The sequence below is a fragment of the Malania oleifera genome, chromosome 7 (genome assembly GCF_029873635.1).
Source record: "Malania oleifera isolate guangnan ecotype guangnan chromosome 7, ASM2987363v1, whole genome shotgun sequence".
NCBI classification, from domain to species: domain Eukaryota; kingdom Viridiplantae; phylum Streptophyta; class Magnoliopsida; order Santalales; family Ximeniaceae; genus Malania; species Malania oleifera.
Window position 1 is genome coordinate 111,846,193 of NC_080423.1, and position 72,089 is coordinate 111,918,281.

Here is a 72,089-nt window from a genome sequence, read left to right on the forward strand (position 1 = left end):
GGTTGGTAGCCTATTTGGAACAAATGGATGTGAAGATGGTGTTTCTTCATGGTGATTTGGAGGAACAAATCTACATGGTACAACCGAAGGGATTCATTGAACCGGGAAAAGAAAATTAAGTTTGCAGGTTGAAGAATTCTCTTTATGGGCTGAAATAGTCTCCAAGGCAATGGTATAAACGGTTTAATTCTGACATGATCAAGATTGGCTACAAAAGGTGTGAGTATGACTGCTGTGTATATGTGAACAAGCTTGAGGATGGTTCTCTTATTTTCTTGTTATTGTACATCGATGACATGTTGATAACTGCAAAAGATTTAACTGAGATGAATCAGTTAAAGCACCTGTTGTATAAGGAATTTGACATGAAGGATTTTGGCTCAGCTAAGAAAATACTTGGGATGGAGATTCGTCGTGACAGAACTGTAGGGAGATTATGGCTATATCAAGGCAGTTATGTGCATAAGATATTTGAGAGGTTTAGTATGGCCGATGCAAGACCGGTGTGTACACCTTTAGAGAATCATTTTAAGTTGTCTACTGTAGGTTGCCCAAGTACGGATGAGGAAATTCGGGACATGTCAAAGGTCCCCTATGCTAGTGCTGTGGGGGTCATGGCGTGTATGAGGTTAAATTTAGCTCATGCGGTGAGCATGGTAAGTAAGTTTCTCTCTAAACCAGGAAGACAGCATTAGGAAGCCATCAAATGAATACTCAGATACTTACAGGGTACATCGGGGTATGGCATCATGTTTGGAAAACAACAAAGTTGTCCTTCAGTTATGGGGTTTGTAGATACTGATTATTCTGACGATATGGATGACAGAAGGTCTACAACGGGATATGTGTTTACCCTTCTAGGAGGACCTGTATGTTGGAGATCCATGGTACAGTTTTTGGTAGCATTATCCACGATTGAGGCAAAATATATGGCAATTTCCGAAACTGCAAAGGAAGCCTTATGACTTATTGGTTTAGTCAAAGAGCTGGGATTACAGTAAGATGGAGTGGTGCTGCATTGTGATAGTCAGAGTGTCATTTACTTGGCGAAGAATCAAGTATACCATGCTAGAACCAAGCATATTCGTGTAAGGTTCCACAGGGTTAGGGAATTGATTGCTTCGGGTGAGCTTGCGCTGGATATAGTTCACACGTTTGAAAATGCAGCGGATATTCTGACGAAATCAATTACTTCTGAGAAGTTCAAGCATTGCTTGGACTTACTCCATGTCTCCAATTGATAGAAGGGAGACAAACCCAATCAAGCAGTTCAAGTTCAAGGTAGAGCAGTTAGACATGTTTTTCGGGATTCTCCTAAGGGGCGTATAATCGCCAAGGTGGAGATTGTTGTTTATGGTGTGACTCTTATACTTTGGATTTTATAAACAAAGAAGGAAGAAAAACATAAAGGGACACACAACAGGGACTCGTCGACAAGTGCCTTGTGCTCGTCGACAAGTAGATCCTGAGAGTAGAAAAACCTCAGAGTTTTAGAGATACCGAGAGTAGAAAATGGGCTCGTTGACGAATGTCTTGTTCTCGTCAACGAGTGTTCTTCTCTGGATCGTAAACGAATCCCTTATACTCATCGACAAGTGTGCCTGGGCTGCGAGCAATTTTTTAAATTTTGAATTTGAATGTTGGGGTGGTTGGGTATTTAGAGAGAAACCTTCGAGAGGTTGTTATATATGTCATTATGGGCAAATATTGAGGGAGAGTGGTAATTTTGAGAAGTTTATTGTGTACTTTGAGATTTCCTTAGTGAAATTCTTGTGTCATTGCTCCCGTGGATGTAGGTTTTGCCGAACCACATGAATTTTGTTGTTGTTCTTGTGTGTTTATCATTTTTTGGTTGTGTTTCATTTACTTATTGTATTTATTCCGTTGTGCTTCGTATTTATCACATCCATATCACAACATTTTATTTATGGACAAATTTCAATATTATGCGCAGTTGATGTTATTGCCCCTCCTTGACTATTTAGGGATGTCGTTGACAAATAGCTATGATAGTGTCACTCTTGCATGGCTATATAGGGAGACATGCACAGTCTATCAATGAGAGATTTAGGAGATTGGTGGTACCATGTTCTTTTACATGTTTGGGCATGGGAGTAGATTTTGACCCTCACGCCACCTTGCATTGGCAAACGACACATTTTAGAAGACGTTAAGCCATTGTACTTGAATTTTTCCTCGATTTTTTTTAAAATATATATTAAATAATACATTTTTTGGAAAAATAATTCTCAGAATAACTCTAGCATAATCTCGCTACTTAGTTCGGCGAGATTTAAACAAATCTTGCTGAACCAAGTAGCGAGATTTGCCATGTGTCACGCTCAAGATAAACATAGGCAAATCTCGTTACTTGGTCCAACGAGATTTGCTTGCCACGTGTCTAGACCAGATTGGACTGCCATAAAAAAATTTCGCTGCACCAAGTGACGAGATTTATTGTGCATATGGGAAATACTTCTCAAAATAAGGTATTATTTAATATATATATATATATATATATATATATAATAATACCTTATTTAGCGGCTGCTCTTGTGTCACAAAAAATGCAATGACACGTGCATTTAACAAGGTTTTGAACACCACTTGTACCGGGTAGTATACATTTGTACATAAATTTTTAACAAATGATGCTGCGACCGCTTGTTTGGGGTAAGATACACTTGTACATAATTATATAAAAGGTGATGCTGCTGCCACATGTCCTTAAAAGCCAAAAAAAATTCTACTAAGACCCCATTTAAAACTCAAAAAATATTATGGAAAAAAAATAATAAAGGAATACTCACTTTTCAAGTTTAGTTATCAAAGAAAATAAGAAAAAAAAAAGTAAAAAATATACCAAATTCATAAACAAAAATTTAATTTTAAACATCACTAATATTTATCTTTTCTTTAATTTTTAGTCATGTGAAAACAAGCCTTCATTTTTTATAATATTTAATAGAGAAGAAAAATATAAAACATAAATTTCCTCTTTATAATATTTGGTAACATTATATTATATAAGTGCTAAAAATGCAAAAAAAAAAAATCAAATACCTCATTTCTTATGAATTATATGACTTCACATGTAGTCATAAAACAAATATCTAGGTGCCATGTCTTCCTAAACTTCTGATATGGCATGCGTAACAGCTTTTGTTCCATCTGTACGCATAAAATTCGACAATGGGATTTTGGAGCTCAAATTTTTGTTGAAAGGAATTTCCAAATCTCGAGTTTCATCATCAAACACATGGATTGATAGATTTCAAAAATCGCAGAGTTTAAATGAAACATCCCAAGAAATCCTTTATACAAGTGGGCTCTGAATTTAGTGCCTAAATAGAACTGACATTTCGTCTTTGGTTAAATCTTTTTTAAACTGGACATCCATGAAAGATGTTACTCAAGGCGTAGAGGTTACAAAAGCACCGCATGCTTTTAGCCAGAGTTGCTAGAGTTTTGTACCTGATTCCATTTAAAATTTTGTAACTGATTCCGTTTATGGCTCATTACCAATTCTTCGATCAAATTGGCAGTTGAAAAATGGCATCCCAACAAAAGGCTCTAGCCAAAGCTGTACCAGAACCTTGACATTTTAATACAGGCCAACTTGGCACATCTAGTTGGAGAAATGCTGGACCAATATTTCGCCATCAAGTATTATTTCATACACAGCGTAATGCCATCATTCTACACAACTTTAGCTCTCCCACACCCCCATACAAGGTGAGACAATCTCATTCCAAATGCGTTTCTCCAATTTCTCATGCCTTGAAGAATACACAATCAAAAACTGAACTCAGAGTTAAAGGCCTTTAAATCTCACCTGATATGATCTTCACACCATTCGAAATACTGCTACGAATCACTTAACCATGTGAACATTCACCTAGTATTCAAATCAAACTCCCCAACTTCTTGCCACTCATCTTGCATGCCTGTTTCTCCATTTTCAGTCTCCTCATCATTCAAGAAATCCTCAGACAGCTCTTTCTCATCCCTCTGTGCATTGCTTCCCCATCCATTGATCATCTCATCCGGGTTAACTCCATGATCCTGCTGTGCCATGTTATGACCAATTTGAACATCATTGCCTTGAGACCCAAGTGCACTCGCCCTTATAGGGGCTCGAGCCATCATCTCAGCATGAGCCTGTGACTCTGCTCGTGCTTGCTCTGCCTGAGCCATTGCAGCCATTCTCAACTTGGCCTCATGAGCTTCTCTACTGGCTTTTTCCCTTGATTCAATTTCAGCTCTCAGTTCCAGCATGGCTTTTTTCTCCTCTTGTAGGAGAGCCTGCTCAATCATCAACCTCTCCTCAGATCGGAATTCCCCTTGGGCTCGTTTGCGGGATATAATATTGAATGCTAGGGCTTGTTTCTCAAATGTGGCAGTGAACTCCGCAACTTTGGCAGCAATATTGTGGTCCCATTGCTGGGAGCGAGATGGCATGTTGCCAGTAGTGTCTGAATCAAGGATTCTATCATCTTCCTCAGCTTCATAGTCTGCTACAACATGGTAAGGCAGTAGCCTGCAAAAATAATAGGAAGAACAAATGATATGAGTGAATAAATAATGGTTAAAGAATTATAAAATATTCCCAAGATGTTATATTAAGTATAAAAGAGAACTCCCAGTTCAAAAAATCATTTATTCTAATTGAACGGTATTTACAAGAGATGCACTCAACCAACATGCCAAACTCCTATATCTAATCTAATCAATTTGTACACCTTCCACAAAAAGGCATTAAATGATAGAAAATGTTTAGTTTCCATTAGAATCCACTTTTCATTCTAATGACAAGCAGGAAAGGCTATTTATACCACAGTAAGACAAAATACTGGAAGGCTTAGAAACCTAGTTACTACTAGAAGCCATTTTTCATTCTAATGAGGACAGAATATTCTTATTGCTAGGGCAAACATCAAGCCAAACATATAACAATAAGAAGCCTAGAGTTCCATTATGTTGGGTTGGGTCAATTGTATGAATCCTTTTTTGTCAATTCACGCAATTAAGGGCATTTTCTTCAACTAACTTAAAGAGATACTAAATTCTTCTTCACTACCCCATCCCAAGTTACTTTAGGTCTTCCCCTCCTCTTATGATTCCATTTACAATGACTAGCTCGCCTACGTGTCCAAACCCTATCTTCTACAGATATTATGCCTAACTTCCTGCAAATGTCCATGCCTTAATTTATCATTTAGGTGGTGTTTGGTAATTGAGAAACAACTTCAGAAATTGGAATCAAAATAGTTGATTCTCATTCTTAACATTTGTTTTTCAGTAATCTCATTCCGATTCCCATTTTATGCATGAATGGGATTCCCCCTTTTGCCTACATTTCGTTTCTTGTCTCTTAATCTAGAATCAAATCCTCATTCATGTAAACACATTATTTATTATAATATGATAATTTATATCAATATAATATAATACATTACATAAATTTAAAAAATAATATTAATATTATGATATCTTTATTAATATTTAAAATATTATATATATTTTAATATAAATATTAAATCATCATTGTTAATATTTTTACCGTATATAATAACATTATAACATATAAAAATTCATAGAACAGCATTAAATGCTAAATATTATGATATAGTTGCAATATGATTATTGATTTATTATATTCTTATTTATAATCTTAAAAATAAAATAAAATAAAAATTAATAAAGATATCATAATATTAATACTATTTTTAAATTTATGTAATATATTATATTATTTTACTATAAATTAATATATAATAATAAAGTTTAATAATGACTATTACAGAAAAAAAAAATATAATACTATTTTATATTAAATATAAGCAAGCAAATATATATTATAATGTAATATTATATATAATATAATAAAATATATACTACATAAATATAAAAAAATAATACTAATATAATACTATATATAATATTACATAAAGATAAAAAATAATATTAACATTAAGACAACACTAAATATAAATATATAAAAATATTTTTAATATAAAACATTTTAATCATTATTATTCATAGTTATATTATATATAATAATACTATAACACATAAAAAGTAATAGAATAGTATTAAATTATAGAATACTGTGATATAATTCTGGTCTGATTATTTATTATATTATTATGTATAACCTAAAAAATAAAATAAAATATTAATTAATAATATCATTTGATAAAAATATACAATAGTAAATTTTAATAATGATCTAATATACAAATAAAGAATAAAATACTATAGTGTAATAAAATATAATGCTATGATGGTGGTTTTATTTTATTATTATTTTATATTAAATGATAAATTATGTTATAGTGTTTAATATATGAGATTTTTATTACATTTAATAAATTACATATTAAAATATAATCTTTAAAAAATATAATATTAATAATATAGTTAAATAATAATAATAATAAATATAATATGCAAAGTATAATTGAGTACATGATTATCAAAATGATTATATTGTAAAAAAATATTTATTATGTAGCTAAATAAAATAATATTATTAAATAATTATATAATTATAAAATTATTATTCCATATTTAATTAATTGAATAAATTTTTTATACTATAATGACATAATTGATATACTAGACTCATTTATAATTCCTATGTCTATATATACCAAACACAATCGATTCATTCCGTGCCGAACCAAACATAAGAGAGGAATTTGACAATCCATTTCTGATTCAAACCAAACACTACTTTACTGTTGATGATTTCTTGATCATCAAGTTTAATCTTGTCTTTATTATTCCTCCTTATATGGCTGAAATTACATTCCATATACTATCTTATTTCTCTACCTAGCCTAAAACCTCTAGACTTTAAAATTGTTCTCCAAAATTTTAACTTAGATTCTAACCCACTGTAACTTTTATCAATCAAAACAATATCATCTACAAACATCATACACCATAGGATCTCGTTTTGGGTATTCCTAGCAATTTATCAATTGCTAAAGCAAAAATATAGCGGCTTAAAGTAGAACCTTGATGTACACCTATTGAGATCGGAAAATTTTCTAGACTCTTGTATAGTTCTAACGCTAGTTGTTACTCTATCATACATATCTTTAATCACATATGTATGTCTACTACATACTCCCTTCTCTTCTAAAACCCACAATAAAACTTCCTTAGGTACTTTATCATAAGCTTTCTCTAAGTCAATAAAAATTGTATGCAAGTCTCTCTTCTCTTTTTTGAACTTATCATTTAATCTTCTTTGTAGGTAAATAGTTTCAGTTGTCAATCTACCATACATTTAGCCAAAAATTGATTCATTGAGACGCTCGTTTCTATTCTTATTTGTTGTTCAGTAACTCTTTCTCACAATTTCATTGTATGACTCATATAAGTTTAATTCCGTGACAGATATTACAATTTTGAATATCACCTCTGCTTTTGTAAATACGTATTAAAGTACTTATACTCCATTTTATCCCCATATCCATGGCTTCTATATACCCTCTCATAACATATACTATCCTTATCAATGTATCCATTCAAATAAGCTCATATGGATGTTTTTTTAAACCCTAGTATCCCTTGTACGATATTATCCATATCTTCCCAAAATTGTCTTTGAAGGTTTTCTGTTAATCCTAGTTGGGGAGCATACGTATTAATGACATTCATTATTTTTTGGCCTATAGTTACCTTGATTTTTATGATCGTATCCCCTATTCTTCTAATATCTATCACATTATCTTTAACGTCTTTGTCTACAATGATTCCCACCCCATTTTTATGTGTTTTTTTTTTTTTCAATGTACCAAAGTTTAAATCTTGATTTTTTTATTTCTCTAGCTTTCTTTTAATCATTGTATAAATTAGCTCCAAGTTTTTTCCTATTAAGTGTCCCTATGTTCCACGTTGCTAATCTAACCTTAGTTTCTTAAACTATATTCTTGACCACACACCCCCCCCCCAGGGTTTATAATGGCCTGACCTAGCCCACACTTGTCCATTTTTCGCTACACTTACGTGGTATAAGTGAAACACAACACTCATAGGAAACAGCTAAGTGAACATTGGATAAGGATTCATATCTAATAGATACAAATTTTATGTTAGCTTTCATCTGCCTAATGCAACCCTCCTTTATCCGGGCTTGGGATCGGCTGAGTGTAAAGGTAATAAGGCATTTAGTGTACATGGGCAGATTATAAGCATCTACCAAAAGAAGAATGATACAATTTAGCAAATAATTGCATAGTCTTGAAGTTTTTTTTTTTTTTTTTTAGATGTTTGATAAATTTTCCTGTCGGATTAGAAAAATATGCCTTCATTATTGCCCATTGTTTGGAAATGGGAACACTAGACATGATTCAATGGCTATGCAAATTAGACCAATAAACATTATTTTCCTATAAAAGAAATGCCTAATTTATCCTAAAATTATAGTCCTTGTAATTAGAGATGATAAGTGTTCAAGTTGTATTGGATTTCAACCTAAACAATGCATGTCATCAATTGAAAATCAATAAGTGATTGATGCGCTATTATAATATTTAAATAGTGAACCCATGAAAACCCAAATCCTAAATCTAAGTAATCTACTCTTCTCTAACCTATGTCAACTATAAAAATATCTATCACACACCCTATATCCAGTAGTGTGCTCCACACACACATCAAACAGAATAGGGCAATTGAAAGATCTCACCAGCCATTCAGTGGTGATGAATTGTGGTTACCTGCATCAGAGCTTTCGAAGATCTCAACGAAAAGGATTTGAGCTTTTGGACCCTATGCTAGATCTTGAAGGAGCAAATCTAAGGGAGAGCATGGCCCCATCATCCCATCAAAAAGAGATGAGCAGCCTAGGTAGACAACGAACCAGTGTCTTGTTACGAAGCTTGTCATAATAGATCTAAATTTCCAACTATCTAGGCTCGTCGATGGAAGATCTGGGCTTGACATGGATTGCAGATGATCTGACTAACACACTTATTCGACAAGGACTTATTCAACAACGGTCAAAGTTTTCGTTGAGAAAGACTTGAGACAAGAGACTTGATGTGAACCAGAATAAAAAGGCTATTATCTTTCAATCCAGGCCCACCCATACAAGGTTTCTTAACAATCCACTTCCAATTCTATTTGATAGTAGGCCCAAAAGAGAGTTTCTAGAGTCTAGGCCCATTAGCCTTGGTCCCATCATGGTGAGACCCAACCACTATAGAATTAAGGTGTTCAAAATTTAAATAAAAATCGAATCTTCCACAACTAGAAAAATCCCTCCTCTTTCCTTGAATATTTTGAAGCAACTGGAAACCTCCCTACTTCATTGCGAAGAAAATCTTAACAATTATGGAGTTTCACTTCACCGAGAAGAGATGATTCCTTTGCTAGAAATTACAAAGAACATTGCATAGGATCCTAGTGGATATTTCTTACTCCGACACTCCCTGCACTAGAATAGGATCCTAAATAGGCTTATTATATTATTTTTGTTGCACTTTGAAAAAGTGGAGCATTTGTGATCAAAGGAATAAAATTGTTTTTCAGGATGGAATATTTGACCCCTATTCTTAGTAATTCCCCTTGGAAAATCCAGAATACATCAATTGGTTTGTTATAAAGTGCTTGTGGGGATTCATTTCTTTCTCCTCCTTCATTGGGTGTTCATAATCATATGAAGAGGGAGGTTACCTTTGTGAGCTCACAGGTTGAATCTAAGTTCCATTTGTAACCCTTGTTTGATTCAATCTCAACCCTACCCACATTCATTCAAAGTCGGACACATTAAACACAGCTATAGGATAACATTCCCAAATGAGAACTAAAGGCAAAGAACCCTCCTCCATTTTCTAATTGGTTTTTTGTATTCTTTAAATGACACCAACCTCTACTCCTTTAGGAGTGCTTCTAGGTATCTTCATCCTCTAGAACTTCTTGCCCAATCAAACATCATCTCCCACACATAAAAGCCATGAACAGGCCTCTCAATTTATGAGCTTAAAAACTCATCCTCATCAACTAAACATTCTCTGTCCACCATAGATCTAGTAAAAGATCATTTTCTTTCTCACTTTTAACTCTCCATTTCATCTAAAAGCTCCTTTGAAAACCTCCTAATATGTAGATGTTTTCTCCAAGCCCTTGGTTTTTTCCAAAGCAGATTATATTGAAGTCATAGCCTGCTGAACTGGAATGGCATTTTGTATGCCATGTAAATTAGAATGTTCCATTGTATCATAAACATCTGCAATTTACTTGAAAATTGGCAACACCCCTGTTCCCCCTCCTTTATTTTTTTGAAACTCTAAAAACAGTCCCTTCTCAATTCCCAAATTTACTTCGGGCAAGAGAAAGAATCAGCATCTTCCATCCCAATCTCAATATTACCCAACCCACCTTGAGCAAAAATGACATGCCGTCAATACTTAAATTGCTCAACCCACCATTTGTAGGAAGACCGGACCCATCTGCATCTTTAAACCCTAGCTGAAAATTTCCCTTCAAGCCCATACTATTATTATTCAAATCAGACCCATCCTGCCTTCTCTAGGCCCATAAATTAAGAATATTCTTCTCGGGCAAGCCAAACTCCCTCCATTCATGTTTTGCAGCTCAAGACTTATTTCCATTCCACTTGGACCCAAAATATAAAGGCCCAAATATTCTCAAACTTAAATCCCAAATATCCTCCCTTATCAAGGATCTATCCTTTAAAGTCCTAACAACAACAAACCAAGCCTCAAGTCCTAGCATGTGGGGTCAGCTACATGAATCCTTTTCTACCAATTGACGCAATCATGAACAATTTCCTCCTACAAATTCAGATTATTAAATGCTTCATCACTATCTCATTCCAAGTTATTTTAGGTCTACCTCTACCCCTTCTACCGCCCCTCATAATACGTAGCTCACTCTTCCACATTGGCGCACTATTTGACCCACATTGCAGGTGCCCAAACCATCTAAGTCATCCCCCCTTATTTTCTACAAGAGCTACACCTAACTCATCACAAATACGTTCATTCCTTAATTTATTTTTTAACATTATACCATTCATCCATCTTTGCATTCTCATCTCAGCAACTTTAGCTTTTTGGATACGTTTCTTAGCCACCCAACATTCTTATCCATATAAGCATCGTTGGTCTTACAACCATCCTTTAAATTCTCCCCTACAATCTCGTCATTCCAATGCAACCACCATATTTGATACAGCCCTCATTGGAAGTCCTAATATTCTTCATTGGAACTGAGACAGCGTGTTGATGTAAGATAAACACTGAAAAAACAACCTTGATTTCTCACTGTTTCCAATTTTCCTTGAACCACAATCCCTACAAGAAAAATTTTAGCACTTGATTTCTTCTCAACTTCTCTTCCCCACATATTGAGATATCTGCCACAACTTTCCCAAAGCTCCTCCAACCTACCGCTTCACGTCCTTATGGTATTCCAATAGAGTTAATGGCACCTTTTCCCTTCAATTTTTCGAAGCACAAAAAACACTAGCTAGTTTTTTACAACAATTTCAGACAAACACCTCCTTCAATTCTTAAGAAGGTTACCCCTAAGCCCTTGTCTAATTGACAATGTCCAAAACAAAACTCATCTATTTGTTTATCAGCCATTAAGTTCCTGACCATCTAGAATCAAGCACAAAGTATGTCTCCCAACGAACTCCATTAGATAAACAAACCATCATTCAAAGAATCCAAATTGAAAACCTTTCTTTTAGCTTCAAAACAATTGTTAAGACCCATATCAAGACCAAGTAACTAGGTTCAAACTCTGTTGCCTCACTTTTAGCCTAAAGCAACACAAACTTTCCTCACCCTCAACTAACTCATTGGGCACATTACATTGCCAACCTATCCTCATTTCGACGAACTCTCTATTGTTGCAGAACTCTACTATATCTCTCCCTCTCTGCAACCTTTAGCTTCAAACCTAAAGAAAGACTGCCACGATGTTTTGTCACCATTTGTTAGAACAAAGAGAGTTGAATATGGGAAATATTATCTGATGAGACACTAGCCAATCCCTCATATAAAACTATAAAAGCTTCAACACAATCTTTTTTAGGCCCGAAAGTAACAAAAATGGAATTAATGCTCCTACCTGCAAGGCCACCAGTCCATTATGGAAAAATTTAACAAATGATTCTAGGAAGATCTCCCTTCAAATTCCCAACCATTCTAAAAAAAATAAAAAAAAAAGCCATTGTAAACCCATGTGACTCAAGCCTTCTCTTTATCCATTTCAAACACAACACCTCTAGTTGCTACCTTCTCAAAAGACTCTAGCGTTTTTCTATGGAAATAAAGCACTAGTCCAATCCCTTAATCATAGCCTACCTTCATCCTCCTCAAAGAACAGGCTCCTATAAATATCAGTTATCATACTTGTAGTACACTCAAGGTCCTAGTTAACACACCATTATCATCCACCAACTCCTTTACAAAATTCCTCCTTCCGCCACTTGCCACCCAATGGAAGACCCCCATATTATAATTTCCCTCCTTAACCAAATTCATTCAAGACTTTTTCCACCAACTAACCATTTTTTTCTCAAAAGCTGCTCAAACTCATTAGAAAATTGAACCCTTGTATAGCTAATTCTTTTGAGAAAGGTCTCTCCTCCGTCACCAACCTATAATACCATCAAATATCTTTCTTCACAGAACAAGCATCACTAAAAACCTCTAGATTCCAAATTTTGAATTTATTCTTTCATAAACTTTAGCTTCCTTATGAAATTGAAACTCTCTCAAATCCTAACCTTCCAAAAGACATCCACCGCACCACTCAATCACCAGAAGTCACGATGTGTCAATAACATATTTCCAAAATGAAACAGGGTAGGTCACCACTTCATACAATTAGATTTGAGCACTAGTGGGCAATAGTCAGAAATCATTGTAAGAAGCTCTTCTTAAGATAGGTCAGTTAAGGCGTCTCCCCAAACAGAAGTTAAAAATCAGTCAATCCTAGTAGCTATTGAATAGCATTTATAACCCTTTTGGTTTGGAGAGTACCCGAGAAAAATGCACTTAAGGGCTCTAGGGTCAAGTTTACCCCAGTGTTGACTATGAACATGAACAAAAGCCGAGCACCCGAATACTTTGAAGGGAATAGTGGAGATGAGTCAAGTATTGGGTAAGGATTGAAGTAGAGTTTAATAGGGAGTTTGGAATTTGAGAACGCGAGAGGGCATCCTGTTTATGAGGTAGGCTGTAGTGAAAATGGCTTCACCCCAAAAGTGCTTCGGTACATGTGTAGAGAACATAAGGGAGCGGGGCGACATCTAGTAGGTGCCGATTTTTTCTTTCGGCAATTCCATTTTGCTGAGGAGTGTCAACACAGGAACTTTGGTGTATTATACCTTGACTCAAGAGATAATCATCAAGAATGGATTTGAAATATTCTTTTGGCATTATCAGTTTTCACAATCGGTATTTTTGTTTGGAATGATGTTTAGATCATGGTATTAAAATTTTTGAAAATCTGACCTACCTCTGACTTTTTTTTCAAGAGGAATATCCAGGTAAGTCTATTGTGATCTTCTATAAAAGATATAAACCAACGAGATCCAGTAATATTCTTAATCCTAGATTGCCCCCACACATCACTATGAATCATTGAAAAGGGATGGGATGCTTTGTAGGGTCGGTTGGGATAAGAGTTGCGAACATGTCTTGAAAATGGACACATCACACACTGAAAATCATTTGGATTTTTATTACTGAATAATGAAGGAAAGAGTTTCTCGAGATACAAGGAAAGAGCTTCTCGAGATACATGAAATTTGGATGTCCTAACCTATAGTGCCACAACATAATTGCACTATCATTATTAGAACAAATGACAAAAAAAAAAATAACTTTGACTTCTAGACACTAAACAATCAGATTTGTGAGTTGTTCCTTGAGGAGGATCATTAACTTCGAGAAGATAGAGGCCCGAACACATCTTAGCACTGCCAATCGTCTTCCCCAAATCCAAGAGCTGAAATTCACACATATTTGGGAAAAATTTAGTAACACAATTGAGATCCCGAGTGAGTTTACTAATAGACAGTAAATTGCAATCCAAATTTGGCACTAATAGAATTGAGTTGAGTGTTAGGTTCTCTGAAATTTTAACAGAACTTGTACCAGCCACCTTTGAGAGCGAACCATTTGCTATCCTAACTGTTAAATTATCATAACAGGGACTATAAGTACAAAAAAAATTATATCTCCGGTCATATGGTCCAATACTCGTGAGTCTATAATCCATGGACCTAGATTCTCCTTTTTAACATTGAGAGCACTTAAAAAATTACCTATGTGCCAAAGAACTAGTACCAACCACAGTAGTAAGGGCTGCTGAAGATTGGCTCAACATTTTCTGCAATAATTCTAGTTGCTCCTTGCTGAAGAGACTGGGCTCGGGTGGTGTTGGTTTTTCATCTACTGAGACGAAATTTCCTCGTCCTTCTCTATCGTTGGCAAAGCAGGAAGGTTTCCAATCTGTGGGTTTATCGTGGATTTTCCAGCAAGTGTCCTTGGTGTGATCAAGACGTCAACAATGGTCACACCACAACCTCCCTTTTTCAGTCTACTGTCACTACTATTATATGGATTTCCTCGAACCGCAAAGGCTGAACTCTCCAGGTTTGTTGCAGAATCTTGAGGGCCCGTCATTATCTTCTTTCGACTCTCCTTTCGGTGAACTTCTGAAAACACTTCTCCAATGTTTGGCAGTGGTTTGGATCCTAGGATTCTTCCTCGTACTTCATCAAGATTTTTATTTAATCCAATCATAAATTTGTATATTCTTTTCTTCACAACAATTTGTTTATACTTGATTCCATCTTCGGGTTAGCTCCAATAATGCTCCTCGAATAAGTCCAGTTGTTGCCAGTAGCGGTTAAGGGTGTTGAAGTATTTGGCCACTATCAAAGCTTCTTGGCGTAAGTCATGGAGAACACTTTCCACCTCGAATAATTCAGATGTATTCTCATTGTTAGAATACGTTTCCTTGGTAGCTACCCAAATCTCATTTGCTGTTGTGTAGAGAAGAAAATTTTCTCCAATGTCATTTGTCATGGAATTAATGAGCCATGACATGACCATGTTATTTTCCGATTTCCATGTTTTGAACTTCGCATCATCCTTGCTTGGTTGGGCTACAACTCCTAAGAGATAATCATCCTTTCCCTTTCCGCATATAAACGTCAACACGGAATGGGACCATTGGAGATAGTTATTCCCATTAAGTTTGTGCCCTGTAATGGGCATGAGGCTGCTATCTGAACTACTGTTGTTGCCTGAGACCATAGCTTCCTGATTGGTGGTGACGTCTGAAACTGAAGAGGTGGAGTCGCGTCGCCTGACAACCATATCGTTGGTCATATAGGAAGATTTGGGTTCAGAGGATGCTGTAATACCATGATGAAATGTGGAAAAGAAAACTAAATATTCCACTAACTTATGAAAAAGATTACATTCCCTTTAAAAAGATGATAATTCTACAGTTCTTTGAAGAATGAGTTGGAGGAGGTAATCTTCCAGGAACTGAGTTGGAAACAAAAGACCAATGGATAAAAGATGGTAATTGTAACTCTTCTTTCTTTCACAAGCTAACCATGGCAAGAGGAGTAAGAATTTGATTAGGGAGTTAGGTGTAGCAGATGGGACAGTCACTAATGACCAACATTAGATCACTTCCATTATTACTAACTTCTTTCAAAATTTGTAATTGGAGGACAACCATCATACACCAAAGTTAGAGCAGCTAAATTGGAGTCCTATAACTGTTGATCAAAAAAATTGGCTAGACAGATCATTTGAGGAGGAAGAGAAAGATAGAGGTGGTTTTGGGTTGGAAAGGGATAAAGGCCCCAAGTACAAATGGCTTCAGCATTGCTTTTTTCAAAGATTGTTAGGAGGTTGTAAACGAAAATTTGTTGGAAATTTTTGTTGAATTCTTTAGGAAAGGGACTCTGACCAAAGCATCAATTCATCTTTTATAGACTTAGTGCCTAAAAAATCTATATCTATTAAAAAAAAGGGGGGTGGGGGGGGGGGGGCAGCCCAACACAAGAAGCTCTCATGTATGTGGGGTCCGGGGAAGGGGCGGACCACAATGGGTCTATAGTACGCAATCTTACCTTACATTTTTGCAAGAGGTTGTTTCCACACCTTGAACCCGTGACCTCCAAGTCACACGGCGACAAGCTTACCGTTGCGCCTGAGCTCCCTTCAAAAAATCTAAATCTATTAAGGTTGAAAATTTTAGACCCATTAGTCTTGTTTCTAGTGTGCACAAGATAATTACTAAAGCTTTAGCCAATAGATTGAGTGTGTTGCTTTAACACTATCTCTAGCACACAAAATGTGTTTGTAAGGGGGAGGCAAATAGGGGATGCCATTCTTGTGGCCATTGAGGTGGTAATAAGAAGGGGGATTTGTTTTCAAAAATGATTTTGAGAAAGCTTAGGATAGAGTAAGTTAAAGCTTCTTGGATTAAGTCTTTACAAGAAAGGGTTTTGGTAAGCGATGGTATCTTTGGATAAGGGGTTGCCTATCTAACGTGTGCTTCTTGGTGATTGTTAATAGTGAACCCAAATCCTAGTTTAGTGCTTCTAGGGGAATCAAACAAGGAGAACCTTTATCCCCTTTTTTATTCATTCTCGTAGCTAATGTGTTGAGTAGGATAGTGGACAAGGTTATAGAGAGGGAGCTATTAGAGACTTAGAAGTAATGAGGGAGTGGTGGTATTCCATCTCCAATTAGTTAATGGGATCATTTTCTTCCTTGATTATCATAGTCCCTATTTCACAATAGTTTTGGGTAGCCTCCAAATCTTTAGGAGGGTGTCTGCCCTCAAAACTAAGGACCAAGAGGGTTCTTCCTTCAAACGGGACTTCTAGGGAGATGCTAATTGCACGCAATACTCATTCTATTTGTAAAATAGATTGTCTAGTTGGATTGTTTTCTCTATCAATGTTGTTAGAGATGAGGTATGGATCATTGGTGGTCACATTAGTATTTGCAACAATGGGCCCAGCTCTTAGGTCTTATTTATGGGATGAGTTAGTTGTTGTGTATGGATTTTGTCATCTTAGGTTTAAGGGGAGATTTCAACATTGTGAGGTTTGCTCGAAAGAGAAAAGGGGGAAGTATAATGACTTCTAGCATGTTATACTTGAATAATTTTATTAAGGGGTGCAGTAAGGGATTTATCTTTGGATAATGCTCTTTTTCCGAGTTTGTGGGTGAGGAATAGGGATAGATCGGTTGCTAGCATCTCAAATAGGGGTAGATGCCTTCACCAATCTTTCTCAAAGTGTTTTGTCCAGACCAATATCTCATCATTTTCCTATTTTATCAAAGTATAGCAAGGTCAAGCAAGGTCCTACTCCATTTAGGTTCATCCTTCGTTAAAGAACTCTTGAAGTCGGGGATTGCAGAAAGGTTCTAGGTTTATAAAAAAAAACTTAAATATGCTTAAGGAGGTGTTGTAGAAGTGAAATGTGGAAGGTTATGGAGATATTAGGGCCAAAAGTCTAGTATCAATGGAGAGATTGACATGTTGGATAGGAAAGGGGAAGAAGAGAGTTTGGCACACAATGAAAAGGCTAAGAAAGTCTAGCTTGAAAATCAGTTGGAGGAGGTGATCTTTAGGAAAATAAGGAGTTGGATACAGACGAAGAAATTTAAAATGGATTTGTGAAAGTGTGACCGGATCCCAATTTTTTTCATTATTTAGCTATTGTTAAAATGAGAAGGAATCTGTTTTTTTCATTGTTTGGTAGAAAATGAAATCACTACTCTATTTTCCAGCTTTTTCAAAGAAGCAGATGAGTTTAGACCTATGATCAAGGGGCTGGAATGGAGCCCAATTCTAGTGCTATGGTGGTTTTGTTAGACAGACCTTTTCAACAAGTGAAGTTAAGGATGGTGATGTCAAGGATAAAGAGCCATAAAGCTTCGGGTCTTGATGGTTTTAATATGGCTTTCTTTCAAGATTGCTAGTATGTGATTAGTAAGGACTGAAATGAATACTTTTAATGAATTTTATTATAATGGGATTGTGGGAAAAAGCATTAATTTACTCACTACTTTGTTGCCCAAGAGTCGGTCAATTAAGGATGCTAATTTTCTGCATATGTCATGTTATGTTTATAAGATTATTAACAGAGTTCTTGCAGATAGACTGAGTTTTGTGATTGGAGACTCCATATCTCAGGCTCAAAGTGCTTTTGTTGAGAGTAGAAAAATTGTGGGTGCTATTTTAATAGCAACTAAGGTAGTGAAGGATGTGATCATGTGAGTAGGAAGAAAGCGAAGGAGCTTGTTTTTAAACTAGACTTTGAGAATGCTTATGGTTCAATTAGTTGGAATTTCCTTGATAAGGTTATCGTTAGAAAGGGATTTGGGGAGAGATGGAAGAAGTAGAGGGGATGTTTGTCTAATGCTTGTTTTTCAATAATTATTAATGGTTAAACTAATTATTGGTAAAGGGCAGTGTTTTAAAAGGCTCAATCGAGGCTTGCCTTGAGGCGCGCCTTAAGACAGGGCATGCTTAAAACGCCTTGAGGCTTAATCTAAAATACCAAATTCCAAAAAGGCTAATGCATTACATGCTGAGGCTTACGGATTTTTGCAAAAAGCACGCCTTTTGCGCCTTTTTAGTTGAGGCTTACGCATTTTGGGTATGTGATTCTCAAGTTAGAATTGGTTAGCAAATTTTAACTACATGCTTGTACAAAAGGAATGTCATAATATGAGTTTATTTCTAAAACTCTTGAACCTCAACCTTTCCAAAATAATTGGACTTGTATTTTAAGTCATGAAAATAGTTTGAACTTTTTGTAATGGTATAGCTATCTCTTGTCATGATTTATGTCATGTATTCATGTTAGCAATTTTTGAATGGCCAACAAGTATTTTGCGAAATGCATCTAGTTTTTCTTTTTTACATTAAATTTGTGCTTTTCTTAATTTTTACTTTATTTTAAATATATATAATTTATTTAACAATTTTTTATCTTAAAAAATAATTCTCAAAAGGCTTACGCCTCGCCTTACGCCTACGCCTTTTAAAACATTGGTAAAGAGCATTGAGGGGTGTTAGAGAAGGGGATCTGCTTTTGCCTTTTCCGTTTATTCTCAAGGTTGATACTTTGAGCAAGTTGATAGACCGGGCTATGGATAAAGGTTTTGTGTAGGGGTGGCAAAACAGGTCAAAACCCGACGGGTGACCCATGACCTGCCCGTTTAAACCGCGTTAGGGTTTAATACAAGTCAACCCATTTATAAACAGGTCAACCCGACCCATTTATTAAATAGTTTAGCTAGGTTCAGGCCAGGTCACCCATCGGGTGACTCGTTTATTTGCCTATATATACACATTTAAAAAGTAACCCTAATTTCTACCACCCACTGCCCAACACACGAGGCACCCGAGGACTAAAAAATGCTACTGGAAGTCTGCAAGTACCAAACAGAGCTTCCTTCTCTCCTTCCCATCCTCTTTGTCCTCGCTTAATGGCTTCCCTCTCGTCCCTCTTCCTCCCTTCTTCCCCAAAGCCCAACCCGAACCTGCAGCAGCCTCCCTAACTTTCTACACATCCTCCTCCCAAAGACCCAACCTGCAGCAGCCTCCATAACCGCCTCCTCCTCCGCCTCCTGAAAAGAAGTCATTCGCGGTGGCTACAAGGTAGCTCTTCCTTGGTCTTGCCGCCCGATTTATCAAATCACGGAATAGCCTCAATGGCAAAAAGGTATTGATGTTCAGCGATACAAGGTAGCTCTTCCTTGGGGCCGTTGTGAAGGACCCGGATGATGCTGAAGTCGTTTGGGAATAGTGCGTGAAGGACGTCGAGGCTGAGAAGGACCGGAGGGTGGGGATGAGTCCCAGGTTTAGCTTCTCTGCTGCCGGGCTTCTTTTTCCATATCATCTCAGGGCAGCTCAATTTTTTATCGAAAAGGGTTACATCAAGGTTGATTTTTTGTCTTTTTGGGAGCAATTTTCCTTCTTCTAAGAAAAAAAAAAATTGTCGTTCAATATACTTCAAGCTCTTACAAGCAATAAAGTCCTCTCTAAATGCTAAATGATACCTCCTACATAATCTTAGTTGTTAACTGTAAATATTATAATTCTATGTCTTTCTACATACTTGTCTTTTTGAAACAGATTTATGTTTGTTCAGATCTGCCTAAATGGAGTGTTTTTTTTTAATGTAAATGTTTAAAAAAAATTAAAATAAATAAAATATATTTTTTAAACGGGTAGGTTTGGGTTTACATGGTTATTACCCATTAATAAACGGGTCAACCTGAACCCGAACTCGTTTAACCCTGACCTATTTACCACCCGCTTGGACCCGGCCCGTTAATCCATTTTGCCACCCCTAGTTTTATGAGAGAATTAGCAATGGGGAATGAGTGAGTGGTTGTCTCTTTATTAATGACACTTTTTTTATGATCATGGGGGTCTTTTTCATCTTTCAAATTTTTTAAGTTCTGTGCTCAAAAATAAATTTGACAGAGTGAGATAGCTGGTATTAACTTGAGTGTTTCTAGATTGTTGGGTTTTGTCTATTTAGTTGGTTTTGGTATAAGGTATTTTTGAGTAGCCTTTAACTTATTTAGGGATTCCTTTAGGGGATAATCTTACCTGTGTTGGGTCTTGGGCTCCTTTGGTGGAGAAGCTTTCTAAGTGGCTTGATGGGTGTAAGGGAGCTCTTTTTTCTCTAGGTGGTTGTATTACCATTCCGGTTTATTTCTCTTGTATTCCTTTATATTTCTTGTCTATTTTTAGTTTCCTATAGGTGTTGCTACAAGAATCAATAATGTCATAAGAGGAATGATCTTTTCCAAGAAGAAAGATCATTGGTTGTTTGGAACTCATTTTTAGTCGCTAATAAAAGTATGAATTACGCATTACTTGAATAAAAGTATTAACATACTCATTACCAAAAAGAAGAATTTTCATTAAACTGCTTGCTTATTTATATATGTTGTTTGTCGGATTTCTAGGGAATAATTTAGGAAATTCTATTTTTTGAATAAAATCTGAAAATACTATTTCAGATTCTAGTAGTTTCAGTTTCCTGATTTCTAGCCTAGAGGTCTGCTAATTTGATCTGCTGATTTTGTGGTGATTTGATTTGCTGATATTGTAGCCTTAACAATTTGGTGGTCTTCCTCTACTATTTATCTTGTAATCGTGTCTCTTGAAATTCAATAAGAATGGTTATTCTTCTTCTAAAAAATCCTTCATGGTATCAGAGCCTCGTGCTTTTTTTCTATTTTGTTCTTTCTTCTGATGACTTCGTATAAGTAGCTGATGACCGGCGCCCAAAGAAATCCTACCGACTCTTCCAGTACTTTTGAAACCATTCCGACCAATCCCACTATTCCTCCCAAGTCTATATCTGTTGATTACTATTCCTAGAATTCAGCCCTTTATCTCACGGTTACAAACTCAATGGGCGTAAGAAACCATGGTGCGAGCATTGCAAAAAACCGTGGCATACGAAGGAGACGTGTTGGAAGCTTCATGGTAAACCAGCAAATTCGAAGCCAAAATCCAAACATGACAGCCACGCCTACCAAGCCACTCTAAAGAGACTCAGGAGCCTTCTATCAACTCAAATGCAGTCCTTTTTACCAAGGAGCAATTAGAGCACCTGTACAAATTGTTTCAATCTCCAAAATTGTCCTTAACTCCGTCTTGTTCTTTGGTACAGAAGGGTAACTCTCTTGCTACTGCATTTTTAGGTGTTATTCCTAATTCTATTCATTCTTGGATGATTGATTCTGGCGCAACTGATCATATGACTGGTTGCTCCAAATTGTATTCATCCTATAGTTTGTGTGCAGGCAATAAAAAGGTCAAAATTGCAGATGAATCACTCTCAGTAATTGTCGGGATAGAAATTATCAAACTCACTTCGTTGTTAACTCTCCACGATGTGCTCCAAGTTCCAAATTTGTCTTGCAATTTGTTGTCCATTAGTAAAATTACCTATGATCATCAATGTCAAGCTAATTTCTACTCTTCTTATTGTGAGTTTCAGGAATTGACCACGGGGAGGATGATTGACAGTGCTAAGGAAAAAGATGGACTTTATTATTTTGACAATGGACCTAACTCGAGTAGACAATGTCAAAGTACTTGCTTAAATTCTATTTTTGTTTTCAAAGATAATGATATCATGTTATGGCATTATAGGTTAGGCCATCCTAGTTTTCAATATTTAAATTACTTGTTTCCCAATTTATTTCGAAATAAAAGTCCATCTTCTTTTCCATGTGAAGTTTGTCAATTTGCTAAACATCATCGTGCATCCTTTTCCACCCAACCCTACAAACCAACTACACCATTTACTGTGATTCATAGTGATATCTGGGGCCCATGTAGAACATCTACATATTTTGGCAAAAAATGGTTTGTGACCTTTATTGATGATCACACAAGATTAAGTTGGGTTTATTTAATAAAGGGAAAAATCATAAGTGGAAACAATTTTCAAAAAATTTTACACCATGGTACAGACACAATTTCAAAAAAATATTCAAATATTGCGAAGTGATAATGGTCGAGAATATTTCAAAAACATTTTGGGCCAATTTTTTCTTGAAAAAGGAATTGTTCATCAAAGCTCTTGTGTCGACACTTTGCAACAAAATGGCTTGGCTAAAAGAAAAAACAAATACTTATTGGAAGTAGCTCGGGCATTACTTTTTACCAATCAAGTACCTAAATATCTTTGGGGTAAAGTCATTCTTACTGCTACATATCTCATAAATAGAACGCCTAATAAGGTTTTAAGCTTTGAAACACCTTTTGATGTTTTTCAAAAGTTCTATCCAACAAATCGATTTTCTTCTTCTTTACCGCTAAAGATATTTGGTTGTACCGCTTTTGTTCATATTCATAGTCATAATTGAGGAAAACTTGAACCCCAAGCCACAAAATGTGTGTTTGTTGGTTATGCTGCCACTCAAAAGGGGTATAAATGTTTTGAACCCATTTCCAAAAAAATGGTCTGTTACCATGAATGTTACATTCTATGAATTACATCCCTATTTTATGCCTCATCTTCAGGTGGGGAACCAAAACAAAGATTCGGCTATGTTTCATGATTTTTTCCAAACTGAAGACTCACAAAAATAATCCTTCTCCAACTTTGATTATTCAACCTGAAAACCCAAGCTTTATTATACCAGGTGAATGTGAGTCGAGTTTTTTAGATACTAAAAAGGCAGGTCTTCCTACAGTGCCATCTAATGATGTTCATGATCCTATAATGACTAACAATAGAGAAACAAGGAAAAAAAAAAAAAACACCACAGCGTTGGTACCATTTGACATTGTCTACTCGCGCCAGAGGACAACTTGAAAGAAAGGGTTTTCCAATCCTTTACACTGTCCAGAATCCAAAAACCCTCCAGGTAATGTCCTCACCGAGCCTTCACCTTATGTTCAGTCCATTTCATCTTCGAGTTCTGAGTCCTCTAGTTCTGAACCCAAGTCTTGTTCCAATCCTGAGTTCGATGATTCTGAACTTCCCATTGTAGTCTGAAAGTGTGTAAGGTCTTGCACCCAACATCCATTGTCCAATAATGTGTCATATGAAAATCTCTCACCTATTTTTCGTGTTTTTACCTCACAATTGTCTTGTATGGAGATTCCTAGTACTGTGCAGGATGCTCTGAAAGTTCTCGAGTGGAAGGATGTTGTCTTCGAGGAGATGAAAGCTCTTGAAAAAAACGGCACTTGGGAGTTAGTTGATCTACCAAGAGGAAAGATAACTGTAGGCATAGTAGTTAAAAGCGCGCCTTAGGCGCGAGGCGCAAAGAGGCGAGTAGGCCAGCACCTCATAACATGCAAGGCGAGGCGACCTGCAAGAGGTGCACGATGAGGCGCATAGGGGCACCAGGCGCCATGAGGCGCGCCTTGAAAATTTTGAGTCTGTTAAATGAAAGAAATAGCAAGAACCCTAGCCCTCATTCGACTCAAACAAAAAGAAGCCCTAGCCCTCTTCGACCCTTCGAAGCCCCATGACCCTTCGTGAGTTCGTCTTGCACATTTCGAACTAGCAGAGGCCTTCGCGAGCCTTCGAAGCAGTAGCATGAGTTCGTTTGCGAGCCTTCGAACCACCAGAAGCCTTCGCGAGCTCGTCTTCAAGCCTTCGAACCAACACCGTGAGTTCGTCTTCGACATTTCGAACTAGCACAACCCTTTGCGACTTTGTCTTCCACATTTCGAACCAGCAGGAGCCTTTGCGAGTTCGTCTGCGAGCCTTCGAACCAGCACCGTGAGTTCGTCACTTCGTCTTTGACATTTCGAACCAGCTGCAAGCTCGTCTTTGAGCCTTCGAACCTTCGATGTCGACTTTTTCTTTTTCTTCTTGTTCAGTTCTTCTTCTTCTTCTTTCTGCTGCCGGCTGCCTGCTGCCTGCTTCTTATAATATCATATGATATTAAATATGTAGTTTAATGTAAGTTTACAACTAATACAAAATATTCTTTTTACTGAGTTTAGCTACTGCTGCCTGCTGCTTCTTAAAATATTATATGTATCTGCTGCCAGCTGCTTCTTCTTATCGTAAACTTCTAAAAAATATATTTTACAAAATCAGAAAAAATGCAAGTTGAAGATTCGTAATAATGAATATAATAATCAACAAATATTAAAATAGAGAAGGTTGTTTGACCAACATAACTTAAAGAATTCACTAGTATTGAATTAAACTTAAGCTGATATTTAGATTTTGGACTTTGAAATCTTTTATTGTACTCTTTTATTTTGATGTTGAACTATGTTGAATTGTTGATGCTTTTGGCCTTGGCAATTTCATTAAATTTCCAATTTTTCTATTGAATGTTTTGGCATTTTAAATTCTAACATTACTAGATATTCATATGTTCAAAAATCAATTACCCCAAATAGGCATTTTACAGCATTTTAATAGTTGTGCCGCCTCACCTTTGTGAGGCACGCGTCTTCGCCTCGCGCCTCGGCTTCAAATACCCTTTGCACTTCGGCTCGCCTCGCACCTCTAACTACTATGGTTGTAGGGTGCAAATGGGTGTTTATAGTCAAGTATAAATCTGATGGTTCTCTAGAACGGTATAAAGCTCGATTGGTCACCAAGGGATTCACTTAGACCTATGGCATTGATTACTTGGAGACATTCACCCCAGTCGCAAAGCTAAACTTTGCAAGAGTTCTTTTGTCACTTGCAGCTAATCGTGACTGGCCTCTGCAACAGTTGGACATAAAAAATGCATTTCTTAATGGAGACTTGTAGGAAGAAGTGTAGATGGATGCACCTCCAGGATTTGGTGAAAAGTTTGGCACAAAGGTGTGTAAACTAAAGATGTCCTTATATGGGTTAAAACAATCACCAAGAGCCCGGTTTGAGAAATTCACTCAATTTGTTAAAAGTCAGGGGTATACTCAAGGGCAAGGTGATCATACGATGTTTATAAGACATTCATAGGATGGGAAGATAGCAATACTGATTGTGTATGTAGACAATATAATTCTCATTGGAGATGACGTACTTGAGATGAACCGATTGAAGACTTCCCTCTCATCAACATTTGAGATCAAGGGCTTAGGATTTCTGAGGTATTTCCTTGGAATGGAGATTGCTCGGTTGAAGAAAGGGATTGTTGTCTCCCAACAAAAGTATGTCCTTGACCTCCTTAAGCAGACTGGGATGAGCGGTTGTAGGCCAGTATACACTCCAATAGATCCCAATCGGAAATTTGGAGATGACAAGGAAGGTGATCCAATGCAATGAATACAACTCGGTATCAAAAGTTGGTGGGAAAGTTAATTTACTTATCACATACACGGCTCGATATTGCTTTTGCTATGAGTTTAGTAAGCCACTTTATGCATTCACCCTACGAGAAACATCTCGAAACAGTTTATCGGATTCTCAGATACTTGAAAAGTACACCAGGCAAGGGTTTACTCTTCCAGAAGACCACACAGCAAAACATAGAGGCATACACTGATGTAGATTGGGCAAGCTCAGTTATTGAAAGGAAATCCCCGTCGGGATATTGTACTTATGTGTGGGGAAATATGGTCACATAGCGAAGCAAGAAACAGAATGTGGTTGCAAGGAGCAATGTCGAGGCAAAATATATGGCTATGGCTAACAGAGTTTGTGAAATGCTATGGCCGAATAGAATTCTTGAAGAGCTGCAGATGCCGGTGAACATGCCAATGAAGTTGCATTGTGACAACAAAGCTGCCATAAGTATTGCTCAAAATCCATTACAACATGATTGCACGAAGCATTTAGAGATTGACAGACACTTCATAAAAGAGAAGATTGATAGTGGAGCTGTTTGCATGTCTTTTGTTCTTACTACTCAACAAATAGCCGATATCTTCACCAAAGGACTTTTCAGACCTAGTTTTGAGCTCTTTGTAAGCAAGTTGGGCATGATAGATATCTACGCTCCAACTTGAGGGGGGGTGTCGGATTTCTAGGGAATAAATTAGGAAATTCTACTTTTTGAAAAAAATTTGAAATTACTATTTCAGATTCTAGTAGTTTCAGTTTTCTGTTTTCTAGCCTAGAGGTCTGCTGATTTTGTGGTGATCTGATTTGCTGATTTTGTGGCCTTCCTAATTTGGTGGTCTTCCTCTACTATTTATCTTATAATCGTGTCTCTTGAAATTCAATAAGAATGATTATTCTACTTCTAAAAAATCCTTCATTGTTTATTTCTATAAACATTAAAAATTTATAATAAAAAAAATAAACAAAACAATTTTCTAACCCAATTATTGCCATCCATGATCACAATTGTATAAACACATGCATATAAAACTTTTGACCGAACTACGAGCAAGCTTAAACAATTAACAAAAATAGGTGCATTCGGAAACTATTTATAATTATATAATTGGGTATACATCACCACATAACACAAGTTTAGAATTTAACTTTTGAAATTAATTTTTATAATTTGAAAAGTTAATATTTAATCTTAGAAATCAAAATTTGACAAATTTATCATTCTAGAAATATTTTTAAAATGATTTAATATTATTCTTAAGATCGCAAATTTTAGAGTATCCAAAAATATATATATATTTTTTTTTCAAAAATGAAGCATGAAAAAAAAAAACATTTTCAATGATTTTATGCTAATTTCATTTTTTTTATAAAAATTAAGAAATATGTATATTTTCATTTAAAATTTTAAATATTTCAAAATCTATTTTAGGACATAGATTTTAAATTTTCAAACTCTAAAAATGAATATTTTTAAAAATTGTTAAGGATTCAAATTTCTCAAACGAGAGTCTGACAATATTAATAAGAATTTGACATTTATTCAAAAGTATAACATTTGTATTTGCGTAAGGTGAGAATGCTTGCATAATCAATTTTGTAAATTACACACATATTAAATTACTTACATATAACCACAATCAAATTAAAACTCCATCTCTATATGCACTCCGAGGTAATTGAAACCCCTACCACTCCCTTATGGAGGGCAAAGAGATAGGACAGGATTGACAAGTCTACGGTCATAATTGGTCTACTTAAATTAATATATATGCACAAAAACATTCATTGATATCTACATGAATATAAATCAATATCTACTTTTTTAAAGTTTAGTTGTTTGAAGGTATGAATTCAATCAATTAAACAGAACATCCAAATAATACACAGATCTGGTGGCAGAAAAGAAAAAAAAAAAAAAAAGGCATTCAAATTCCTATCATGACATGTGAAAGCAATTTGAAATTGTGACATAATGATAAAGTAGTAACAAGAGAATGAAATAAGGAAAAATAACAAATAAATAAAATATTATTTTAATTAAGCATAATGATAGTTAAATAAAAATAGTAGTAGTATATAATAGATTCTACCTATTTATTGTGAATAAGTACCGAGTGATACTATTTAAATAAGAAAGAATAGTATAAATATAATTAATAGGATGCAAGAGGACATTATCAAAATTAAATGAGAAGTTAATTGATAAAACAATAGCGTGGGATCATCATATATTGACCAAGCTTAATATGATAAAAAGTTTGTGTTTTATGACTACACTAAAATTGTACTTAATTTATGACATAAAATATGATCACAGTAAAAGCAAATGAACAATATGTAAAAGTTAAATAGTATAGTTTTATTTTCATTCTATTTTACATAGCAAATAACACAAGGAAGTAGCGTATTATCAATATAACACATACATTATATTTATAAATAGTTATCTATTTATAATATTATAAATATTATATAATAATGAAGTATATATTTATTAAGTAAGAAATGAATAGAAATTAAAAGGTGGGGGGAGTTTAATGGAAGGGAATGAACCGTTATTGAGGAAAAGGAGAAATAATCATGGAGCGTAAATTATTTATTTGTTTATACTTTTAATGGGATCGGGAGGTCGGGAGTGAGGGAGATGAAGTGGCAGATGAGGGAGCAGGTTTTAGGATATGGGATGCCAAGCAAGCATGGATTGTTACGCACACCCATGCATTAAGCATATTGATTGCATGCGCTGATGAGCAGCTGTTGGCTTGACTGTTATTTTACAAAGGGCAAAAATGTCTACAGAAATCTTTTTACTGTTAAACTCCCTCCTCACACTATTATATAGATAAATTTCCCAGACCCAAACCACCCTCCCTTTTAGATCTGCACACCACTTCCCATCTAACCAAATGGTCCTAAAAGTCCCTGTACCAGAGGTCCAGAGCACAAGAAATCCCTCATTATTTTCTATTCTTGCTAGCAACCCCCAAGAACAATCTTAAAAATAGAAAGAAAGTACAACAGGACACTACAAAAACAAGCCTAAATGAGAGTAATTCTACCTCTAAAAGAAAAAAGAGCACCCTTCCACCCGTCTTAGCGCTTAGAAACCCACTCCAGAACAGAATCCCAAAAATTAACTGATCTAGGGTTACCCCCAAAGGAACCTCTGAATAGGACAGCAGCCAATCCAAAATATTACACCACACCTCCGAATACAACTCCCTTACACTCTCATCAAGCACATTAATAGGCACAATACCGCACTTCCTCATATTAATCTTACGCCCAAAACTTTCACAAAAATATGGAAAAGACCCAAAATAATCAAAAAGAAAGGTCTATTGCCCTCTGAAAAGAAGATAGTATCATAGCAAATTGAAGGTGCAAACTATCGCCCCCCTCCCCTCCCCACTAGTAACTCTTCCACTAATCCTCTATCCACAACCCTATCCACCAACCAACTTAAAACATCAGCCACTAAACAAAATGCAACACGAAACCATGCTTTAAGTCCCACTACGTGGGGCTGGCTATATGAATTCTTTTCCATCAATTTATGCGATTATGGACAATTTCCATCGACAAATTCAAGGCTATTAAATCCTTAATATCTCCTTCCAAGTTATTTTAGGTCTACCCTTACCTCTTATACTGCCCCTCACAATAACTAACTCACTATGCGGTCTATGTTGCAACTACCCAAACCATCTGAGTTGCCCCTCCCTCATCTTCTATAGGAGTATGCATAACTTATCACGATTATGTTCATTCCTTAATATATGTTTTACTATTACACCACTCATCCATCTTAGCATTCTCATCTCGACAATTTTTACTTTTTGGGGATGTTGTTTCTTAGTCGCCCAGCATTCTGATCCATATAGCATAGTTGGTCTTACAATCGTTCTATAGAACTTCCCTTTTAATTTTAAAGGTATTCTACGATCACACAACACACTCAAAGCACTTCTCCGTTTCACCCAACTTGCATTAACTATATGCATTACATTTTCTTCAAATTTTCCTTCAACTTGAATGATAGATCCAAGGTATCGAAATCTACTAGTGTTATTGATTTCTTCATTATCAAGTTTAACTTTATCTACAATATTACTCCTGCTATGACTAAAATTACATTTCACATAATCTATCATATTTCTCCCTAACCTAAAGTCTCTAGATTCTAAAGTTTTTCTCCATAATTCTAACTTAGATTCTACTCCACCCCTAGTTTCGTTAATAAAGACAATATTATCTACAAATAACATACATCATGGAACCTCATTTTGGATACTCTTGGTCAGCTCATCTATCACTAAAGTAAAAAAATAAGGGCTCAAAGCAAATCCTTGATGTACACCTGTTGTGATTGGAAATTCTTTAGTCTCTCCACCTATAATTCTAGAACTAGTCATTACTTCAACATACATACTCTTAATGACATTAATAGACCCACTACATACACCTTTTTTTCCAAGACTCGTCGTAAAACTTCCCTACATACCCTATCATTCGCTTTCTCTAAGTCAAGAAAAACCATATGCAAGTGCCTCTTCTTTTCCCTAGACTTTATCTTCCAGGCATAAAACCAAATTGCTTTTCAAAGACCCTTGTTTCTAACCTTAAAGTTTGTTCCACTACCCTTTCCAGTAGTTTCATCGTATGACTCATAAGTTGAATTCCAAAATAGCTATTACAATTTTATTAAATATCTCTTTTATTTTCGTATATAGGTATTAAAGTGTTTTTCCTCCATTTGTCTAGCATTTTCTAAATTTTTATAATTGTGTTAAATAAATTAGTTAACCATATAATCCGTTATCACCTAAGAATGTCCATACTTCAATTGGGATGCTATCTGGTCCTATAACTTTTCTATTTTTCATCTTTCTTAGTGCAAACTTAACTTTGTTAACACTAATTTCACAAATAAATTTCATATTTTTACCCTTTTCCTCATTTGTTAATTCTAAGTTTAAGTCTTTCACTTAGTTTTCATTAAATAACTTCCTAAAGTAACTTTGTCACCATTCTTTTATGTCTTCTTCCTTAAACAAGACAACATCATCCTCACTTTTAATGCATTTTACATTACCTAAGTCTTTACCCTTTCTTTCTATAACTCTAGCAAGTTTAAATATGTGTCTTTCCCCTTCTTTTACACCTAATCTAGTATACAAATTATTAAATGATCTATATTTAGCTTCACTGACGATCCTTTTTGCATCTTGTCTTGTCTAATTATACTTTTCAAAGTTTTCCATGTTTCTACATTTTGGCCATGTTTTATACCAAATTCTTTTTGTCTTTACAGCTTTTTGCACATCTTGAACCCACCACCAACTTTCTATGCTATTTGAGAAACTTCCTCTTGATTCACCTAAAATCTCTTTTGCTATATTTTTAATAGAGCTAGCTATCCTACTCCAAAGAGTATTTGTGTCTACACCATCCTCTAAAGTCCAATCACCATCTTTGATCATTTTTATCTTTAAATTTTATTATATTTTCTCCCTTTAGGTTTTGCCACTTGGTTCTCTTGCACTGATTTATTTTATCCTTTCCCTTCCATTTTTTAATACATATATCTAACACTAAGCCCCCGTTTGGGAGCAGTTTTTAAAAAAAGGAAAAAAATTGCTTATAGCACTTATCACTTAAAATGAGCAATTCTACAAAAAAAAAAAAAAAAACAAAGTGGCGCTCAACTTGTACCACAACAAACACTCAATGTAAAAAATACTTTTTCAGAACCCCTTTTTTAAGAGCTATTTAAGTGAATTTTGAGAAGCAATCTAAGATAGCTTTTTGGCTACTTATAATGACACTCTTCATAAGCAGGGGGCAATTTTGTAAATATAAGAAAATTTAGTGGCTATTTTATAATTTAAAAAACACATTAGAAGATAATCATATATTATTTTATAGTGTATTTTATAATATTAATTATTAACGAAACGTAATTCAATTATGGAATGAAGAACTATCTATCAATTAAATTAATATTAAAAATTAAAATTTAATTAATAATAGTAGTTTAACATAAATTAATATGATAACCATATGTTATGAATATAAATGATGAACAAGATTATTGTTAATTAAAAAATAATATTATACTATTTTTGCTTAATAAAAATAATTAAATATTAATTGAAAATAATAGCTAACATAATTATTAATTAAATTGTTAATAAAAAAATAATCATATATTATTTTATTATGCATTATAACCCATTAATTAATAATAAAATTAAATTAAATTCTAGAATGAATAAAAAGAACCATCTATAAATTAAACTAACATTAAATAAACTAAAAACTTCAATTTAGTTATTATTTATTAATACTATTTTTAAAATAATATAATGTGATAATCATATGTTATAATTTATGAATATACATCAATAACAAAATTATTGTTAATTAACAAATAATGTTATATTAATAGAAATTTAAAGTATAAAATTAATATAATTATCATTTAAAATTTTAAGTATAAAAATATTAATATTTTTATTTAAAATATATTAAAAATACATATTAGTTACTATAATTCAATTCTAGAGAACTATTTATTAATTTAAATTAGCGTTAAATAAATTAAAATTTTAAATTTAATTAATAATATTATCTTTATCATAATTTAATATGATAGTTATATGTTACTAATATACATTAATAACAAGATTAATATTAATTAAAAACAATAATATTATATTATTGTTTAATAGTAAATATTAAAATTTTAACTATAAATAACTAAAATAATTATTAATGAAATTGTTAATTAAAAAATATTAATATTTTTAATTTAAAATATGTTTAAAAATAATCAAATAGTACCTTATAATAAAAATAAGTATCCAAATACCAATTCTTTTAAACACAACCAAACATCACTTATAACTTTCTGCACTTTTTCAATTCAACACTTATTATCAGCACCTATTAAATTCAATATTTTTTACAAAACACAATTTTGCATAAGTGGTTCCAAACGATTCCTAAAACTCTATATTGTGTGGTTAAGCTTTCACATGGGATAACTTTACAATCCTTACATGATAAACGATCTAACCTCCAAGTTAAGAAAAAATCTATTTGAGTTTTATTTTGTCCACTTTTGAAGGCTATTAACTCCGCCTGTGATGCACTTAATGTCCTAATTTTTTTCACACACAACCGATTCCAAGCCCAAGTAAAGGAGGAGGGTTGCGTTAGGTAGCTGACAGCCAGCATAAAATTTGTCTAATAACTATGATATGAATCCTTACCGAATATTTACTGGGGCGTCCCCTTCGAGCAACGCATTGCACTTGAACCACTTGGTTGTAGCGAAAAGTGGGCGAGGGTGGGCTAGGTTGTCGCCCCGAAGCGACGCGCCGTATCGGCGCCCGGGTACGGTGTCAAATATGAGAGGGTTCCTGCATCATTCTGAATGTGGGCAGGTAAAGACGTTAGTTCAGGAAATTAGGATTAGATTAGCAACTTGGAATATAGGGACACTTACGGGTAAAAGCATGGAAATTGTGGATACAATGATCAGAAGAAGAATTAATATAATTTGCCTTCAAGAAACTAAGTGGGTGGGGGAGAAAGCTAGAGAAATTGATAAATCAGAATTTAAACTTTGGTACGCTGGAAAAAAAAAAAAAAAAAACATAAGAATGGAGTAGGTATTATTATAGACAAAAACTTAAAAGATAGCGTTGTGGATGTGACTAGAGTAGGGGAAAGAATTATAAAAATCAAGATGGTATTAGGACAAGAGATAATAAATATCATTAGTGCATATGCTCCTCAAGTCGGCTTAGCAGAAAATGTTAAGAGACAATTTTGAGAAGATATGGATAGTATTATACAAAGCATACCAAGAACTGAGAAAATATTTATAGGAGGAGATCTGAATGGACACATTGGAAGAGATAATAAAAATTATGAGAGGATACATAAAGGATTTGGATATGGAGACAAAAATGAGTCTGAGGAGATGATCTTGGACTTCGCTATGTCATATGATTTTAGTATAATGAATACATGCTTTAAGAAGAGAGAAGAACACATAATGACCTTTAAAAGTGGACAAAATAGAAGTCAAATAAAAAAAAATTTAACTAGGAGGATAGATCATTTATCATGCAAGGATGGTAAAGTTATTCCAAGTAAAAGCTTAACCACACAACATAGAGTCTTAGTGTTAGATATATGTATTAAAAAATGGAAGAAAAAAGATAAAATAAACCAGTGTAAGAGAACTAGATGGTGGAACCTAAAAGGAGAAAATATAATAAAATTTAAAGATAAAATGATCAAAGATGGGGATTGGACCATAGAGCATGGGATAGATACAAATATTCTTTGGAATAGATTAGCTAGCTCTATTAAAAAGATAGAAAACGAGATTTTAGGTGAATCAAGGGGAAGATTCTCGAATAGCAAAGAGAGTTGGTTGTGGGATAAAGATGTACAAAAAATCATAAAGACAAAAAAAATTTGGTATAAAACGTGGAAAAAATGTAGAATTAGAGATAACTTTGAAAAATATAAGGAGACAAGAAAAGATACAAAAAATGCCGTTAGTGAAGCTAAATATAGATCACTTAATAGTTTGTATGATAGATTAGGTACAAAAGAAGGGGAAAGAGATATATTTAAACTTGCTAAAGCTAGAGAAAGGAAGAGTAAGGACCTAGGAAATGTAAAATGTACAAAAAGTGAGGATGATATTGTCTTGGTTAAGGACGAAGACATTAAAGAAAGATGGTGAAGTTACTTTAGTAAGTTTTTTTAATGAAAATCAAATAAAAGGCTTAAACTTAGAATTGTCAAATGAGGAAAAGACTAAAAATATGAGATTTATTCGCAAAATTAAAGTTAACGAAGTTAAGTTTGCACTAAAAAAGATGAAAAATGGGAAAGCTATGCGATCAGATAACATCCCAATTGAAGTTTGAAAATGCTTAGGTGATAACGGAATTATATGTTTAACTAATTTATTTAATACAATTGTAAAAACTAAGAAAATGTCAAACGAATGGAGGAAAATCACTTTAATACCTATATACAGAAATAAAGGAGATATTCAAAATTGTAATAACTATCATGGAATTAAACTTATGAGTCATACGATGAAACTATAGGGAAAGGTAGTTGAACAAAGATTAAGGTTAGAAACGCAGGTCTCAGAAAATCAATTTGGTTTTATGCTTGGAAGATCTACCACAGAAGCTATTTATCTTTTAAAAGGATTAATGGAAAAGCTTAGGAAAAAGAAGAGGGAATTGCATATGATATTTATTGACCTTGAGAAAGCATATGATAGGATACCTAATGAAGTCTTATGGTGGGTTTTAAAAAAAAGGGTGTATGTAGTAGGTATAGCGATGTCATTAAGGATATGTACGATGGAGTAATGACTAGTATAACGACTATAGATGGAGAAACTAGAAAATTTCCAATCACCATAAGTGTACATCAAGCTGGGGGGGTGGGGGGGTGGGAGGTGGGGGGGGGGTGGGGGGGGGGGGGGTGGGGGGGGGGGGGGGGGGGTGGGGGGGGGGGGGGGGGGGGGGGAAGGGGGGGGGGGGGGGGGGGGGGGGGGGGATTCAGGGGGGGGGGGGGGGGGGAAAAATTTTGGGGGGGGAAAAAAAAAAAAAAGGGGGGGGGGGGGGGGTTGTTTTAACCAATAAAAAACACCATAACAAACCAACACAACAAAAAAAATACTACCAAAAACCAGTCCGACTCTAATCCCTTACTGTACATCAAAAAAAACAAAACGATGATAAAAAAAAAATAAAAAAAGAATGGGGGGGGGGGGGGGGGCGGGGGGGGGGGGGGTGGGAGTGGGTGGGGTGGTGGGGGTGATGGGGGGGGTGGGTGGGGGTGGGGGGTGGGGGGGGGGGGGGGGGGGGGGGGGGGGGGGGGGTGTGGGGGGGGGGGGTGGTGGGGGGGGGACTTTGAGTCCTTATCTTTTTGCTTTAGTGATGGACCGATTGACTAAGAGTATTCAAAAGGAGGTTCCATGGTGTATGTTGTTTGCAAATGATATTGTATTAATTGACGAAACTAGGGATGGAGTAGAGGCTGAGTTAGAATTATGGAGAGAAGCTTTGGAATCTAGAGGCTTTAGGATAAGTAGAAATATAACAGAATATATGAAATGTAATTTTAGTAATGATAAGAGGAATATTGGAGACAAAGTTAAACTTGATGATAAAGAAATAAATAGCACTTGTAGATTTTGATACCTTAGATTTATTATGCAAGTTGAAGGAGAAATTGAAGATGATGTAATGCATAGAGTTAAAGCAAGTTGGGTAAAATGGAGAAGTGCTCCAAGTGTACTCTATGATCGTAGAATACCCTTAAAATTGAAAGGAAAGTTTTATAGAACAGCTATAAGACCAGTTATGCTATATGGATCGGAATGTTGGGCGATGAAGAAACATAATATCCAAAAAGTAAAAGTTATCGAAATGAGAATGCTTAGATGGATGAGTAGTATAACATTGAAAGATAAATTAAGGAATGAACATATTCGTGGTAAGTTAGGTGTAACTCCTATAAAAGATAAGATAAGGGAGGGACGACTCAAATGGTATGGACACTTGCAACGTAGGCTATGTAGTGCACCTGTGAGGAAGAGTGACTTAGTTACTATGGGGGGCAGTAGAAGGGGTTGGTGTAGACCTAAAATAACTTGGGAGAAGATAGTGAGTACGGATTTAATATCCTTGAATCTATCAAAAGAAATGGTCCATGATCACATAAATTGGCGGAAAAGGATTCATATAGCTGACCCCACCTAGTGGGACTAAGGCTTGGTTTTGTTGTTGTTGTTGTTGTTATTGTTGTTGTTGTGTTGTTGTACTTTTGAAGGCTATGAAGTGTTCTTTTCTCTTCTTAAAGCAAGTATTCATTGTAATAAAATCATATGATATGGTAAAGTCTAAGATTATCTCACCAAACTCATTTTTGTATCCATATCCATGTTCTCCATGTGTCCTCTCATAAGCTTTATTATCCCTTCCGACATGTCCATTCAAATATGCTCCTATGAATATTTTCTTAGTCCCTAATATCCCCTGTATAATACGACCCATATCTTCCCAAAATAGTCTCTTAAGGTCTTCTACTAAGCCTACTTTAGGAACATAAGCACTAATGACATTTATCATCTCATTGCCCAAGACTATCTTGTTTTTCACAATTCTATCCCCTACTCTTTTGACATCTACAATGCTATCTTTTAAATCTTTGTCTACAATAATTCCTACTTCATTCTTATGTTTTTCTTTTCCAATGTATTAAAGTTTGAATCTTGATTTTTTAATTTCTCTAATTTGCTCCCCCACCCACTTAGTTTCATTGTATCCACAATTTCCATACTTTTACCCGCAAGTGTCCCTATATTTCAAGTTGCTAATATAATCCTAATCTCTCGAAGTAACTTCTTTACCCGCTCAAGTCAAGAATGATGCAGGAACCCTCGCATATTTGACACCGTACCTGAGCACTAACAGGGCACGTCGTTTCAAGGTCATGACCTAGCCCACCCCCACCCACTTTTCGCTACACACAGGTGTAGAGTCGCCTCGCCTAATCCCCCTTGTAGCCTTAAACCAAGATTTAAGCTCACCATTCACTAAAATCGAGTAGCTCACATTATACAAGCAACCCTTATCCACCAACGCATCTCTCTCCAAACACCTGTCTCACAAAAAACTTATTTCAGAAATTCCAATTCACACTCTCGAATGCTATGTACATTCTTTCTTATTTAATAATATTTCTTCTTTCTCTATCAAAAGAAAAGGAGATAAAATAATACACACCTGCTCTCTTTTTAAAGCAGACAAAGCTCTTCAAAAGCTGTCTATTGAAGCACTTCAAGAGCTAGTTGTCAAAGCTCCGCAACTTCAAGAAGGAAGACCCTTGCTGTCAGCTCTCAGCAATTTCAAGAAGGAACTGCCCTACTCATTTCTGCTGCTGATCAAACCAAGTAACTGGCCGAAAAACGTCCTGATCTCTGCTGCTATTGAATCAAGAGTCCTCAAATTCAATTTTTTGAGGCTCACTGCTTCTGTCCAGAATTCTCTATTGGTGTGCAGCAAAGAAATATCCAGAGAAGTACTATTTTGCCCTAATTTTGATGGATTCAGCCAATTGGGTCGAGTCTATTACTCTATTGCAAAATATGAGTGTTTGGGCCAATAAAAATACATATATTGGACCATAGCAACATAAATCCAATCCTAGGATAGGCAGGATCTCAAGGGGAATCACGACCCTGTGCTCCTAACAATCTTGATGTAATTCTATTGCAGTTCTATATTATGATGGGCAATCAATTGGGAAAACCTAGATTCTAGGATCTTACAATCCTATGATCCAGATTGCAATTTTGTTTCTCATTGTATTAATCATTCAAAGATTTCTTCCTTTCTTAGTTGGAAAGATTGGTTCGTGGAACTGGAACGGGACCATGTACAACCCAAGCTCTAAAATGCAGTACATCGCAGGCATAGTTAGTCAGAAACATAGTTGAAAATATGTTCTAATAAGAAGTATATTAATTGACAAAGAATGTAGAGAACAGGAGAATAAGGAATCCTCCTTAAAAAACAAAAAAAGGGGAAAAAGAAAAAGAAAACAAAACAAGAAAAACAAAATGACTAACGCAAAACAGCAAACCAAACGCACTAAATATCTTCAGGACACAATCCGTTGAAACAAACAGCACCAACAACCCATAAAGAAGCCAAGTACTAAATCTTATAAAATAAAATAAAAAAAGGGCAGCCCGGTGCACAAAGCTCCCGCGTATGCGGGGTCCAGGGAAGGGGCGGACCACAATGGGTCTATAGTACGCAGCCTTACCTTACATTTTTGTAAGAGGCTGTTTCCACGCCTCGAACCCATAACCTCCAGGTCACACGGCCACAACCTTACTGTTGTGCCTAAGCTCCACTTCTATCCTTGAAATAATTACTAAGATATTTTCATTTGTATTATTATTGTTATTTTTATATTATTATTTTATAGTAATAATTATTATTGCCATTGTAATTATTATTAGTTATTATTATTATTTTTGTAATAATTACAGCCTTTAAAATACTAATAATTATTATTTTTGCATTTTTTATTATTATTGCCCTTGTTGCTATTATTATTTTAATAGTAATAAATATTATTATTAGTTGTTATTATTGTACTGTAATTATTATTAGCTGTTATTGTTTTTATATTAATAATAACAATTAGTATTATTATTATTTGTCCTTGTGTTTGTTTGATTAGTATTTTTTATTATTTTCTTAATTGTGATTATTATCAGTGTAATTTTTTCTTTTTATTGTTAATATCACTATTTTTTATTATTTTTATAATAATTATTACCCTTCAAATAATAAATATTATTTTTTTCATTTTTATTATTATTTGCTTATTGTTATTATTATTTTACATTAATAAGTATTATTTTATCGTAGTTATTATTTTTATAATATTTAACATCCTTAAAATAATTAAAATTATTGTTTTGGCCTTTTTTATTATTAATATTGTTCTTCTTCTTATTATTATGTTGAATTATTATTTTAATAGTGATAAATATTACTATTTATTGTTATTGTAATTAGTACTAGTTGTTATTGTTTTTATAATAATAACAATAACAATTAGTATTTTTATTATTCGTTGTTGTTTTTGCTTGATTATTATTTTTTTATTATTTTCACAATAGTGACCATTATTAGTGTAATTATTATTTTATTGTTATAATTACTATAATTATTTTTATAATAACTATCATCATTAACATAATAATTATTATTAATTTTTCAATTTTTATTATTATTGCTCTTCTTGTTATTATTATTTTAAAATAATAAATATTATTTTTATTGTAGCTATTATTAGTTATTATTTTTTATTATTTTTACAATAATTATTATCCTTAATAATTATTATTATGGCCTTTTATTATTAATATTGTTCTTGTTATTTATTGTTATTGCAATAATCATTAGTTGTTATTATTTTAAAATATTATTTATTGTTATTGCAAAAATCGTTAGTTGTTATTATTTTAATTATAATAGTAATAATAATTAGTATTACTAGCATTTGTTGTTCTTTTTATAATTTTTTTAGTATAAAATGAGTTTGATTCCATAGAATGAAGATCGATTTCAACTTATATGGTCTGGAATCGTGATTCTTCCATTCCTGGGAATCATAATACTGGCAAGTCCTTAACTCTGCATACAAACACAGGAATGTGATTTCATTGCAGACATTTGATTCCATTCCCAAACGAGGGGTTATTTTCATCCACAAGACCGCTCACATTCTAACTACGAATCCTCATAAAAAAATAAAATAAAATAAAATATAAATAAAAAACTAACACCTTACCCCTACCCCCTTCTTGGCACATAGTTGCAACCCCACTTCAAACTTCTTAATTTTTTTTGTATTATAGGAACTATTGGAAACCTTCACCCTAACCTCCTGCCCAAAGAAATCAACTAATTTCAACCCCAAGTGTTTGAGGAGCTTCTAAGGATTATGATTGTCCCCCTCACCCCTAGGCCCTAGTGGATCAAATGACACATAAAAAACAACAAAACAATTCCCATTGGCATTCGGTTGAATCAATAGGAACCTTAGCCTAACGTGGAATTCATAAAATCCCATTGCTGGAACTATATTTATAATGAAAGCTCAAAGAAAATTCAAAAGAAGGGAAAGGAACCTTAAACTAGGTGTTATTTGAGAGGAAAAAAAAGGGGCAAGAGATGCATAAGGAATAGAATTTAAATCTTCCCCCTTGGTCAAGGACATTGCTGGATTAACAGTCCTTCAAATTGAGAACACTAACCTGAGCAAATTCAGAGTAACACATCAACCACCCTAAGACCATCCTCTTCCCCTTTCCCATTCCCACCAAGAAACTTTGTACACGTATAAAAGGTTTTGCAAACACATGGTTTAGGGCAAGTACTTGACTCTGACTGGACTAAATTTCCTCTTATTTGGTGCTCAATATCATCCTCCATTGACCAATTAACAACCCTTTGTAATCCACCAAAACATTGTCCATATCTTTCCAAAGATCTCCTCATCAGAGTCTCGGACCCTGAACACTTGATGACCTGATTCTTTCCAATACATCCCAATCATAACCATAAGGATGAATAGGTGAATTTTATTGGAATCAAAGGTTGAATCTCCCCTCCCATCACCAGATCAGATTTTGTACATGCCGTGTAAAGAGGAATATCTTGTTATTCCTCCTCCAGGACTTCCATAACAGAACAAAACGCTTGTGAATCTGTGATGACTATCTATGTAACACAGCATTCCCATCCGCTAACTAGTCCATCAGCCAAGCTTCCTATTCGTCCAGTTAAGAAAGCAGCAAAGCATTCGAACTTAAGATGAGAGAGGGGAAAGCTTAATTAAGGAGGAATCCATAGGAGGCCCTCCGTTATGCATTGAATGAAAGAACCTTTCTTTGTATGACTTCTCTTTTGCCTCAGGTCAAATGAATACAAAAGGGAAATCAAAAAAAAAAAGCCATGAATGAATCTCAAATCAAAGTAACTACCTCCAGATTCAGTTATGATGGTGGTCGAAGCATTGGTTCAACCAATTGCTGCCCCAAATAACAGTGAGTAGAGCAGCTCTCATCAACTCTTAGCTTTGGAAATCAACAGAGAAGCTGGTTCATACAACTTGTCACTCCCTCCAGTCATCTCCTCACCCTCGTTCTTTTCCATGCCTTCGAAGTGGCAGACTTACATGCGGCTGCAAGCAATAGATATAATTCCTGCTTTCTTCCCCAAGCTTTATCAGCACAAGGCTTTCCCTTTTTTACCAGAAATGCAGGCCGAAATACAAATCCATCCAGCCCAAATCCACTTACCACATTAAAATCCGGCTCAGACCACTTTGGCCCTATATGGCCTAAATAGCCCTTAGACCCATGTAGAGTAGAATGAGTTAAATATCCTGGCCCATCCCATTTAACATTTAAAAGAGATGCCTTCCAATTTTGAGGCCTTAAAATCCTCCCTCCAAATCCCCCATTTCAAAAATGAGATCTTCTGCCAGCCTGTGTGATCCAATATGAGTCATAGAAAACCTCCAAATCCCTTTTTTTCTCCTCCTCTATTTACCCTTGTCTCATGACAGCCAAGTGAAATTGCCTCTAAGCCTTTTGTTTTTGGTTTTGTAAAATGAGTGTTTTGCAATGTTTGCACCATCCCCTTTATGGATTTTTTTTTAACTTCAGCTGCAACATGTTTCATCCACCCATAAGTCATTATAGATATACGAAGTATTGAAATAATGTTTAAATTGCAACCAGATTTTTGCAATACGTTATTCTTCCAGTTTGGAGATAGTTTTGACGATTCATTTGCAGAAGTGGAACTTGGAAATGACACTTCTCTAACTGGTGGTGCATGACTTTGAAAGAGCAACAATGTAACTTGCTCATGAGTTGTCTTCTCCAAAGAATGTCACTGCATGTGAGGCATTTTCTTAGATCTGTTGATTCCCTTCCCACCTAATACCTTGAATTCCCATCCCCAAGACAAATTTCCCCTCCTTTTGTCCAAGGTGAAATAATGAATGAAGTGTTTAAATTTGTCTTTCCTTTGGAAAAAGGAACTGTTATAGGCTTCTATCTCCCTGATTTTAGCTTGTGGGTTATTAACTAAGCAGGATGAGCTGCAAGTCATTCTACTTCCTAAAATATTATCATTTTTTTTATCAAAGCTTGGGCTGCTAGACAGACATTGCCATGGCTAACATTTGAAAATTGAAAATTTTTGTTAGATAAAACAAGTGTGAATTATACCTGTTCAGAATACTAAAACCAAAATTAAACAAGTCATAGACGACCTTTATATAGCATGGATAACAATATGTAGAATCCCATATTATGCAACTAACAACAATATAGCACACTAAAATTACAATCAAATTAATGCCTATATTATTAGCTGCATTCATACCATTACTATTCAATTTTTTAAAAATTTCTCTGCCCTTAATAACAGTTGGCCTTAGTGGTAAAGTTGATGTAAGATCAGTACATATTTCACAAAACTGCATTATCTCAACAAATATTTTAACTTATTCCCATTGCTATCCCAGTAGCACTAATTTACATGTTAAATTACAACCCAAAAAAAGCCAAAAAGAAAAAGAAAAGATTAGACCAAACCCGCGTCTTAAATTTACATGAAATCAAAATTTCCACTTTCCACCACCCCTGAAATCGAATTGATAGTCAATGTCCTTCTTATAAAATTTTCATCAAATTTTCCACAAATCACCCAAAATTTATAGAATCTCAAAATTTCAGCAAAATTTTGGCTATGGAACAAGTTTTCCTTGAAAGTGAAATTTAAGGTTCAAAACCCAAAAATTGAAATTTCTCTCCTAATTGCTGTCAAAATAATTTTTCTCTCTAAATGAATCTTTTATTTATTGAAAAAAGAGACTAAGAAGAATGATATGAATGATAATTTTCAATTCAGACTTATAAAATTTTATGCAAAATTTAACTTTGATATTAGTTGCAACATTCTATTCATCCTTCTACGACAAAAATGACAATATTTGCAGAATAACCAATTCTTTTTTTATCAGCAAAGAAAAAATATATTAGTAAGACATCAAGGGGATGCCAACCCATGGTACAAAACATCAACCACTCTGAAGAGTGTCGCAAACATCAAGGATTACAAATGATCATAAACAATTTTCAAACTAAGCCAGCTGGAGACAGCAGCAATCCAATGGTCTTTGCAAGTCATCAAAAGATGGTGGGAGGGATGTGGTTCAAAGCCTTTCGCTTCAGCAGCTTTCATCAGCATGAGGCTTAGCAACTCCATGACCAAAATAAACAGAAAAGGGGCAAGGAATCTCCCTGTCTCAAGCCTCTCGAGGAGTGAAAGAAATCAGAGGGGCAACCATTATGAACACTGAGAAGCTTGGGGTTTTGATGCATTGAGTAATCCAACTACACCATAGCTCCCCAAAGATCATCTTCCGAAGGAGATAAAGAAGGAAGTTCTAGTTGACATGATTGAAGAAAATTTTCTCCATATCCAATTTGCACACTATTCCCCTTTTCCCTCCTTTAGTTAGGCATCTACCACCTCATTAGCAACAAGGGCAGCATCCATAATTTATCTTCCAGCCACAAAAGCATGCTTATATTGACCAATGACTTCTGGTATTGCTTTTTTGAACCTCTCAACTAGCACTTTGGCAATGATTTTATAAATGCTTCCCACCAAGCTAATGGGGCAAAAATCCTTGTTGTTAGCCAGCCCAACTTTCTTTGGAACAAGAGTGACAGAAGTGGTATTTATGCAATTGATGAATTTTCCTAATCTATGAAACTCCTCAAACATGTTTAACAAGTTGTGCTTGAGGAGGCTCCACTTAGCCTGAAAGAAAGTCAAGGAGAAACCATCCAATATAGGCACTTTATCCCCATTGCAATTTTTAATAAATTGGAGGATTTCTATTTCTTCAAAGGGTCTCTCAAGCCATCCCACCATGAAAGATCTGAGAGATTTGAAATTGATGTCATCCACTGTAGGTCTCCAAGCCTCAAGTTCAGTGTAGAGGACTTTATAAAAATCACAAATACCTTTCCTAAAATCCTCTTCCCTAGTTAAGGTGATTTCCCCAATTTCAATGCTGAATAAGGTGTTATTTCTACGGTGATCATTTGTTGTCCGATGAAAGAATGTTGTATTATGGTCCCCCTCTTTGAGCCATAAAGCTCTAAATTTCTACCTCCGAGATATCTCTTCAAGAACTCCGCCTGTGATGCACTTAATGCCCTAATTTTTTCACACACAGCCGGTCCCAAGCCCGGGATAAGGAGGAGGGTTGCGTTAGGTAGCTGACAGCCAGCGTAAAATTTGTCAGATCACTATGATACGAATCCTTACCGAATATTTGTTAGGGTGTCCCCTACGAGCGACGCGTTGCACTTGAACCACCCGGGTGTAGCGAAAAGTGGGCGAGGGTGGGCTAGGTCGTCACCCCAAAGCGATGCGCCGTGTTGGCGCTCGGGTACGGTGTCAAATATGCAAGGTTTCCTGCATCATTCTAGACATGGGCAGGTAGAGACGTTAGTTCAGGAAACTAGGATTAGATTAGCAACTTGGAATATAGGGACACTTACGGGTAAAAGCATGGAAATTGTAGATACAATGATTAAAAGAAGAATTAATATAATTTTCCTTCAAGAAACTAAATGGGTAGGGGAGAAAGCTAGAGAAATCGATAAATCAGGATTTAAGCTTTGGTACACTGGAAAAGAAAAACATAAGAATGGAGTAGGCATTATTATCAACAAAAACTTAAAAGATAGCGTTGTGGATGTAACTAGAGTAAGGGATAGAATTATAAAAATCAAGATGGTATTAGGACAAGAGATAATAAATATCATTAGTGCTTATGCTCCTCAAGCTGGCTTAGCAGAAAATCTTAAGAAACAATTTTGGGAAGATATGGATAGTATTATACAAGGCATACCAGGGATTGAGAAAATATTTATAGAAGGAGATCTGAATGGACACGTTGGAAGAGATAATAAAAATTATGAGAGGATACATAGAGGATATGGATATGGAGACAAAAATGAGTCAGGGGAGATGATCTTAGACTTTGCTATGTCATATGATTTTAGTATAATGAATACTTGCTTTAAGAAGAGAGAAGAACACTTAATAACCTTTAAAAGTGGACAAAATAGAAGTCAAATAGATTTTTTTTTAACTAGAAGGGTAGATCATTTATCATGCAAGGATTGTAAAGTTATTCCAGGTGAAAGCTTAACCACACAACATAGAGTCTTAGTGTTAGATATATGTATTAAAAAATGGAAGAAAATGGATAAAATAAACCAGTGTAGGAGAACTAGATGGTGGAACCTAAAAGGAGAAAACATAATAAAATTTAAAGATAAAATTATCAAAGATGGGGATTGGACCTTAGAGGATGGGATAGATACAAATACTCTTTGAAATAGATTAGCTAGTTCTATTAAAAAGATAGCAAAAGAGATTTTAGGTGAATCAAAGGGAAGATTCTCGAATAGCAAAGAAAGTTGGTTGTGGGATAAAGATGTACAAAAAAATCATAAAGACAAAAAGAATTTGGTATAAAACGTGGCAAAAATGTAGAAATAGAGATAACTTTGAAAAATATAAGGAGGCAAGAAAAGATGCAAAAAGGGCCGTTAGTGAAGCTAAATATAGATCATTTAATAGTTTGTATGATAAATTAAGTACAAAAAGAAGGGGAAAGAGATATATTGAAACTTGCTAAAGCTAGAGAAAGGAAGAGCAAGGACTTAGTAAATGTAAAATGCATAAAAAGTGAGGATGATATTGTCTTGGTTAAGGACGACAATATTAAAGAAAGATGGCGAAGTTACTTTAGTAAGTTGTTTAACAAAAACCAAATAGAAGGCTTAAACTTAGAGTTGTCAAATGAGGAAAGACTAAAAATATAAGATTTATTCGCAAAATTAGAGTTAACGAAGTTAAGTTTGCAATAAATAAGATGAAAAATGGGAAAGCTATGGGACCGGATAACATCCCAATTGAAGTTTGGAAATGCTAATTATATGGTTAATTAATTTATTTAATACAATTGTAAAAACTAAGAAAATGTTAGATGAATGGAGGAAAAGCACTTTAATACCTATGTATAAAAATAAAAGAGATATTCAAAATTGTAATAACTATCGTGGAATTAAACTTAGAGTCATATAATGAAACTATGGGAAAGAGTTGTTGAACAAAGATTAAGGTTAGAAACGAAGATCTCAGAAAATCAATTTGGTTTTATGCCTGGGAGATCTACCACAGAAGCTATTTATCTTTTAAAAAGATTAATGGAAAAGTTTAGGAAAAAGAAGAGGGACTTACATATGATATTTATTGACCTTGAGAAAGCATATGATAGGATACCTAGGGAAGTTCTATGGTGGGTTTTAGAAAAAAAAGGTATATGTTGTAGGTATACCGATGTCATTAAGAATATGTACAATGGAGTAATGACTAGTGTAAGGACTAAAGATGGAGAAACTAGAGAATTTCCAATTACCATAGGTGTACGTCAAGGATCTGCTTTGAGTCCTTATCTTTTTGCTTTAGTGATGGACTAATTGACTAAGAGTATTCAAAAGGAGGTTCCATGGTGTATGTTGTTTGCAAATTATATTGTATTAATTGACGAAACTAGGGATGGAGTAGAGGCTGAGTTAGAATTATGGAGAGAAGCTTTGGAATCTAGAGGCTTTAGGATAAGTAGAAATAAAACAAAATATATGAAATGTAATTTTAGTAATGATAGGAGAAATATTGGAGACAAAGTTAAACTTTATGATGAAGAAATAAATAGCCCTTGTAGATTTCGATACCTTGGATCTATTATGCAAGATGAAGGAGAAATTGAAGATAATGTAATGCACAGAGTTAAAGCAGGTTTGGTAAAATGGAGAAGTGCTTCAAGTGTGCTATGTGATCGTAGAATACCCTTAAAATTGAAAGGAAAGTTTTATAGGACAGCTATAAGACCAGCTATGCTATATGGATCGGAATGTTGGGCGACAAAGAAACATAATATCCAAAAAGTAAAAGTTGTCAAAATGAGAATGCTTATATGGATGAGTGGTATAACATTGAAAGATAAATTAAGGAATGAACATATTCGTGGTAAGTTAGGTGTAACTCCTATAGAAGATAAGATAAGGAAGGGACTACTCAGATGGTATGGACACTTGCAACGTAGGCCTTATAGTGCACCTGTGAGGAAGAGTGACTGAGTTACTGTGGGGGGCAGTAGAAGGGGTAAGGGTAGACCTAAAATAACTTGGGAGGAGATAGTGAGTAAGAATTTAATATCCTTGAGATCTATCAAAAGAAATGGTCCATGATCGCATAAATTGGCGGAAAAGGATTCATATAGCCGACCCCACTTAGTGGGACTAAGGCTTGGTTTTGTTGTTGTTTTTTTTTTGTTGTTGAGATATCTCTTCAAGATTAATGACCTCATACAATTCCTTCTTAAGTGTAGATCTTTTGGTTCTCTGTTCATCATCGAACCCGAGATTATTTCCTACTCGTCAATCTCTTCAATACCATTAAGGATAACAATCTCCTTCGCTTAGACATTCCCAAAGGTGTTTCTATTCCATATCTTTAGCTTTCCTTTTATTCCTTTTAGCTTTGAGACAAGCAAAAAATTAAACTTCATCATGACTACAATAGAAGACCACCAAGTTTTCACCAACTCCCCGAAACCATCATGTTTTAACCACATATTCTCGAAGAAAAATGGGGTAGCCCCCATTTAACTCCCTGATGTCAAAGGAGATAGGGAAATGATCTTAGATGGACCTAGGAAGTAGACTGTAAATCACATGAGGAACATGAAGTTCCAATTCAACTAAAATTAGGAACCTACTAATCCTTGAAAAGGAAGGCAACTCCCTGGACTTGGACCAAATGAAGTTGCCACCAATGAGAGGAAGATCAAATAAGGGCATTCACATGGATAAAGTCAAGGAATTCTCTCATGCTACTGGTCTCAAGGCTACCCAACTTCTTTTATGTGGTCAATCATATTGAAATTGCCTCCAATAATCCAAGGAGCATCCCATCTACTCCTAATCTCAAACAGTTTATTCCAAAAAAGGGACCTGGAGGGTCCTTCACCTAGGCCATACAACCATGTGAAAATCCACTGGAAGTCATCATTCGTGCTTTTGAACAATCAAGAGATTGAGAAGCAATTGATTGAGTTGTCCAACAATTCCACAATACCAGGCTTCGACAAGACTAGTATACCTCCTAAGCTGCCTACTGCTCCAAGGGATATCCACAAAACCAGGCTTCAACAAGACTAGTATACCTCCTGAGCTACCTACTGCTCCAAGGGATATCCAATCACATGTATCTAGACCCCAAAGGTCATTGATTGAGAGCTGCTCCATTATCTCCACCTTAGTTTCTTGCAAGCACACCACATCACCCCCCGCCCCCAAAGTCTTCTTCCCCTTAAAAATGCAATAGTTCCTTTCCATCCAAATATCCCACAACACAGCAAAACAAACCACATCTCCATAACGCAAACTTGTCATTTTTCCTTCCAAAACCCAAAAAAGAAATTAAATTGATTCTAACACTTACATATTTGAGCAAGGATGCTGAGGTTTTTTTAAATTGAACTTATTTTCTTTGGTGTAAGAGATCAACAGTGATTGAAAAAACAATAATGCAACAATCCTCCATTTTTTAATGATAAAAATATGTCATATGGAAGACATTAAATTAAAACTTTGGATCACCAGGAAGAATCCTGCACCATTTTTCAGCATGTTTGTATCAATTTTTGGTTTGCTGAGGTATTAATGTATTCTAGTAACCATGTGAGACCTTGAATAGAAAAATATAAGCAGGTATACAGCACAACAATATTGGCACGATCACTACAACATTGCCAACTTATGCTCCAAATATAAATCAGTGCCACACTGCCACTGCCACTCTTAGTAGAGCTACAGTCAAAGAATCCCATGTCTTCAATGAATACATGATTAGCTGTGCAAAAAGATATGAGCAGAAATAGGTTCACAATCAACTAAATTGGCTATGACAATGAGTGTGCACGCATGCTTTCAATAAGCAGCCTAAAATACCGTGTTTGATAGGACAACAACTAAAGAGCCCCACATCATTCATTTCTCATTATAAACTTTTAATTGGAAATATCAAGAGTTAATATGCTCCAACATGATAATCAACTTGAATAAGGCTCCAAATAAATTTTCTTTTGAACAATCAAAATCTCTTCAAAAACTACAAAAAAAAATAGGAAATTATTCCACTCAAACTAATGAATTCTCTCCCTAGAATATTAAAGGAGTATCATGATGAAATTACAACTTATTTTAGAGGAGATAAATGATTTAGTAAAATTGCTTCATGACACGTATCAGAAAATCAACTTAAAAATACAATTGTCCCATCACATGCCCCACTAAAGGCTAGTAATTGAAATTTCATAATCCATTTTGCACTGAAAGAGCATTTACTTTAGCGAGGAGTGAATACATTCATGTTGTCGCCCTCATAACATCATTAAAACTTCACTTTGGTAAAACAAAATTTAGAAGAAAGAGAGTATATTTGTATCTGCAACACGTGAGTGAGAAGTAAGGAGATACAATGGGGCACAGAAGCATGGATGTAAATTCAAGTAGAATCCTAACTGCATTCAAATATTGTCAGAAAATTTAAAATCAATCACTCAATCAGGGAGAGAGAAAGGGGTATGAAACCCTCAAAAGGGGAATCTGACCTCTCGCAGGCATCCTCGAGCGAAGAGAAGGGGCGCTTGAAGTCGGGGTGGCAGACGCGCCAGGCGTCCTGGTACGCCATCTGGAGCTCAGTGGGGTTCCCGGGTCGAACCAGTCTTTGTTGATGCTGCGCCTCCTGCTGCTGCTGCTGGGCGGAGCTGGGCTTTTGTTGTTGTTGTTGCTGCTGCTGCTGCTGCAGCAGCAGTGGCTGCTCTTGGTGTTGCTGTTGCTGCTGCTGTTGTTGGATGACATTGGGAGTGGCGCTAGGGTTAGGGTTAGGGTTTTGATGGTGCGGCTGCTGTTGGAGGGTGAGCGGTCGGTGAATAAGACCTGGAGGGCGAAGATGAGCATCGATATTGGAGGGGAAGCGAGCCATTGCGGCTGCTTGTTGCTGCTGGTGCTGGTGCTGGTGCTGGTGATGTTGCTTTTGCTGCTGCAGTTGTTGCAGGAGAAAGAGTTGTTGCTGCTGCTGTTGTTGCTGCTGGTGTTGAAGCAACAGCTGCTGCTGCTGCTGCTGTGTCAACGCCTTTGCCTCCTCCATCCCTCGTCCTTGCCCAAGATCCCCCTCTCTTCCGAGTGAATTCAACTGAAATGAATTTGCAAGCCTCTTTGTAGAAGGCAAATTAAATAGATGGGTAGCCATTGGTTAATAATAATACAGATTGGTGCATTATGCCCTGCAACGCCCGAGCACAGCCCTACTGTGTTTTAATGTATATTTAAACAAATTTTAATATAATTTTATATTTTATCTTCTCCAAATTTAGTATAATTATAAATCTAAAACTCTTCTAAATATAAAATTATTATTAAAAAAATGTAAAAAAGACAATCAATCTCTAAAATTTACCATATGGACAAAAACTGACCTTAGAATTTTAAAATTTTTACAACATTTGTGAATATTTTAAAATTTTCATAAACCTCATTTTAAATTTGAATTTATGGACACTCGTACCCTCTCTTATCATCTTTCAATTTGAAACGAAACAAATGTTAGAAACTAGATATTTTTCCCTTTTATACCCTCAACACTCAAAATTTGTCTGTTACCCCACACATGATTTGGTTCACCATTGTCGCCATCTCAACTGTCAAGAGTCAATCTCTTTCTCTCTCTCCCCTGGTAAGGTTCAACAAATAATCAATGTTACCCCCAGGGCGTAGCTTAGTTCGCAGGGGCGAATTCCGGAAGTGCCGCTTGACGGTTAGCAGAAATGCCTACCGGGTTCGATCCTTGCAGCGGGCTCCTAAATTTACCCCTCTGTGGTGTGTGTGGGGCCACCGCTACAAGGCATGGGATTAGTCATGACCAGTGCGGCGGACCGTAAAACGGACGTCTTTGACGGTTGTGGACACCCAGCGAAATTCAATAAAAAAAAAAAAAACAAATAATCAATGTTAATTCTCCATCTTCACATCCACTCAAGCGTACCAATGTGCCGTAGTAAATGTCACTATGCCATCACCCTAACCGTAAGGCCCACCTTCATGTCCCCGCAACTACCATTAAGGCTATTCCCACATGATTACCACCATGAATCCTCCACTGTATTACCATCACGAATCCTCCACTGTAGGCGCAACCACCATCTTGTTTCACAAAGAGCTGTGTTGATGAATGAATGTATAAGAATTCAAATCTGCCAAATCACTCATATTATAATCTTCTACATTCTAGTTGATACAATAATTATATAAGAAATAATAGTAGGTATAAGAAAAATATGAAAAATGTAAACAAAAATAATAATAATAATAATAATAATAATAAAATATAAGAAAACTTTATTTTTCTTGTTTTGTTCAAAAAAGATCCAACTTCTTCACCTTTTGTTCAATCATCTTTTTTTATTTTTATCTGCAACCAAGTGCCTTTCTTGTACTCGTAAGATTGAGATTGGCAAAAAAATTAAAAGAATAATCGGTAAATGTCTCTTTATCTCATGAAGTTGTCAAAATTGCTTGTAATAAGATATTGGTCATAATTGAAAAGGTCATTATCAATAAAAATTCCATTTGTCTGCACGATCTAGGCATACCACTCTAAAATTTGTCTCATTGCCTCTCGTGGAAAATGATTCCACAAAGAACATAAAATAATATATATATATATATATATATATATATATGTGTGTGTGTGTGTGTGTGTGTGTGTGTGTGTGTGTGTATAAAAATCTTCTATTCCAACTCTTCATTTTTTACAGAAATCCTTATCTTACTCTCTCAAATCGAGTAGGTAGGTTGCTACCACTTTCCCTGTCTCTTCCTTTTTGATTTCTAATTACCCAAAGTCCCAAATACCTAATACACCTCCAACTAACTTTTAAAAATACCCTTTTATAACAAATAGTAAGGTTGTATTTACTAGGAGGGCTTTATAGTTCTTTGATGAGAAGTTATATAGAATAGGGAAGATCAACAAGGAAGCCAAAGAAATCCTACCTTAAAAATTTAAAAGATCATTTGATATCAATTTCAAAATATAAAAATGAAAATGAAAAAATATAAAATTTAAATATCAGAAACATGTACTAAAAATCGAAAACCAATAACCTGTTTAGTTAATATTTATAAAATGAAAAAAAAAATATTAAAATTTTAATTAAACAAACATTCATTTTTGTCCTTGAAACAAAGAACAACTGCAAAATATATTAAATTATAAAATGGAAAATTAAAATAAAAAATGTTGTGAGTTAGTGATAGTTCATATAAAAGATAAGACAAGAGAAAGATGACTCAAATGGTTTAAGTACTTGCAAAGTAAGTTACATAGTCCACTAGTGAGGAAAAGTTAGTTAGTTACTAAGGTGCAATAAAATTGGTAGTGATAGTTACTGTGAGGGTAATAGAAATGATAGGGTTAGATCTAAAATAACTTGAAATAAGATTTTGAGTAAAGATTTAACAAATTTGAATTATTTAAAATAAATTAATATTATTGATATTATTAATACAAATATAGAATAGTAAAACTCATTAATTACATAATATGGAAAAAAATAAAAATAAAATACTATTGTTTAGTGAAATATAATGCTACGGTGGTTGTTTTATTATATTATTAATTAATATATCAATATTATTAACACAGAAACATAATAGTAAATTTTATTAAATATATAATATATAAAAGAAAATAAAATACTATTATGTAATAAAATATAATACTATGGTGGTTGTTTTATTATATTATTATTTTATATTAAATAATAAATTATGTTATAGTGTTATAAAATATGATATTTTTATTTACATTAAATAAATTATATATTAAAATATAATATTGATAAAATATAAGATAAAATATAATATGCAAAGTATAATCAAATACAACAACAATAATAACAAGACTAAACCTTAAGTCCCACTAGGTAGGATTGGGTCTATGAATCATTTTCCGCCAATTTGTGCGATCATGGATCATTTATTTTGGCAAATTTTGAGGATGTTAAATCCTTACTCACTATCTCCTTCAAAGTTATTTTAGGTCTACCCCACCTATTATACTGCCCACATAGTAACTAACTCACTCTTTATCACTATTGCACTATGTGGCTTACCTTGCAAGTGTCCATACCATCCGAGTCGTCCCTCCCTTATCTTAACTTCTATAGGAGTTACACCTAACTTATCTCGAATATGTTCATTCCTTAATTTGTTTTCAATGTTATATCACTCATCCTGTGAGAATTTGTGTAATCCCAATAGGGGGTGAATTGAATTTTTAAAATTTTGGCTAATTACTTTGATTGATTCACCAATAATATCCCATTCAAAAAATATAGCTTATATGTAAACCAATCAAGACAAAAATATAAATAAGATAAGAGAGAGAGAGAGAGAATGACACCAAGATTTTTATGAGTTTCGGCTATCCTCGCCTTGAGTAAACCACCCAAGAATTTCCACTATACCACTCCTTCAAATCGGGCGGAGCCACCCGTCACACCAGTCCTTATAGGCGGACCAACCTCTCCAAACGATACTCCACGTCTAACACGGTTCAAACCCGAACCGTATTCCCTCCTTATAGGCAGAGAAGCCTCTCAAAGTGATATCCCCTCGTTTGGTACAGTTCACACCGTAATTACTCCTTTTAGGCGGAGATATCTCTTCAAGTGATGTACCCTCACTTGGCACGGTTCACAACCCGAACAGCGAAAAGCTAATTTGAAAAATGATTTTTGCGGACAAGAAGATGTTTCCTCAAAAGCTGATTTGTACAATGATAAAGTTTCTAAATGCACTCCCAAATGATTTGAAATTTGAAGCTTAGTAGAGTTGTGGTTTTCTCTCAAAAAATATTTTGCAAGAAAAATGAGAATATGGAAAATGATTTTCCTCAAGATTGACCTTTGATAAATCAAGAATGAGAAGCTTTTCACGTAAGTATATATGAGTTGAATATATGCTCAAAACTCTATTGAATAACCCAAAGGATTTTCTCCAAAAAGTACTTTAAAAATAAAGTAGGAGAAATTTGATTTTGATGCTAAAAAAAGTATAAAATGGGCTTAAGAATCAAAAGATATTCAAGTAAACTTTCAATGTAATTCTCTAACCTTCCAAGTGAAATGGCTTGATAGTTATAGGCAAATTTGAAATATGGTTGTTGTATGACCATTGAGTATTATAATAATAATAATTTATTTCAAATTTTTATGACCATTAGGAGCTCAAAATTGCTTCAACTCAAGAGGCTGGTACTGGTAGACCCGAGGTATGGTCGACCGACCAAAGGGCGATTTCCTTTTTAGCGCGGTTCAATCAACTAGGATTATGATCCAATCTACCGGATCATCTTTGTATGAGCACTAGTCAACCGAGCTATATGATTCGGTCGACGGGTGGCCAGTTTTTTATTTCAAAACCATTTCAAACCTTTTTGTGTAAGTTAACCATTTTGAGTAAAAAGGTTTTTCATGTAAATTGGAGTTCTGAAGGTCAATCTAAGGTCAGGTAAGAGCTTTAATTTAAATCAAAAATCATGCATGCACAATTGAAACCTAATAACAATACAACTGAAAAATGTAAGGTCTTCAAGCTTTGCTCTTTACAAATCCATGGAATGTGTCAATTGATGTGATCGTGTAAGTACTTCATGACTTCCATTTTGCATCGGTCACTTGTGCTAACAGAAAAGTAAATGTATTCATACACTTAGCGCACAAATGAGATGTTGTGCTTTATCATTATCAAAACGGGATAGGACTCAAAAAGTCAACAATTTCCCCATTTTTGATGATGACAAACATATGAACGAAATGAGGTCTGCCTGACAAGACTCCCCCTTACAATATGTATAATTTTTAAAATAATTGTCAATATAATTCAAGCATATTTGAAATGAAGACTTTAGAATTTTTAAGTTGAGAATTTAAGTTTAGTTTAGTTCAATGTGCATTTTGTATTGAAGTAGACTTTGAAAAATATTCAGTTAAAAAGCAAAGTCACATGATACATAAATGATTATAATGTTGCAACAAGTATCATGTCTATAGTTTAGTTTAAAATCATTTCCAATTGTGAATAACAAAAGGGTAGGAGGATGCCAATTATAAAAGAAAAAAATTAAAAATTTTGCTCATAAACCTTTTCCCCCTTTTGTCATCAACAAAAAGGCTGAAACAACTCCCTTTTTCAAGAAGATCATTTAAATAACAAAACCCTCCAAATTTTTGAAATTCATGTCAAAAATTAAATTTTAGGAACTAGCACATGTCATGAATGCCTTTGAGCTTGAAGCAAGAGAAGAGATTTATCTTTTATAGGTTAATTTCTTGTCATAAAGATTTCATTCCAAAAGTTTCCCTTTATGATATTATCAACAAGTACAAGGAACTATGCTTGCTATATATAATAATTTTAGCACTAAGATCAAGCAAGTTTAAATTTTTCTGGTAAACATTTAAGAAAAAAACATTTCATATTTTAACCAGAAAAAACAACCATATAGATCCTAAATATTAGACAATTTAATGCAACATCATATGGCTAGGCCTAGGATAATTGTGCCTAAGCAACACATTTTCAATTAAGATTTATTGTGAGCAAAAAGAGATCATTATGCTAAACATACATGCCACAACAAGCTCAATACAAATCTAAGCCAAAAATTGGATGAACGTAAAAAGATGGAATTTTAATTTCAGAAGCTCCCCTTTTTTCTATTTGAAAGCTAGCTTACATGCTATCAATCACTTATACTCGTCAAGGATTGATTTCATGAGGTGTGCTAATGAGTATAAGCTATGAGTTTAATCCTATTAAGCAATTCTACTGGATATTTATTAAGTCATTTGTATCCAACCAGTAAAAATCATTACCATAGAACACACATGCATCAGAAAACTAAAATTAAGTCATGCAAGGTGTTCATAAATACCAAGAGCAATCCATATCAATTTATAAATCCATTTAAGTAGGATATAATATTCATGGCTTCTAGAAGAGCCTCAAGACTCAAAAATAAAAACAATAATGATAATCTGATGCACATGAGTCCATAAGATAGTTAAATTTATGCCAGCTCTCTAATGATGGAGCTCAACTCCCCTATATATGCTTATGCATTTTCAATTAAGGATGAGGTTCATTTATCAAGTCATTCATCATATTTCCATCATTTAAAAAAAAAATCATCATGCAGTATATTATAATCATTCAGTACACAATCACACTGCATATTGCATTTCTATCAGCATATGATAGCCAATCAAGACTATATCAAATTATCATGTAATAGTTATACTGTTGGAGTTCAATAACTCAATTGAGTGAGTGTGAAATGAAAACTTTCCCTATGTTATGCATTTACTCATACTTTATGGACTATAATCAATTATGGGATTTAAAACAACTTGATTAACCATTTAGGTCCTTAATGATGTTTAGAATACAAGGATTAGACCAAATGGTGTCCATGAATTAGATTTTCCTAAGAGCATAGAACATGTATATGATGTAGAACATTTTAGGAAAATTTTATTTTAACAAAAATTGAACAACATGTCGTTTGTAAGTAGTTCATTTTTCCATTATGCAGTTCACAAGGACATGCACCAAAAGCCTAGTTGTTTCTACAGCATGCACTTCACAAATCTGCATCAGTCATGCAAATGATGTTCAATCCAAACATGCAACAAGCTAGATCAACTAGCAGCATGCAATTCACAAGATTTTGCATCAGTCGTGCAGATGACATTCAATATAATTAGCATGTAAGTACCCTATGCCTTTCTGCTGCATGCATTCTGCATCAACCATGCGGATGGTATCCACAATTCGATATAGCCAATAATAGTTCATTTCAAAATATAAACCATTCATCAAATAATATAAACGTTAAGCAAGGTGTGGATAGAAATATTCAGTTGTGCATAAAAATATAAAATAGTATGATCAAGTTAGTGTCTAAAAATTACAGACCCATAAAAGTTCAAAATGTTTATAAGTTGAACACAGGAAGCTGCTCCCCCTTAAATATGCAGCCTAGTCCTCACCATCATTGTGCTCTCCATCGGATGACCCTGCTTCACTGCCGCTGATATCCATAAGATGTTTCCCTTCCAAGTCATTGAAACGGTCATTAATAATGGTAAAATTGGATTGCAGTATGTCCGTGAGCTTAATGAAATCATTCTGAATGTCCGTGAACTTGTTCTCTGTAGATACTGCATAGTCTTTGAAGTTGTCTTGGATGGAGATTATTGATTAAGGTGTAATCTCAAGAGGGGGGGTGAATTGGGTATTTTAATTTCTTTAAACCTATTTACCATTTAATCCATATTTTTATATTTACCAAATCAATTGCAAGGATTTATGACTGAATTGAATTTATTTTATCAATGAGTTCTCTTTACCCAATTAAGTTTGTGTAGAGTTATTCAACATACACATGCAATAAGAATAATGAAATGTAGTGCGGAAAGTAAAGAGTTAAGGGAAGAGAGAAAACAAACACAATTTTACAAGGTTTGGCTAACTCAGCCTACGTCCTCGCCTTGAGCAACCCATTCAAGGATTCCACTATAATCTCTGCTCCTTAAATTGGGGCGGAGCTTTCCTTACAATCCGCTGCTTACAAGAGGTACAGCTCCCTCCTACTTCGCTGCTTACAAGAGATACAACTCTCTCCTCAAACCCGGTTCATAAGCCGAATTGTGAATACAATGAAATCTGTAAAACACTCAAAATTTCTTCCAACAAAAGCTAGTGAGTACAACTCAAATTCTTAACACATAATCATATGATGAAACTTGAAACTCAGAATGTATGAAACGATACAATCGTTTATGAATGATTTGCTTCAACACAGAAATCCCTTTTTATCAAATCTCCTAAAAATATTTATATAACTCAATACTTTGGAGAACTTAGGTTAAATCTTTGAATACAAAAACAACTTTGAAGATTGCAAAGATTTGAAACACACTTTGTCAAAAACAATATTTCTCTCAAAATTTCAATCTCAATGTGATCTTGGAAGTATTTGTAACGACCCGAATAATAATGGGATTTAAATAATAAAAAGGAAGGGGAATGGAGACAATAACAGAAGGAGGAAGTCGACTTCGTCGATGAATACAGGGGATTCATCGACGCAGGTATAAGAAAATTCGTCGATGAATACAGGGGATTTGTCGACGAGCGTTTAAGAGAATTCGTCGACGAAGAATGAATTTTGTCGATGAAGAAATACCGACAGATATTTGAGCCGACTGAATTTCGTCGACGAGGACTGAATTTCGTCGATGAATTTATTAAAGGATTCATCAACGAATGATGTGGCTCGTTGACGAATTTAGTTCTATAAATATATAAAATCCAGATTTTTACTTTCAAATTAAGAAATCTCTCTCCTCTCTCTCTCCACTTCAGTTCTCTCTTTCTCTTTCTTCGATTTCAGGCTAGATCTTCACTGGATCGACAATTCGAAGCCACCACGACGCTTCTAGGATAGTTCTCTACAAATCTGCCAGAGCGGATCATTGGTGAAAGTAAGGTGGAAACCATCACAAATCATGGGTAAGACTTTCTACTCAATATTTGAATTTTTGACAGTTGAGGAAAGTGTTATACGCTTAGAATATTGAACTTTAGTTTTGAGGAATATTGTTTCCAGGGTGTTGAGTTAAGAACCCTGCGAGTGCGGGGCAGATTTTCTTAGGGGCTTTTCAGGAATCAGGTAAGGGGATAAATAAACTAGTTCTTCTTGAGAAAATGTATGTATATATATATAGCATTTGATTTCTAGAAAATAAATATATTTATATATGATTTATATTTGGTAAAATATTGTTGAAAATGATCATATGTTGAATATGCGAAAAATCAGTTAGTGTGGCATGAGTATAAAATGTTATGAAATACTGTTATTTGGAAATATGATTATGATATGGATTTTTATAATGAAAAACCGGCGTACGGGCCGAGATTTTTATATATTTTGCCGGCGTACGGGTCGTGCTATGTGCTATGATTTGCGAGCGTATGGGCTGAGTTATGGATATATTTTGCCTACGTACGAGTTGAGCTATGGATATATTTTGCCAGCGTACGGGTTGAGCTATGGATATATTTTGCCGGCGTACGGGCCGAGTTATGAATGTGATTTGCCAGCGTACAGGCTGTGCTATGATTTGCCAGCGTACGGGCCGACGATTTTCATGATATACGTATATATGCAAAATAACATGATTGATTTGATAATTAATGATATGAAATATACATGTATCACAGTTTCAGTATATGTTATATGATATTAGAACCTGGTTGGCTTGGTTTAGGCTAGCACTTGCATGGTACCGTTGCTATGTGTCCATGGTCTTCGTTATCATGATATTTGTGTTAACGCCGCTGTACGAAGTGGTGTGAGATTGGATGGTCGATGTGGTTTTAAGAAGTATGTGAGCACCTCTGGTGTACGGACCAGGTCAGGCAGACCCATCAAACTTACAGACTGTACTTTTGACTTGGCAGTGGTCGGTCAACCATTGTCAGGTCCCACCTTCGGGTCACACAACCTAGTCATGTGGGGGTAATACATGACAACAGTCAGCTAGCCTACCAGGAATATTTTTGTATTTATTATTATATGAGATGAAATATGTTTATGAAAATATAGTATGTTCTGCTATGTTTTAATGATATATATGTTTTCCCAGATTTGATATAACAGTTACTGAATATGTTCAGTATGGCGTATGTATAACACGAAATACTCATGTTGTCACACACTGGTATTAGTTTATTTCCCTTACTAAGAGGTGTCTCACCCCAAAATTTTATAAACTTTTCAAGAGCCCCAGATAGGAGAGCGGGAAAAGCCCCGCTGATCTAGAGTTGTTGTCCGCCCTTTTTGAAGGGTAAGTTTTAGTAGGGACAGTTGGATTTTGTGGGAAATGTCCCTAGATTTTGTTTTGGGGTGTATATACTGGAATACAGTGGATATAGTGACTCTGGTATTTATAGTAATGTGATGGATGTTTTGTATTTATAATATTATGATTATATGTTTCCTGCTGTTTAGGCTTCCGCACTGTGTTACTGATATATCCCTAGTACCCACGGGTCCAGGTGGATTATGATCTATTGGGATTTGTGATATCATATTTATGGAAAAAAAATGGGAAAATTAAGCAGGTCGTCACAGTATTTGACTTAATGTATATATATATATATGATGAGAATACCAAAGATCAAAAACTTAATATATGATTTTCAGAAAATATCCTTCAATATGTATAGATATAGTTATGCACTTCTTAGGATATCTAATCAACTAGTTTAGAAATATCCAAAATATCAAGTCTTTAACTAAGAACAAACTTGAATGATAACTCTTTAATCAATAGCCAATGAAAAACTTTCTCAAGTATTGAACTTGTCAAAGACAATCTTTATATGAATATGAAAACTCAATATCAATCTTCTCTAAAGATATTCAATAACAGATGATGATATGAGAATCTCTTGAAAAACTCTAAATGGATTAACCAAACCTTAATACCAAGTTGAAATCAAGATGTGTAAATAAATCCCCTTTGATTTCCGGAGTAGATTTGCCTAAGCTTGATGAGTATGAGCTAGAGTGCAGGCAATCGTATAGCAAAGTGTTCAAAGTTCTCAATCTTCTTTCAAAAGGTGTTCTCTTTTCTTCTCATTGAACTTTACTAACACTCTAGAGTTTAGATATTCAGTATAAATAGGTGCTTAACCCTTATAATCAATTTTGACCCTTGGATCAAAAGATAGATCGCGTGTTTACTCAATAAAAATTAAAATTTTAAGTTTTCCCACAAGTTCAGGCAACTGAGGTCAAAGGCCCAAGCTACTAAAGTTCCTTAAAGCTTTGAAAAATCAACCGGAATACAGGGTCATGCGACTAAAGTGGGGTTCAGGCTCCTAAAGTGACTAGTTCAGGCACCCAAAGTTCTAAGTTTAGGCGACCGTAGTACCTCGGCCAGATTCTATATTTCACCATTAATTTTTTAGGCAACTGAACTTAATATTCAGGCTTCTGAAGAAATTCTTCAGGTGATCGAGGTTGAGTTCAGGCTACCGAAGTTCCCATTTTCTGAATTTTTTCTTTCTAATTAAAAATTAGCTTTACACTCTTTCTTGGCTCTTTTATAAAAATACTTTCCCGGGTTTTAAAAATATTTATAAGTCCATGAATGTCCCATAATAATGTTCATGAAATGCATGAGTCCTAAAGTCATTCTAGGGTGTATGTTGAACCTCAAATTAAATCATATGAAAATATAAATACATGAGTTCTAAGTACCCATTCCCATGACGTTCTTGAACTTTGCCGCTTGCATCTTGATTCTCGTACTCTTTGAGTTCCATGGATCTTTCCAAGATATGTAAGATTTACTTTATGGCTTCCACGACTCGTTATCCTTCCATGAATGCTTAATATAGTTTCCGTTCACAAACTCCATGTACAAATCAAATACCAAGTGATTTGTCATTATCAAAACCATATTGGACTCGTTGAGTCAACAAAGATGAACTGCGAATTAGAAGAAGCTGCAAACTCTTTAAAATCATTATGGATCATGATGAACCGAGAGTCTGTAGATTCCTTAAATTCATTAAAATATTTGGAGAGTCTTTCAATGGCAGCCATGATATCGGCATTGGATGGCTGTCCAGGTTGTTGAGGCTGGTTTTGTGGAGCACCAAGCGGATCTCCTAATCTCCTATGGGCTAGGGCCTGTGCTAACCAAACATTTCCTACTAACTCGTACCCCATTTGCTTCACTGTAGTGGAGGAGAAAACATATGTGGTTTTCCTTTTCACTAGCAATGAATGCACCTTGCTGACTCCCAATTTAACAAAAAGTCTGTTCGGAATTCCCCCGTATGGCATTATGATCCTATGCCTAGTGGTTTTCATAAACATCCACTGAATAATAAAACTGGGCAAATAAACCTTCTTCCCCATTGTATTGACCTGAAATATATAAATATTTACATAAACTCTGAAACCACAAAATATAAACAAAGTCAACCCGGACCCAAAGAGGGGTATCGGGCATATACTTGTCCATAAATACGTACCATCTATGCAGCAGAAAACATGATATACCTGAACCTTATATACAATACCAAAGTTCTACTATCTCTATAATTACACATATACATCCCCAAAATTCATAGAAATATCCTAGGGATTACACAAAACGTAAATCCCAGCTCAAACACTTACCCTGAAACTAGGGTCGTACTAAAGTCTCCTCTATCTCGAAGCTCGCTTCGCTCGTCTATCTGAATTTAATGAAATGTTTGAATTCTAGGGTGAGACACCTCTCAGTAAGTGGGATAGATTATCACCAGTGTGTGGAAACATAAGTTCTATTGTGTTATAAACATATAATGTACATAATTAACTATAACATAATTAACTGTATTTGATAAGTCAAGGAAAATCTATACTCCTACTTATTTAAGTCTGGTAAAATCATATTTAATTTCTCAACATAAGCATACTGTGTCATAATAAACTTTTGTATACATGTAAATTATCTACTACATCTGTATAATATTGAAATTCTCCCCTAAATGGATAGCTAGCTAATATTGTATACACCTGAAATCTATCATAATTCAAGGTTCAATCCTGCAACCTAGATACCCAACACGACGATAGTTTAAAATGAATTTCCTGAAATTGTCACCCCAGGAAAATCACACAAACCACCACGGAAGTCCTGCATCTATACTACAAAACCAGACCTCAAATTCCCTTATCCTATACTCTGGTATTATTACTGCTGCACTCTAAAGTCTACAGAACCTAGCATCCTAGGCTCTGATACCAAACTGTAACGTCATGCTTAACTTATCACTTGATAAACATAAATAATAATAATATCAACTCGAACCCATGGGTAGCGGGGATAGCTTGACATGAACAGCGAAAACCTAAACAGCAGTAAAAATAAATCTCAATTATCCAACCATAAAACATAATACCAGAGTTTACTATATCACCAAAATACTGTATTTATATACAATCTTCAAAACATCAAAATAACCCTGGGATCGTATAACAAAAATCTCCTGATCCTAGATCAGCGCTTACCCTTCTAGTAGGGAAGCTCAACTCACTCAACGGCGGCCTTGACCCGCCGGTCTCTTTGGGTTTCCTGAAAATCATTTAATGTTCGGGGGTGAGACACTTCTTAGTAAGGGAAAATAAACTAAATACAGCTGTGTGGCAACATGAATATATAATGCAGTCATACATATACTAACATTTCATATATCTGTAAGCATTCTTCATAACATACTGAATCATCATATACTTTCATATTTTTCTAGTAACTCATATCATTCATAAATCGTCTGTTATATCTGATAATGCTGAAAACATACCCAGGATGAATAGCTAGCTGATGTCATGTATTACCCCCTATGACAAATTGTGCAGCCCGAAGGCGGGACCCGACAATGGCTGGCCGATCACTGCCGAGTCAAATATGTTTGTAAGTACGGTGGACCCACCACACCCTGGTCCGGACTTCCAAGTGGACGTCTACAACTCTACACTGAAAGTCACATCCACTTTCCATCTCCCATCTCCTCGTGGGATGGTTAGCACAAGTCTGAACATAGATATCTGATCTATATAGCTACGGTACCGTGCTCTTGAACTGAACTAAACTAACATCCGGGTTCTGATAACATATAATACATAATAATATAACATCTTTCATAATTTTATAAATATGACCTCGCGCAGATTATTTCATAAATACAGCCTCGTGCTGATCGTTTCATAAATATGGCCTCGTGCCGATCGTTTCATAAATACAGCCTCATGCCGATTGTTTCATAAATATGGCCTCGTGCCGAAATCATACGTAAATACGGCCTCGCACTGAAATCATACATAAATACGACCTCACGCTGAAATCATACATCAATACGGCCTCGCACCGAAATCATTTCATATCTGTATATCATTCTAAAAATAATCAATTTATCATGTATTTTCAGCATCATAATGTACTGTGTTCTTTCATAATTTCTCAAAACATATTTCATTCATATCATTGTCATATCATGATATTTTTCACGTAAAATAATATTCATGCCACACATTTTCTATATAAAACCATACATTGTATTCTAAAATCATAGTTTTTGACATCTCATACATATATATTCATTTCAACATATTAGCAGTATTTTTCCCAAATGTATAATTTCTTTCGTAATATATAGATATAATACATGCTTTTCTGAAAGTAAATTTACTCATACATAATAATAATTTGCATGGAAAATAACTACTTTAATTTATTCCCTTACCTGACTATTGAGAAAGCCCCCAAAATATCCTAGTCTAACACCCCTAGGATTTCCTGCTCAATACCCTGAAAATAAAAACTCCCTGTACTAAACTTCAGTATTTTCATGTGTATATCATTTCCTACAACTACCGTAAGACCAAATTTGGCTTTAAAAGCCTTACCTCAATTCAAGGATGATTTCCAACTTACTTTCACCAACGATTCGCTCCAGCAAATTTGGAGAGAACTTCCCTATGAGCGTCCTGGTGTCTTCAGATTGTCGAACCGACGGAAATCCGACCTGAAATCGAAGAGAGAGAAACCATAGGGAGAGAGAGAGAGAGAGAGAGTGAGATTTTTTCTTAATTTTCACGTTTAATTCCGGATTTCTACTATTTATAGGGTCAGATTCGTCGGCGAGACACGTCATCTCGTCGACGAGTCCTTCAATAATTTCGTCGATGAAACCCACTCCTTGTCAACAAAATTCAGACTGCTCAAAACCTCTCTCAGTATTTCCTCGTCGACGAAATTTGGCTTCGTCGATGAGGCCTCTGATAATTTCCCTTCCTCTTTATTATTTTAAATACCATTTTTATTCGGGTTGTCACATTCTCCCCTCCTTATAAAATTTCGTCCTCGAAATTTACTATTCATATAATTCATCATCCCTTATTAGGCAAAATGATCTACGTATTTTATTACTTACCCTCACTTATGGTGGAGGAATACCGTGGTTACATTTCAAGTCTTAGGAGATTACATATACAAAAGAAAATTTCCCCCAAAACTAAAATACCTCTTACTACTAGAAGATTACATGTGCTTGCAAATGAAAACTACATATTTATTTACATTTTCTAATTACATTTAAACTTCTGGGAATAGTTACGGATATTTCCGTTTGATCTGCTTCTTGAGCTCCCAAGAAGCCTCTTCTATTGCATGATTCCTCCATAGAATTTTTACTAGAGGAATCTTCTTACTACGTAATTCCTGTTCTCTTTTGTCTAGAATCTGCACGGGCACCGCCTCATAGACTAGTAAATCACTGAACTCCAATTCACTATAACTGATGATATGAGAAGGGTCTGCGACGCACTTCCTCAACATTGAAACGTGGAATACGTCGTGCATTCTGGATAATGAAGGCGGTAAAGCTAACCTATAGACCACCGGCCCCCACTTTCTCTAAAATCTCAAACGGACCGATGAATCTAAGGCTAAGTTTACCCTTCTTTCCGAATCTCATAACTCCTTTCAATGGAGCTATCTTCAGAAACACATGATCACCAACATCGAATTCTAAATTCCTGCGGCGATTATTGGCATAAATTTTCTATCGGCTCTGAGCTGCACTGATTCTTTCCCTGATAAGCCGAACTTGGTCATATGCCTGCTGCACCATCTCTGGACCCACAACTCGCTGCTCACCCATCTCGTCTCAATACAAAGGAGATCGGCATCTCCTGTCGTATAAACCTCAAACGGCGCCATGCCAATACTGGTCTGATAACTGTTATTATACGCGAATTCCACCAGTGGCATGAACTGAGTCCAGCTACCCCCAAAATCTAATACACATGCATGGAGCATATCTTCTAGTATCTATATCGTCCTACCAGTCAGTCAGTCTAAATGAGGATAGAATGCTGTGCTAAACGATAACTGAGAGCACAGAGCCTCCTACAAGCTCCTCCAAAATCGTGACTTGAATTGCGGGTCTCGATCTGAAACAATAGATACATGCACCCCATGAGATCATATTATCTCCTGGACATAAATCTCTTCTAATCAACTGAGGGGATAACTGATCTTGATAGGGAGAAAATGGGCGGACTTAGTCAACTGGTCTACTATCACCCAAATCGCATTCTGGCCATGCGATGTCGACGGAAGCTTTGAGACAAAATTCATAGATATATGATCCCACTTCCACTCTAGGATAAATAGCGGCTGCAACTGACCCGCTAGCCTCTGGTGCTCATCTTTTACTTGCTGACACATCAAGCACTGGGCTACATACTCAACAATCTCTCTCTTCATACCACTCCACTAGTAAAACTCTCACAGATCCCTGTACATTTTCGTACTGTCAGGATGAACCGTATACAAGGATTTGTGAGCCTCTTCTAAAATAGTCCTCCTAATATCAGCATCAGCAAGAACACATAATCTAGAACGGAATCGTAAAGCTCCATCATCTGCAATGCAAAATTCCTCTCCCTGACTAGTCTGCACTTTAGCTATTACCTCTGCTAATTCTGGATCTTCCTCCCGAGCAACTTTAATTCTTTCTTACAGAGTAGGTTATAGCACTAGGCTGGTGATACATACTAGAGGATCACTCTCTACCAACTCTATATCGAGTCTCTCCAGATCCATAATAATTGGATGCTAGATCTTCATAACTGCTAACACTGGGCTCGCGGTCTTCCTGCTCAACGCATTAGCTACCACATTTACTTTCCCAAGGTGGCAACTGATGGTACAATCAAAATATTTAATTACTCTAACCACCTTCTTTGCCTTATATTCAATTCTCTCTGAGTGAAGAAATACTTTAAGCTCTTATGGTCAGAGAAAATCTTGCACTGCTCACCGTACAGATAATGCCTCCAAATTTTCAATGCATATACCACTGCAGCTAATTCAAGATCGTGGGTAGGGTAGTTCCTTTCATAGTCTTTCAACTGTATGGACGCATATGCCACCACCCTGTCATGCTACATTAGTACACAACCAAGTCAATTCAAGGACGCATCACTGTAAATAGTATAACCCTCACCCCCTGACGGGATGACCAGTACTAGCGCTATGACTAGCCTCTGCTTCAATTCGTGAAAACTCTGCTCACAGCTGTCGTCCCACTCAAATCTAGTATTTTTCCTAGTCAGTCGTGTTAAAGGCCTTGATAAACCGGGCTCAACGAAATGACAATAATATCCGACTAACCCTAAGAAACTCCTGATCTCTTGGACGTTCCTTGGTCTAGCTCAATTCACTACTGCCTCAATCTTACTAGGATCTACTAAAATTCCATCTCCTGAGATAACGTGCCCTAAAAAAACAACTTTCTCGATCCAGAACTCACATTTACTAAATTTTGCATACAACTTCTTCTCCCTAAGCATCTGCAAGACCTGTCTCAAATGTAACACGTGCTCCTCATAGCTCCTCGAATAGACCAGTACATCATCAATAAAAACAACTACAAACTGATCTAAATATGGATGAAAAATCCTATTCATCAAATCCATAAATATCGCAGGAGCATTCGTCGGGCCAAATGGCATAACTAGGAATTCGTAATGCCCATACCTGGTCCTAAAAGTTGTCTTCGATACATCCTATGCTCTCACCTTTACCTGATGGTAACCTGATCTGAGGTCAATTTTAGAATATACCTGTGTACCCTAGAGCTGATCGAATAAGTCATCGATACGGGGTAGAGGATATTTGTTCTTGATTGTCACTTTATTAATTTCTCTATAGTCTATGCACATCCTCATAGACCTGTCCTTCTTTTTCATAAACAGCACTGGAGCTCCCCACAGAGATGCACTAGGTCCTATGAAGCCCTTATCAAGCAAATCTTGCAACTGATCTTTCAATTCTGCCAACTCTACTGGCGTCATTCGGTATGGTGCTTTAAAGATCGGCGTTATACCTGGAAGTAGATCAATAGGGAAATCTAACTCACGATCAGGTGGCAAACCTGGTAATTCATCTGAGAACACATCCGTTAATTCTTTCACCACAGGTGTATTGATAAGTTTCAATTCATTTTTTGACATTTCCTTCACAAAAGTCACAAATCCCTGACAGCCACTCTGAAGCAGTCTCCTCGCCTGAACAGCTGAGACCATCTGAGGTAAGGATTGCACTCGTGACCCTGTAAATCTGAATTCTGGTTTCCCTAGAGGTCTGAATATCACTTCCCTTGCATGACAGTCTATAATAGCTGAATTAGTTGCTAGCCAATCCATGTCGAAGATGATGTCAAACCCGTGCATATCCAGCGCCACCAAATCAGTAGATAAAATTCTCCCCTGAACATCAACTGGACAACCACGGAATATCCTACTACATCTCACTGGTGACCCGGTCGGTGTAGCTACTAATAACTCGATATCTAGTGATTGTGTTTCAACCCCACACAATTTAACACATCCCAAGGACACAAACGAGTGTGTGGCACCATAATCAAAAAGTTCAATAACATTAAATGAAAACATATTAACTGTACCCGTCACCACGTCGTCGGTCGCCTCAGCATCACCCGGCGTCAAAGCGAAAACCCTGGCTGTGGCCATATTCCTCTACTAGCCTCCATGTGGCGCCTGGTAGCCTCCTCGAGCAAGTCTAGGAGCAGGAGCAGCACCAATCTGAGCCTGGAAATCCCTCATCACATGCCCTGGCTCCCCACATAGATAGCAAACACCACGCCTGACACGAAACTCCCCTAGGTGCCTCTTCCCACAAGTCGGGCAAACTGGAGGTGGTTGTATACCCTGAAAACCGAGAATCTTGGTCTCCTGCCTAAGATCTCTATAGTAGCCACCTCTCTTCCACGAACCATGTCCAATCCCCTGCTGGGAACCAGAAGGTATGGATCTCTTCTTCTGTCTCTGCTCCTCAGCCTCCAACCGCTCCCCAATCTCTGCTATAATGGCTCGGTCAACCAGTATCGATACCTGCTTGTATATTCCTCTCCTTACGCCTCTTTCAAACTATCGTACCTTCTTCACCTCATTTGGAATGATGTACGGGGTGAAGCGAGATAGCTCGATGAACCTCGCCGCGTACTGCTGCACTGACAGCTGTCCCTGCTTCAGATTCAGGAACTCCTCAATCTTTGCCTCCCTGGAAGAGGCTGGAAAATACCTAAAGAATATTTCTTTAAATCGCTCTCACGTCATCTACACAAGGACAGTCCTCTACTGCTATAATAATCTCACCGCCGACCACCATCTCTCGGCCTCTCAAGTCAGTTTATATGTGGCAAATAGAACCTTCTGCTCCTCCGAACACTGTAATATTGCAAACACTTTTTCTATCTCCTGCACCTAGTTTTCAGTGACTGCAGGATCTATTCCTCCTGAGAAAGCCAGAGGGCTCATCTTTATGAACTTCTCTATCGAGCTACCATGGCCTGCCGATGGACCACCCTGTTCCTTCGAACTCCTGACAATTTCTGCCATAACTTGCTGTGCCACGCTGCATAAGACGGCATCTGAATCAATACCCGTAGCGCCTGAGGGTCCAACACCCTCACTCCCACTGGCGTGGGCACTACTACCACCAGGGTCCATCCTGAAAAACAATAAACTTAACTCAGAACCCCCTTCTCTATACATATCATTCAACTCATATAATATATTATCTTAATTAATTCGTCACTCCTGATCCTAATTCAAGGTTCAATCCTACAACCTAGATACCCAACCCGACGATAGTTTACCATGAATTTCCTGAAATCGTCACTCAGAAAAATCACACAAACCACCACGGAAGTCCTGCATCTATACTACAAAACCAGACCTCAAATTCCCTTATCCTATACTCTGGTATTATTACTGCTGCACTCTAGAGTCTACAGAACCTAGTATCCTAGGCTCTAATACCAAACTGTAACGTCTTGTTTAACTTATCACATAATAAATATAAATAATAATAATATCAACCCGAACCCATGGGTAGCGGGGATAACCGGACATGAACAACAGAAACCTAAGCAGTAGTAAAAATAAATCTCAATCATCCAACCATAAAACATAATACCAGAGTTCACTACATCACCAAAATACTGTATTTATATACAATCTTCAAAACATCAAAATAACCCTAGGATCGTATAACAAGAATCTCCTGATCCTAGATCAGCGCTTACCCTTCTAGTAGGGAAGCTTAACTCACTCAACGGCGGCCTTGACCCGCCGGTCTCTCTGGGTTTCTTGAAAATCATTTAATGTTCAGGGGTGAGACACTTCTCAGTAAGAGAAAATAAACTAAATACAGCTGTGTGGCAACATGAATATATAATGCAGTCATACATATACTAACATTTCATATATCTGTAAGCATTCTTCATAACATACTGAATCATCATATACTTTCATATTTTTCTAGTAACTCATATCATTCATAAATCGTCTGTTATATCTGATAATACTGAAAACATACCCAAGATGAATAGCTAGTTGATGTCATGTATTAACCCCCATGACGGGTTGTGCAGCCCGAAGGCGGGATCCGACAATGGCTGGTCGACCACTGCCAAGTCAAATATGTATGTAAGTACGGTGGACCCGCCACACCCTAGTCCAGACTTCCAGGTGGACGTTTACAACTCTACACTGAAAGTCACATCGACTATCTATCTCCCACCCCCTCGTGGGGTGGTTAGCACAAGTCTGAATATAGATATCTGATCTATATAACTACGGTACGGTACTCCTGAACTGAACTAAATTAACATCCGGGTTCTGATAACATATAATACATAATAATATAGCATTTTTCTTAATTTCATAAATACGACCTCTCGCAGATCGTTTCATAAATACAACCTCGTGCTGATCGTTTCATAAATACGGCCTCGTGCCGATCGTTTCATAAATATGGCCTCGTGCCAATCGTTTCATAAATATGGCCTCGCGCCGAAATCATACATAAATACGGCATCGCGCCGAAATCATACATCAATACGGCCTCGCGCCGAAATGATTTCATATATGTATATCATTCTAAAAATAATCAATTTATCTTATATTTTCAACATCATAATGTACTGTGTTCTTTCATAATTTCTCAAAACATATTTCATTCATATCATGGTCATATCATGATATTTTCCATGTAAAATAATATTTTTTCCACACATTTGCTGTATAAAACCATACATTGTATTGTAAAATCATAGTTTTTGACATCTCATACATACATATTCATTTCAACATATCAGCAGTATTTTTCCCAAATGTACAATTTCCTTCGTAATATACAGATATAATACATGCTTTTC

At 35.5% G+C, this 72,089-nt stretch overlaps 1 protein-coding gene across 1 annotated transcript; it reads right to left on the reverse strand.

Moving 5' to 3' along the window:
* Positions 1–3,632: 3,632 nt before the first annotated feature.
* On the reverse strand, positions 3,633–50,966 carry LOC131160361 (uncharacterized). The gene is made up of 2 exons (XM_058115983.1): positions 50,252–50,966; positions 3,633–4,540 (listed from the first exon to the last, which is right to left on the reverse strand). Exons 1-2 carry the CDS (start codon positions 50,890–50,892, stop codon positions 3,895–3,897), a joined length of 1,287 nt encoding a protein of 428 aa, XP_057971966.1. The 5' UTR covers positions 50,893–50,966; the 3' UTR covers positions 3,633–3,894.
* Positions 50,967–72,089: the final 21,123 nt, after the last annotated feature.

Coding starts and splice junctions, on each gene's coding strand:
- LOC131160361 (XM_058115983.1), bottom strand. CDS start 50,892: ATGGCTACCCATCTATTTAATTTGCCTTCTACAAAGAGGCTTGCAAAT. Junction 4,541..50,251: donor CTCGAGGATGCCTGCGAGAG/GTCAGATTCCCC, acceptor TTATTTTTGCAG/GCTACTGCCTTACCATGTTG.